The sequence below is a fragment of the Mercenaria mercenaria genome, chromosome 2 (assembly GCF_021730395.1).
Source record: "Mercenaria mercenaria strain notata chromosome 2, MADL_Memer_1, whole genome shotgun sequence".
Lineage (NCBI taxonomy): Eukaryota > Metazoa > Mollusca > Bivalvia > Venerida > Veneridae > Mercenaria > Mercenaria mercenaria.
The window spans coordinates 101,469,366-101,541,454 of NC_069362.1; the positions used below are offsets into that span (position 1 = coordinate 101,469,366).

The window sequence follows — 72,089 nt, forward strand, 5'->3', positions numbered from 1 at the left end:
AAGCAGCATTCAAGTTTGGTTACAGTAGGATCCCTGGGCAAAAGAAATGTTCTATGTGATATATAAAGTTATATATTATATCAATTTTCCTCCATCTTTGATTCATGTAGGGAAGTTGTCAGGTATTTGTAGAGAACAAGTTAACATTGCACTGATATAAATCAATTCCTGGAACACTGAATTTTCTGAATATGCTTACTGACAGCCACCACATTTGTCAATAATAAGGTTGAAAAATTGCTTTAAATTCATATCAGATGGACTATCAAATGGAACGATAAACAAATATTGTTACCACATTATAAACCACAGGTTGACTGGCTGAAATGATTGAGTTTCCAAGATGGAGAATATCTTACTGTTAAACTTCACTATCATGGTATGATTGAGTTTCCAGCATATAAAGAAGAGTTCAGTAAACTAGCAGAGGGGTAGCCAGACTGTCTTACTGTTAAATGTCACTATTATGGTATGATTGAGTTTCCAGCATATAGAGAAAAGTTCAGTAGACTGGCAGAAGAGTAGCCAGACTGTCTTACTGTTAAATGTCTCTATCAAGGTATGAGTGAGTTTCCAGCATAAAGAGAAGAGTTCAGTAAACTAGCAGAGGGGTAGCCAGACTGTCTTACTGTTGAATGTCACTATTATGGTATGATTGAGTTTCCAGCATACAAAGAAGAGTTCAGTAAACTAGTAGAGGAGTAGCCAGACTGTCTTACTGATAAATATCACTATCAAGGTATGATTGAGTTTCCAGCATATAGAGAAAAGTTCAGTAGACTGGCAGAAGAGTAGCCAGACTGTCTTACTGTTAAATGTCACTATCAAGGTATGATTGAGTTTCCAGCATAAAGAGAAGAGTTCAGTAAACTAGCAGAGGGGTAGCCAGACTGTCTTACTGTTAAATGTCACTATCAAGGTATGATTGAGTTTCCAGCATAGAGAGAAGAGTTCGGTAGACTGGCAGAAGAGTGGCCAGACTGTCTTACTGTTAAATGTCATTATCAAGGTATGCTGGGGTTTCCAGCATATAGAGAAGAGTTCAGTAGACTAGCAGAGGAGGAGCCAGACTGTCTTACTGTTAAATGTCATTATCAAGGTATGATTGAGTTTCCTGCATATAGAGAAGAGTTCAGTTCTTTTCTGGTCTATAACTATGTCAATGATGAGGGATTTTAAAATTACTTGGCATAAATGCATAGTATACACAGTGAGGTCCCTCCTTGACAGTTTACACCAAAAACTAAGTAAGTACTCCGTGTTACATGTGAAGTACTCCACAACATATCTCCATTTTACCCATGAAATATGGTATAAATTTGAAAAAGCTTCTTTTTCATATAACTGCTTTTACAACAGAATGATATGGTGAACTCGGATATAGCAAAAACTCAGATACAAATAAGTAATTTTCTGTTTCAGGTTGTTTGTCTTTAAATCTTTATATACAGCAAATTTGGTTTATAGGAAAACTGGGTTATAAGGAATTTTTGGCCAAAAAGCAGTAAAAATAATGCAAAAAAAAAGTAAATGGTAATAATTATAAAGAACAGTTTCACATGCTTTAGAGTGATCTGAGTTCAAGTTACGCTATCCTTCTGTAGATCAGAAATAGCAAATTTTGAACTGCATATATGCAGCAACAATTAGAATTGAATGTTTTATTTTAGAAATAAACTTGACATTTAAATATCAAAACCAGAAAAGAAATATAAAAATGCTAATATCTTTTTTTGTTTTTGTACAATAATGCAATGCCTAAAATGTAAGCTTTCTGTTTAATGATATGGTTAAAAAATAAGTCATTTCAGAATGTTTTCTGTTTAAAAACTATAATCTTTAAAATGGAATATTATTTTAGCCATCGCTGTCTGTCCGTCAGTCTGCATTAAGCTTGTCCGGCTTTCACAAGTCAAACTGCTGGCGAGATATTTATGAAACTTCACAGGAGTGATCAGTACCAAGCCTAGTTGTGCATATGGCCAGCATGTTCCGCTTTGCTGCACAAAATGGCTGCAAGAGCTAAAAATAGAAAAATCTTGTCCGGCTTTCACAGGTCAAACTGCTGGCCGGATCTCGACGAAACTTCACAGGAGTGATCAGTACCAAGCCTAGTTGTGCATATCACCGACACATTTCGCCTCACTGCACAAAATAGCTGCCAGAGCTAAAGGTATACATGGGGGAGATATATGTTTTTGTGACAAAAACACCTAGTTTTCTTTAAGGAAAATAGCAAATGGGTAATGTACTACAAATAAGGCAAGTAATCCTGCTTCAGTTCTAATAAGAGAAAATTGAAGTACTCTCTTAAAAACATTAATTAAATGGAAACAAGCAATTTAATGACAAAATATCTTAAGTGCTTACCAGAGATTATCCCAATTAGTCTTCGACTCTAAATAATTAAACCATCTAAATAGTGAACTTATATGTACCAATGTCAATATTTAACAATCTGCTTCTTATATGGATACAATGACCTCATTTCTAAGGAACAAATTTTCAATGTCTCTATCAGTGAGTTTTACTTACGAAGGTTTTTTGATTAAATCTTATGTTGTAAGCATTACTGTAATGTATTCTTGTTGTTTAGAAAACCCTTGAAGAGCTTGGTGAGACACTACAACCAGTGAAGGATGTTTAGTGCTAAGCCCATGACAGAGCACATAGCATATGTCTGGCATTCACCTTAACAAGCTTAGAGGTAGAAAGGGGTTAGGAACACCATGATGCTCAGGCCATCTAGTCAGCAAGCTTCTATCAGACTGTGAGAATCATAGCTGCCCTACTGATGATGAGAGATGCGTTACTCTATCTTGCACAGCTGTCTAGGTCAGTGCAAGTATTGAAACACATTTAAATATTCTAGTCTCTTTAATATTAATTCAAACTTTTATTTATCATGAACTATAGGGGAAAATCTGAACAGGTTTGATGACTGCTTCCTGCCAAGAGCCATGGCCTAGATCCGCTGTCACCAGGATTCGAACCTCCAACCTTTGGGTAAGGAGTCTGATGCTTTGTCTGCCAATGTTGTTCATTGGTATTGAAGGTGATACTAAGAAAGGAACGTCATTTATATACTTATACAATGTTCTTACAAACAGTTGCTATAATCAGCATTCTGCAGTGTCAGTCCCAGCTGTATATACTGATTTGACACATTGCATAAAATTATTAGTTTTCATAATTTTTGGAAAGACAGTCAGTTCTGTGGTTGCCAGTACAGTAGGTCTTTTGAAACAGAACAAGTCCATAACCTAAATTCTTCAGCAGTGAATGTAATGTATCTTAGTATTGTCATAATATGTATATTGTAGTATCTTTAAAGCTAAATTGAACACAAAGTGGTTATAGCGAGCTTTAATGATTGACCCATCCAGCCATCATTATGCACACCCCCCCCCACCCTCCCACTTAAAGAAGGAGGGGTATATTGTTTGTTCAGATGTCGGTCGGTAGGTCGGTAAGTAGACCAATCAGTTTCTGGATAATAACTCAAGAACGCTTGGGCCTAGCATCTGGAAAGTTGAAAGGGAGGTTGGTCATAACCAGCAGATGACTATTGACTTTGAGTTTAGTTGGTCAAAGGTCAAGGTCACAATGACCCGGAACAATTAAACAGTTTCTGGACGATAACTTGAAAAACGCTTGGGCCTAGGATCACAAAACTTAATATGGAGCTTGATCATGACCAGCAGATGACACCTATTGTTTTTGAGGTTAGTAGGATAAAGGTCAAGGTCACTTTGACCCAGAACTGGTCCACCATTTCCGGACGATAACTAAAGAACGCTTGGGCCTAGGATCATGAAAGTTGATAGGGAAGTTGATCATGAGCAGCAAATGACCCCTATTAATTTTGAGGTCAGTTGGTCAAAGGTCAAGGTCACATTGTTAAACCATTTTCGGATGAAAACTTGAGAACGCTTGGGCCTAAGATCACGAAACTTACTAGGGAGGTTGATCATGACCATTAGATGACCCCTATTGATTTTGAGGTCACAAAGGTCACATTGACCCAGAACAGTAGAACTTTTTTTGCCAAGTAACTAGAGAACATTATTTTTTTCACCAGACTTGGTCTCAGGCATTCTTTTGTAGACCTTTTCTGTGTTCGTTCAAATGGTTCCACTTGACCGCATTTATGGGCTGTTACAGCTAAAGATAGAAACACCTTAAGACACTTTCTTCTTATGAACTACCTGATGGATGTTCACCAAACTTGGACTGTAGCATTTATGTACTGTATAGACCTCACTCAAGTTTCTTTAAATGGTTCTGCCTAACCCCTTTAGGGGCCACCAAAGCTCAGAATAGAAAATCTTTTGGTAGCAAAAGTCTATTTTATTCACAACTCATGAAATTCATTAGGTCAGTCTAACTTTTCCACCTAAGCGAATACTGATAAACTTAGCAGGATTCCATGGCTGTCTTGTTTTAGAAGGAAAATCTTTCATAGACGGATTTCTTAGGCAGTTTCCTGCTTATTTAAGGTTGAATCTGGTTAAGATTTTCATACAGGCTGAGCCACACATAGGTGCTAAATCCGTCTTCTATCTTTGCAGATACACAGTGACGACCAGACGGACCGGGCTAGACAAAGACCCCAGGGCCCAGTTGTTCAAAAGTTTAACAGGTTATTAAGCTAACGGTCATTTAACTTAAAGGGTTATATTTGGACATGTTAGAAAACTTAGTGAAACAAATGCTGAAGATAAGGACCACGTAAATGTCTTTACAGTTAAATCAAAACATCGTATTAGTGTTTTCCACCAAGACTAATATATTGAATCAAAATTTAACCGATCGTTAGTTTAACATCTTGTTAAAGTTTCAAACAACTGGGTCCAGAACAGAGAGACAAAAGAAATTTTAGATACAGGCATGTCTAGCTAACATAATCTAGCCCTGTGTGAAAAGACAGTCTGAAGCTTTCAGGTTTACAGTGTAGAGCACTGATACAGGCAGAGCCCTCTTTCCTGGGAAGTACCAGTACTGGTAACTTAGGAGGGAGACACTTAAGATATATCTCAGAAATGGATCAGGATTAAAACCTAAATGTCTAGATAAATAGATAAGCATGTTACCATTAGACCACTAAGTCATTGGTGTAGCTGATGACCTTACAACAATAGACATAACTTTCCTATTTTGCAGTAAAAGCTAGAATGACACTGAAACATTTTACATTAAGCCAGTACATGCAGATCTCCTCAACACAATGCAAAAATCTCATATTTTTACTTTTGAACAGATATAAATCTTGTTGCTGATTACTTAATTTGTTTTCTTTCAGACTGAGAGGATTCTGTCTGCTCAAAACTGAAGCATAGCTGACTGGACTAAGCAGGAGCCAAGAAGAACTGTGTGTTCTGTAGTGTTCATTTGTAATAGCATGTGTGTTGACTTGGAAGTTCATTTGTTACTTGTGTATCATAGTTTCATAGTGTAATGAGGAAATAGAGGATATTTGTTGCGGTTGTATAAATTTGATCGAAACATATTTCACAGAGTGAACAATATATGGAATATTTTCATGAGTGACACATCCACAAGTAAAAACATAAATTGTAATGTTCATGAGTGTAGAATATTTTAATCTTATATGTAAAAGAAACACATTTTCTTTTTTTAGCTCAAGGTGAGCTCTTGGGACCTTTTGATGTCTGTCATCAGTAGTCCATTGTCCGTCTGTCAACAATTTCTTGTCTGCACGATAATGGTTTTATTCATGATTTGATTTTAACCAAGCTTGCACACAACTTGTATTACCATAAGATCTTGGTTCTTTTCTTGAACCAGCCATATCCCACTGTGGGTTCCAGAGTTACAGCCCCTGAAAGGGCAAACATTGGCTATTAGTCTTTTCTGCACAATAGTGGTTTCATTTATGATTTAATGTTAAGCAAACTTGCACACAATTTGTATCACCTTAAGGTCTTGGTTCTTTACTTGAACCAGCCATATTTCTTAATGGGTTCTAGAGTTACAGTCCCCGAAAGGGCCAGAAATTGGCTATTTTGGTCTTGTCTGCACAATAGCAGTTTCATTTATAATTGGATTTTAACCACACTTGCACACAACTTGTATCACCATAAGATCTCAGTTCCTTTATAGAACTAGCCATATCCCACCATGGGTTACAGCCCCTGAAAGGGCAAAAATTGGCTATTTTGGTCTTGTCTGCAAGATAGTGGTTTCATTTGTGATTTGATTTTAACCAAACTTGCACACAAGTTGTATCACCATAAGATTTTGGTTCCTTTCTAGAACCAGCCATATTCCACTAGGGGTTGTAGAGTTATGGCCCCTGAAAGGATGTCTTAACAATAGCAGTTTCATTTATGATTGAATTTTAACCAAACTTGCACACAAGTTGTATGTCCATAAGATCTTGGTTCCTTTTTTGAACCAGCCATATTCCTCAATGGGTTCTAGAGTTAGGGCCCCTGAAAGGGCCAGAAATTGGCTATTTTGGTCTTGTCTGCACAAAAACGGTTTCATTTATGATTTGATTTTAACCAAACTTGCACACAACTTTTATCACCATAAGATCTTGGTCCTCTACCAAGATTCTTCAAATTATCCTCCTAGGGTCAAATATAGCCCCGCCCTGGGGAGGTCACATGATTTATAAAGACTTATATAGGGAAAACTTTGAAAATCTTCTTGTACAAAACCACATGGCCTAGAGCTTCGATATTTGGTATTTAGCATCGTGTTGTAGTCCTTTACCAAGATTATTCAAATTATCCCCCTGGGGTTAAAACTGGCCCGAACGGGGGTGGGGGAACAGATTCTTGTCTTAAACCATAAGGCCCAGAGCTTAGATATTTATTGTGTGGCATGCTCTAGTGATTCACTACCAAGATTACACTGGGGTCAATATATGCCACGCCCAGGGGGTCCCTTGTTCTACATTGACTTATATAGGAAAAATCTTTAAAAATCTTCTTATGCAGAACCGTAAGGCCCAGACCTTGGAATTTAGTATTGTCTAGTGGTCAACTATCAGGTTTGTTCAAATAATGACACTGGGGTCAAAATTGACTTCACCCCGGGGTCAACAGTTTTTACATTGGCTTATCTAGGGAAAACCCCTTTAAAAATTCTTTCTGAAACCATAAGGACGAGAGCTTAGATATTTGGTATGTGGCATGCTTTAGTGGTTCTCTACCAAGATTATTCAAATCATGACCCTGGGGTAAATATAGGCCATGCCTGAGTGGTCCAGTTTTTACATTGACTTATATAGGAAAATTCTTTAAAAATCTTCTTGTCCAGAACCATATTTGTTTTTGAAGCAAGTATAATGTTTTTGGACCACAAGTATAATGTTTGATACAGATTTCAAAACTCATTTTGAATAGTCTTAATCGTGACCTACTGACCTACTTTTTTGCTTTTGAAGTTACAGCATAGAAATTTGGATTAGATGTATAATTTTTGATACAGATTTCAATACTCATTTTGAATCGTCTTAATCATGACCTACTTTCTTGTTTTTGAATGTACAGCATAGAAATTTGGACTACTTTTATAACTTTTGATAAAGATTTCAGTTGTCATCTTTAATATTCTTAACCCTGACCTGCTGACCTACTTTCTTGTTTTTGAAGCTACAGCAAAGAAATTTGGACCACCTTTATAAATTTTAACAGATTTTAGTAGTTATCTAGAATAATCTTTACCTTGACCTACTCACCTATTTTTTTGTTTTCAAAGCTTTAGCAAAAAAACTTGTTCGAGCAAGCAATTAAACTCAGGCGAGCGATATAGGGCCATCATGGCCCTCTTGTTTAGTGTATTTAATGATATTTAAAAACCACATCTATTTTACCAGCACAAGGTCATGTGGATTGCTTGATCTATGTTGGAAAATTATCAGATTTTCTGAAGTTTCTAGATTACATTTTACATTTTATTACATGGGAGCTAATATCTTTATGTAATTGTTGGTATTTATGTACATCTGTATCTTTATTGAACTACATTTGTATATTGTTTTAAAGGATTTATGATTCTTTATAATTTTTTTATGCCCCCAAAGGTGGGCATATTAAAATCGCACTGTCCGTGCATGCGTGCGTCTGGTTAATTCTTGTCCAGGCTGTAACTCTTCTATCGGTAAAGGGATTTTGAAATCACTTGGCATAAATGTTCACCATAATGAGATGACATGTCATGCGCAATACCCAGACCCCTAGCTCCAAGGTCAAAGTCACACTTAGAGGTCAATGGTTGTCACGGTCTGTTTCGTGTCCGGTCCATAACTCTGCCATCCATGAAGGGATTTTCAAATAACTTGGTAAAAATGTTTACCATAGTGAGACGACGTGTCATGCTCAAGATCCAGACTCCTAGCTCCAAGGTCAAGGTCACACTTAGAAGTCAAAGGTTAACAGGGTCTGTTTCGTGTTCGGTCCATAACTCTGCCATTCATCAAGGGATTTTGAAATTACTTGGCATAAATGTTCCTCATAATGAGACGACTTGTCATGCGCAAGATCAGACCCCTAGCTTTAAGGTCAAGGTCACACTTAGAGGTTAAAAGTTAACATGGTCTGTTTCTTGTCCGGTCCATAACTCTGCCATTGATGAAGGGATTTTGAAATTATTTGGCATAAATGTTCCCTATAATAAGATGAGGTTTCTCAAGACCCAGACCCCTAGCTCCAAGGTCAAGGTCACACTGAGAAGTCAAAGGTTTTTCTTGTCTGGTCCATAACTCTGCCATTTATCAGGGGATTTGAAAATAATTTGAAACAAATGTTAACCAAGTTGAGAATGTGTGTCACAATTATGACCCGGGCCTCTTAGGTCAAGGTCAAGGTCACGAAATGATGTGTGATTTTTTTACGCATACAGCTGTAGCATTCTTGAGCACGCTTTGGGGGGCATTTGTCACCAATAGTGACAGCTCTTGTTTTTTTTTTTGCATTCAGGTGTAGTTCCATACTAAGTCTTGTGAAAAATAAAGCAGTTTGAAATGGTGAAAATATCACATTTAATTCACTGATATATTCCAATATTTCACTGGAAGGCTTGAATTATAAAATGTTTACATTATGTGAAGCAAATGTTAAGAGATGAAAACTTTGTCTTGAATTAAGGGATAATAATATTGCAAGATTTATTTTTTGAATTATGGAAATATATAATAAAAAAGGTTGAAAAACACACAAAATTATCAGGAAAATGTGTTATACCACTCAGTGAAAAATAAAACATTATGGCAAACAGGAAAACAAATTTAGCGCTCTCTTGGAATTGTTATGCTTGAAGTAAACTGCCCATCGTTTTGATATAAATTATTTCTTAATTGATATACGAATATGTTCAAAAATGTTGTCCTGAATAAAGAATAGATTTTGTTAACAAAACTTAAAAGATAAAACAAATCATTTAAGTTGATATTTATCAGCAAGGTCAGTTTACACTTGATATCTTTGCATATTAACTTTACTACAGAAATGTTTTTTCTGAGAAATTTAATGCTAATTGAGATTTTTAGTATGCTGAAAATGATTTCATTCGAGTTGAAATGTAGACTAGGCATTATCAATGTCTGTTTATTGGTGGTTATACAGGACTCAACAAAATCTTTGTAAAGAAAGTCATTCTGCAGAGTGAGCTGCCTTAAGAATTTTCATTTCTCTTGCTACAATTTGTACTTGTCCAGCAAATTATTAATCAAAAACAATTTTCAGAAACAGCATCTATTTTGAAGTCTGTTGATAATGGTACATTAGCATAAAATACTTTGAATGTAACTTAAATATTCTAAGTCAACAATGTATTTTCCTTTGCTGCCGCTGTTTAAGAAATAATATATCTCATTTAGTGATTTGTCGCTGAATAAATCATTGTTTGGAGTTCAGATGCGAAGGAATTATATCACGACAAACAATGATTTTATTCAAGAGCAAATCACTAAATGAGATATATTATTTTGATTCTAACACGTTACCAAGGACTTTAAAGTACATCCTTGATGGCATTCATTAGATATTTGCCCATTTTCAACTGGTTTCTTTTCTAGCGTGCTGCTATGCCGTTTGACACTATGACATAATAATTGTGACGTCAGAACAGTGAATTGTTGTATAATAATTCACTGTTTTCAGCCTTCTTTGTTTAATAGGAAAATGAATCGGATCAATTTTGTTACAATCTTTTATAAGGCAAGTGTGACAAGGATGACAGAGTCGCTGATGTACAGATTTTGAAATTGCAATACAGTTTTGTTAATGTTAAAGCATATTTTTATCAGGTCTGCATGATGGAAACACTGTATAGCATTTTCCTTATAAAAACCAAACAGTCAGTTTACAATTTACTAATATTCCAATGATTTGGCTACAGGACTTCGGGAATGATAATGATTTTTTTCATAAAAATGTGTGGAATTATGTCTCCCCCATAGGTATTGTTTTTGCCTTTGCAGTCTGTGTCCGTCCGTCCGCATTAAGCTTGTCCAGCTTTCACAGGTCAAACTGCTGGCTGGATTTTGACGAAACTTCACAGGAGTGATCAGTACCAAGCCTAGTTGTGCATATCTCCGGCACGTTCCACTTCAGTGCACAAAATGGCCGCCAGAGCTAAAGATAAAACAGCATTGTTACTATCTTAAGAGAAAATACGATATTACAAATGTTGACACATTAAATGTTTCTAAATAATGTCTTGAAATACCTCAAGAACAAGCACACGGACCTATACATTTTATTTTACCCTATTATAGCACGTTTTTTCTTTTTAACTTTGGGAAATTTCTGTAAAATCTACATTGTAGAAATATTTGTATATGCAAAAATGTCATCAAAATTGTGACTTTCACCTAGACTCCCTTTATTAAACTTGCATGAGGTCCACTTTGTTTTTAATCAGCCTAGCAAAAAATTAAGGATACAACCTTATCTTGTTCATTTGCCAGAATTTCTAAGTATATTCAGAAAGATGAAAAATCATAGTTTAATCAAATTCTTCATTCAATATATAGAGAAAAATCTGAACTGAACTTGCATATTAAGTACGGTAAACAAATTTCAAGATCAGTCAAGGAACATCCTTGTCAAGTTTAACTTCTGCCAAACATTACAACTTGCCCCCAGCTAGTAGGTCTCGGGTGATCTAAAATTTAAAGTTTTTCAGCTCTATACAATACCATATACCATGTTCTAGTTTATGAATCTGAAATATACCTGAAGATATTGTGATGGAAATGCTACTTGCGGAGAACAAGTTGGTATTTCATGAGATGTTGTCATTACTTGCAGAGAACATGTGAGTACTTCATGTGGAGTTGTCAGTTTCTTGCACATAACTGGTAAGTGCTTCATGTGGAGAAGTTTAACACCCACCCGCTTAGCTCAGTAGGTAAAGCGTTGGTCTACGGATCGCAGAGTCTTGAGTTCGATCCTCAGACGGGGCGTATGTTCTCAGTGACTATTTGATAAATGACACTGTGTCTGAAATCATTAGTCCTCCACCTCTAATTCATGTGGGGAAGTTGGCAGTTACTTGTGGAGAACAGGTTTGTACTGGTACAGAATCCAGGAAACTGGTTAGGTTAACTGCCTGCCGTTACATGACTGAAATACTGTTGAAAAACGGTGTTAAACCCAAAATTAAACAAGTGGAGAAGTTTGACAGTTTCTTACAGAACAGGGGAGTGCTTCATGTGGAGGTTGTTAGTTTCTTGCACAGAACTGGTGAGTGCTTTATCTGGTTAAGTTTGACAGTTTCTTACTGAGATACAGAGAACAAGTGAGTACTTAATGTGGAGTTGTCAGTTTCATGCAGAGAACAGGTGAGTACTTCACGCGGAGAAGTGGCTATTACCTACAGAGAACAGGTGAGTACTTTATGTCATTACTTACAGAGAGCAGGCGAGTGCTCCATGTGGAAAAATTTTCAGTTTCTTGCAAAGAACAGTCGAGTGCTTCATGTGGAGGTCAGTTTCTCCCAAAGAATTGGATAGTACTTCATGTGGAGAAGTTGTCATTTTCTTGCAAAGAACAGATTGTACTTCATGTGAAGAAGTTGTCACTTACTTTTAGAGGTTGGAATTGGTATTTAGGAAAAGTGCTAGAATTTCTAACTGCTGTACTGGACACACCAGTGATTTAAAGATATAAATACATTCCACAAGTGAAAGATTTTATGGTTTCAGAGGACATGTCCCTAGAAGGAATGTTGACAGACAGATGTATGGATGGAGGGATGTATAACAGATCATGAGTGATCATAACAGCTCACTTCTAACATTTTGAAATGTGGTTTGCAGGAAATGTTAAATATTTAAGCACAAAATAAGATTGTCTGACATCAAAGTTCTTGAGCACAGCATTGCAATCCATCGCTTTTGTGACAAAGCAATTGTTTTCAAGATGAACACTAAACAAAGTGATTCAAATTAAAAAGTACAAAGTCACTTCATATAACAAGAGCACCGCCTAGCTCTGATTTTTTGTACCCATGATTTTCTAAGTACAAAAGGGGTCAGAATTCTTGCAAAAAGCTGTGTAGAGTTATGGCTTTTAATGGCGAATAACTGCTCCAAGTTTTAAAGCAATAGCTTTGACCAGAGATTGAAAAAACAAGCAAATTCGATGAATTGGTATCCCCGCCAAATGGGTTTGTGGTGAGGAATGGCAAAGAAATATATCCGACAAAAAGTTGAGGATGTTACTAAGAAGCAAATAATTTCATTAGTCGGGATCAATTTAACAGAAAACAAATTAATGTTTTAAGTGTACATAATAAATGTATGTTAAGTTGATCCTGACTAATGAAATTATTTTGAATGCAATATGTTTACTTAATAGGCTTATTTTTTAGAATTATATGGAGTTATGTGAAATGTGACCTTGAAGAGTAACTAGAACAAAATGGGGTGTGTGGTGGGGGGGGGGGGGGGGGGGATTATAGCTTCACATGTTGATAAATATTGATGGAAGGTTTGCAGAATTAAAAAAGGAATGAAAACGTTAATATTGATAGAAAATAATGAAAAAAAAATTGCTGGGGAGGGGGGTGCATGATAGGGGTGGTGGTGACGACTGGGTGGAAGGGGGGGGGGGGGGGGGCACAACTTCGCATGTTGATAAATATTCATGGACTGAGGGTTGGGAAAAAAAATGAATTTTTTGGGGGGTGGGGGTGAGTGGGGGCAGGGCGGTGTAGATACACAAGTTCACATTTTAATAATAAATGTTCATGGAAAAAAATGAAAGAAGTTTAATGAAATTCTACCAATTGGTAAGTTTGTTATTTATTATTTACAAATATGTGGATTTTAAACAACTGAAAGATTGTCCGTAAGTATTGACCTGGCACTCATTAATCTTCACCAATATTTTCGGGCGTTTTCGTTATTTCACGTGATATTCATGTCCTGAAAATATCTAGATTTATCAAAATAATCAATTTAGAGAACCAACGGCACAGTGGTGTAGTGGTAAGCTCTCTGACTTGAAAACACGTTGCCATGGGTTCGAATTCTTTTCTAACCATTTTTAAAATATAATTCCTTTTGTTTGTATTTGTATCCATGATTATATATTTTTTATGAAACATTGCATTTTGTATCGCTAACAACAGTTCTTTGAATTGTCCGTTGAATGAATGAATGCTTGTCCGGTCCTGAAGATTTTAAACAACATTTTGTAGAACGGTTTTATGTACGTAGAAGAATGGTAATCGATAGTAGAGTATTTCGTTGATAAAACATAAGTGTGACAAGTTTCCGTCTTTTACAGATAAAATCATAAAAAAAAACAATTTGGTCAGACAGAGGACTCGAACACTCAACCCTGAGATTAGAGGCAAAACGCTTTGTCTGCACAGCTATATCTGCACATGATACGTGATGGTGTATAATTGGCTTTTCAATAGCTATATCATTGTTTGGGTTCGTACACCGAAAATTAACGGAAACATACGGAATATTCATGAGTGCCTCGTCAGTACTTACGGACAATACTACAGAGATCCTGATGAAATTGTGTGTGCACTATCACATTATTTTTATCTGAATTCACTCAAAGTATCATATTTCTAAGTCAAATCACCCCCTATAAATGACTGTATTCCCCCTCTTCCTGTTGCGATCGATCAAATCAAACAACTGGCAGGCCGAAGGTAAGAAATTAATCGTCTTCAAATTAATTATTATGCTTTACATGGTGTGTGTATTTAAATTTTACGGTAAGTTGAACATAAATATGAGTATGTGGTGATATAACAGATGAAAAAGACAAGTAATGTTTACAAAATGCTGACTGATCACACTCATTGCATGGAAATTCACTCTACCAAGTCAAGAAATTGGTGAATAACATGTCAAGGTGACTTGCAATCCAATAATCCATGTTGTTTTCTGAAATAAGCATGCATACTCCATAAATATATGTAAATAAGATGTGGCATAGCTGTTGCACTTTTGAAATTATTTTTATCTAGACGGTAAAAAACATTTATTGTATGCCAACATGTCAATTTTGATATTTGATCTGAACTTTGTGACTGACACTGTATTCCATTTTGCGACTTAAGTATGCGATTTATGTACTTCAAGGGCGTAAATGAAAACAAAATACATACCAAAGTGTCTCTAACGATCTTCATGTATGTAATGCCATTTAATGTCAAACCCCTCGTGCTATGCAAGTACTAATCCATTGGGGGATTGTGTGTGTGTGGGGGGTGGGGTGGGGGGGGTCTGTGACTGGGGTTGAAATTCTATAAAGTATAGCAAATAGATCTAAACTGGCGAATTTACACTAGAACCCTATTGGAAATGTTTAACTGGTATATAACCTCTACAAAGGGTGCATTCTCCAATTTATGTGTAACTAGAGCTATCACTAAAGGTGATGAATGTACCCCCCGCATGCACTGATACAGTACATTGCAATTTGACGCACACAAGATTGCATAATTATGTGGACTGTATGTATATAGACTGTATGTATACAGTATAGTAACAAAAAACAAAGTCCCATAACTATGCAGAATATTTATCTAAAAGAATGTAACATGCACCATGCACAACTAGGGTTGGTACTGATCACTTGTGTGAAGTTTCATTAAATTGTGTGTAAGGGTTTGGTAGATTAGGCATGCACAAGATTGCATATGCAGACTGCATGTACATAGTATGTTAACAAGAAACAAAGTCCCGTAACTCTGCAATTTTTGTCGCTGAAAGAACCTAACATGCCCCATACACAACTACTGTTGTTACTGATCACTTGTGTGAAGTTTCATTAAATTGTGTCAAGGGGATGAGGAGAGATGGTGCGCACAAGATTGTGTCTATGTATATAGTATAGTAACAAAAAAAACAAAGTCCCATAACTCTGCAAAAATTTTTTCTGAAAGAACCTAACATGCCCCATGCACAACTACTGTTGTTACTGATCACTTGTGTGAAGTTTCATTAAATTGTGTCAAGGGGATGAGGAGAGATGGTGCGCACAAGATTGTGTCTATGTATATAGTATAGTAACAAAAAAACAAAGTCCCATAACTCTGCAAATTTTTTTTCTAAAAGAACCTAACATGCCCCTTGCACAACTACTGTTGGTACTGATCACTTGTGTGATGTTTCATTAAATTGTGTCAAGGGGATGAGGAGAGATGGTGCGCACAAGATTGTGTCGTGTCTATGTATATAGTATAGTAACAAAAAAACAAAGTCCCATAACTCTGCAAATTTTTTTTCTAAAAGAACCTAACATGCCCCATGCACAACTACTGTTGGTACTGATCACTTGTGTGATGTTTCATTAAATTGTGTCAAGGGGATGAGGAGAGATGGTGCGCACAAGATTGTGTCGTGTCTATGTATATAGTATAGCAACAAAAAAACAAAGTCCCATAACTCTGCAATTTTTTTTTCTAAAAGCACCTAACATGCCCCATGCACAACTACTGTTGGTACTGATCACTTGTGTGAAGTTTCATTAAATTCTGTCAAGGGGATAAGGAGAGATGGTGTGCACAAGATTGCGTCTACGGACAGACGGACAGACAGACAGACGGACAGACAGACAGACAGACAACCTGAAACCAGTATACCCCCCCTTACAACTTTGTTGTCGGGGGGTACAATAAACCTTGAAAAAGCATGCCTATAAACCATATTTCTATCTTACTAGAAGCTAGAGCTGCCACCTAACGGTCACAAAATTGTACCCCCGCACCAATGCATAACATGGCAACCATTTTTAAACAAGAGCTCGTCGAACACGAAATACCCCCCTTGATGCATTCAGTAATTGCACAAGGAACATAAATTATTTACTCACTGTAAACAAAAGTTCTACTGTTCTGGTTCAATGTGACAATGACCTTTGACCTATTGACCTCAAAATCAACAGGGGTCATCTCCTGGTCATGATCAACCTCCCTATCATGTTTAGTGATCTAAGGCCCAAGCGTTCTCAAGGTATCGTCTGGAAAGGGTTTAACTGTTCCGGGTCAATGTGACCTTGACCTTTAGCCTACAGATCTCAAAATCTATAAGGGTCATCTACAGGTCATGACCAACCTTCCTATCAAGTTTCATGATCCTAGGCCCAAGCATTCTCAAGTTATTGTCTGGAAATGGTTTAAATGTTCCGGGTCACTGTAACCTTGACCTTTGACCTACTGACCTTAAAATCAATAGGGGTCATCTGCTGGTCATGATGAACCTCACTATCATCTTTCATGACCCTTGGCCCAAGCGTTCTAAAGTTATTGTCCAGAAGCCGTTTTAACTGTTCCTGGCTAATTTGACCTTGAACTTTGACCAAATGACCTCAAAATCAATAGGGGTCATCTGCTGGTCATGATCAATCTCCCTGTCAATTTTCCTGATCCTAGGCCCAAGCCTTCTCGAGTTATAGCCCGGAAACCATTTTACTATTCCTGGTCACTGTGACCTTGACCTTTGACCTACTGACCTCAAAATCAATAGGGGTCATCTGCTGGTCATGACCAACCTCCCTATCAACTTTCACGATTCTAGGCCCAAGTAATCTTGAGTTATCATCTGGAAACCGTTCAACTGTTCAGGGTCACTGTGACCTTGACCTTTGACATACAGATCTCAAAATCAATAGGGGTCATCTGCAGGTGATGACCAACCTTCCTATCAACTTTCATGATCCTAGGCCCAAGCGTTCTTGAGTTATCATCCGGAAACGGATTGGTCTACATACAGACCGACCGACCGACAGACATCTGCAAAACAATATACCCCTCCTTCGAAGTGGGGCCTAAAAATAAGTACCAGTGGAGATAATGATTGCTATATGCTATTGTATATTAGGATGTGTGAACAAGTAACATAAGTTATGGTACTGACACGAAAAATCGACCCAATATTTGTATATTGTGACCGTGACCTTGACCTTGGAGCAAAGGACCAGCTGGGACTGACTTATCGTATTGTATGACCAAAATTTTGCCTGAACAATCTTGCTGATATTAGTAACAAAACACATTACCAATTTTGTGTGTTCAAGATTTTATGCAGGTAGCATGTTTCTGTATAAATTGCGTCTATATTGTGTCCAGATATCACAGTTTTGACCTATGATCGATTTTAGTCGAACTATGTTTGATAAGACGGGCCCCTGTGTCTTATGCCCTACACATCAACTCAAGAATGTGAATATTTGTAACAAGTTATTTCAGAATACCTTCATTCATAAAGATGTGACCCTCAGGCACGAAAAATGAACCGACCCTATTTTAGACATGACCTCCAAGTGTGACCTTGACCTTGGAGCTAGGGAACTGTCTTGTGCGAAACACATCGTTTCATGATGGTGAACGTGTGCCAAGTTAATTCAGAATCCCTTAATGCATAAATTTTATTAAAAAGTTATGGCACGGACACGAAACATTGACCTTTTTTTTTACCTTTGACCTCTTGTGACACTGACTTTAAAGAGGTGAGAAAAAGAAGAGGACAGACATTAAACTACATATTGCCTATGTATGTGTGAAGTTTGAGCGAAGAGTTAATAGTAATCAAGTAATTGCAGGACCACATTTATGAGACAGACCGGACAGACAGATCGCATGCTGACTCGTATATACCCCCCTTTAAACTTCGTTTGTGGGGTAAAATTATGTAGAAATGCTACAGGAACAAGGGAAAAGTCAATATTTAATAAATAAAACAGTTGCTAACAGGCATACAGTCTTTTTTTACGGAAGTCGCAAACATTTGTACAGTACTGCAAGCAAACATGCATACAGTCAGGACATCACACCGAATCCTCTTTCATTGACGGTTGTAGATGAATTTGAGGTTTTAGCAATTATTTTATTTAATTTTACCAAACTAGTATTGTTTATTTATCCACGATACAGTGAGATGTATATGTAGATCATTCTTCAAGCATGAAAATATGTACTTATGATGACGGGAATGTGCAATTTCTAGACAAAATCAGTGATCAATCGAGTTTTGCTATAATTTTACTGGTAATCAGACTAACACATTCTATAAAGAAACAAATCATGTTCAAACTTTTAGGGCCTTAACTCTGGCATTACTTGGTTCATCAGACTGAAACTTCATGGACTAAATTTCCCTATAGCGATGAACATATGTATATGAAGTTTTATTTAAATATTCCACACCACTGCCTAGATATGGCTTCGGGCGAACAGATGGACGGACAATGCCAAAACTATATCCCTCCGCCTTTGGTGGGGGATAAAAAGCAGAATGGAGTTGTTTCATGTTATACAGAGGCAGCTTTTGATGGTGAACAAGTGTTGCAAGTTAAGCAATAGCTCTGATAGTTTAGGAGAAAAGCTGACCTAAACATAAAACTTAACCAGGCAACGCCGACGCCGATCAAGTGATGACAATAACTCAACTTTTTTCAAAAAAATCAGATGAGCTAAAAATGTATACCCTAACAGGTTTCTTCTGATGGTGGTCAGCACAACATTGTACAGCATAAATATCAGCATACAATCATGTTAATGGGACTCCAGGAGGTTGCAGACTTCCAAAAGCTGCTACCCAAATTTTCCAAATTTTGTTTCTGCAGGTCATTGTATCAACCAAATAATATTTATAAATATACTGGAAAGATCAGTTACACTTTATTATATGACATTCATACCAATTTACATGTTAACTATCCTCATTTTACTGTATCTACTGTCACATTTAAACCTGATTTTAATAGAACATGCAGTGAGTACAAATATTTAAACTAACGTTCACTGACATCTGAACTTTAATGTCACATTCAGTGGGTTTTCACTATCACCTTTGAACCACTACCTCTTTGAACATTACTTAAAATGTTATGTCAGTGAATTTTGATGTCTATCTTTCTCTGGCACATTTGAATGAATTTTGCTCTAATGTCACACTTGGTTAGCCTTGTGTTTATTTCAGCTAAGCAGATCCCGGCTTAGGCTTTGGTTATAGCCTTCAGTATCAGGCCTGTTAGTATATACAGATAGTAAAGTTTATTGTGCTTATTGACAGGTATCTTCTGTCATCTGTGTGAATGTTCCAGATGCTAGAAAAACAACACTTTGGGTCAGTGTTACTGTGTAGAAGACTCAATAGCAATGTTCCAAGTCCGCATGCTAGCTTTAGTTACTACATGGAAGATTTTCCTGATGGTAGTTTAAGCTCTTTGAATTCCAGCCAGACAATAAAAAGTGGTTCCATCTGTGAAGTGTGTCCTGCTACCTAGTTGCTAATCAATGACTCCCTGTGAGACAGGTCCAAGTTAACTTCTTGACTAAGACACAGCTGAAATAATGCAAGAATATTACTCAATAAGCAAAACAATAGCTAATAGATGAGACAAAGTACTCTACACTTTTGTAACTGGACAGTGAAGTTAAGACGTGTAAGGGCAGTTGAGCAAGCAATACAAGAGTAGGCAATATACCAAAATCGTTTTATCTGAAGAAACTTCAAATGTAAGGTTTAATTCTAGACAAACAAGAATTCAAACTGGGGCTATCACAAATGGAATTAAATACCCTCGGATGCAGCTATAGATACACAGGAAGTAAAATCATGACCTTTGACCTTCAAATATGACCTTAACCTTGGATCTAGTAACCTGGGTTATGAACTGTGCATGTCATTTGGATAACAACTGATGCTTTAAGCTCCTAGTTGTTAGGAAATACTGAGAGGACACAAATTTATACTATTTGATCTTTGAGCTTTGTGACCTTGACCATGAAACTAGTGACTTGGCTTATGTGCTCTGCAAGATGTCTTCATGAGGTAAGAAACTGGAGCTAAAACATGTTGAGCCCGCCAGCTGTCAAAAGGACTAATATTTATGAAACTATTTGGTGGTGACAAAACTGACAACATTGGAAATGAGCTTGATTTTGGACGACTGAAGCTAAACCTATACCATCTCTAAAGTCTACAGCAGAGGCAGTCCAAACTGAACATACGAAACAATGAAACCATAGTAAACAAATTCTGTTTATTTCCATATACCTAATTGAGCCTGCTGTGTAAGCTGCTTTAACAAGAGCTATTTCCTACTTGTATGTATAACAGTTACGTGAAAGCCAGTAAGTCTAACAATTGATTTAAATGAATAACTGTAGCACAATACTTACTAAATTGGAGGTATACATGTCACTGTGTAGTTGGTTCATAGAAGATGTCTTCTGCACAAGGTCAGGTGATTTCATGCTCACAACCATTGGAATAGAACCATTCTCATGTCTGTAATTATTAATAAAGAGAAAAGAAAAAGCTGCCAAAAGAATGGAAAAAAACATGGCTTAAATTTAAATCAAGAGATGCTGTCAATTTTCACAGTACTGCCAAATATTCTGGAGAAAGACTGTTAGGAACTGGCTATTTAATAATGTTACCAAACTGTAAATAAATTTTACTGCAATACTGCATGGCTTACTTCAAAGAAAATTCTTTAAGTTATCGAACAAATGCTATCAAATGTCACAATACTGACTAAGCCAACAGGCTCAACAAAAATAAAACCTAAACTTATACTGGCCACATGTAATTTATTTCAAAATGTACTTTTCTAAGCTTTAACTTGTATCTCAATACCAGTTATAAAATTGATTTAAATTCAACTAGGCAGATTATTTTTGGAAACAAAACTTTCACCTTCACATACAGAAAAAAATAAGGCTACTGTATGACCATTCAATACTATATCAAATATGTTTTTGCCACTGGTTAACCAGAATTAAACTAAATCCTATTTGATGTATTAGTGCTTCATTCAATTGCAGACTTACTAGAAGTTTGTGAATTTTCCACTGTACTATCCAAACTATCTGTTAGAAATTAAATTCAATGAAAAAAGACATTGCTACGGTGTGATACAAAAATTAAATCAACTTTAATCTTGCCACTGTATGTTACAAGTTAAACTTTCTTGCCACTTTGGGTAACAAAAAATGACTAAACACCTTGCCACTGCTTCAAATAATATTATTTTGAGTTACATGCAACTCACCTAACCCTGCCACTGTTTAACAAAATCTTTGGTTTTACAGTCCGGTCTTTGTTTTTCAAAAAGCAATTTACTCAAAATAAATCTGAATTCAATATTCACTCGCACAATATTACAAATAATTCATTCATCATTCATTCAATGTACTTTCTCTCACTACATTATACATTCAATGCACAAAAACACTACATTTATAACATTATTTATTAACTATTTTCATTTAACATTCACTTCATGAAATTTCATGTAGTTTGTTAGCTGATGATTTTGTCTGAACTGGCTACAGTTACACAGCTGAGCAAATATAATGATATGGTACTGCAGTGTCTTCAGACTGTCAAGTGTCACAGTGGCTATAAAACAGTAAAGTCAAGGAGATATGAGAAACTCACAGAAGCGTCTTGTCAAAAGTCAGAAAGACAAACAACACAATCATACAGCTAAAACACACATACATGAAAATAAAAATAAAACTGTAGGAAGACCTCAACCAAACATATTTGCCCTTTAACCTTGAACCCTAAAATATATCTTCATTACTGCTCAAATCTCAAGACTGGGTCTTTGAAATAGAAACCTAGAAATATAGTTACCAAAATGCTGCCTGCCCTAAACAGACATGCAGGCAGTATGCGGAGGAAAGATCTTTGGAGCAGAGTGTCTGGGTGCTTGATCCTTTTGAAGAATTTTGAACTGAACAAAAGCTTGTGGTTCCTATTGTATACATTATATTTTGAGAAATAGTATAACCAATTTTAACGTTTTTGTACAGGTTGCTGGACTAGCTTCAACTAAAGATTCTGTAATAATAAAATGTTCATTTGGTATCTACAAGACTAGTTTTCCGAAACACTCACTACTAAATTAAGTTATTACGCCAATCACTATGCAGAACTAAATATGTACTGAAAATTAGCCTGCTGCTGAAAATGCTGCTGAAAGTAATTCAGTGTATCTACTAACTGACTCAAAATCGAAAAAAAAGTAACACGAGTGTAACTGTTTGAATTTCTTTAAACTGTTCAAGCTTAGAATAGCAAAAATAAATTCCTAGCTGACTGATCCTTTACATTACATAAAGTATTAAATCAAAACAGTAGTTGAGAAAAATATTTTTACCCATCTACCACTGTTTACCTATCCTCATGGCAACAGTAATGGGAAGCTGGCTTGGTGGAATTCCTCCTAAATAGCTGTGTGGGACAACTGGCTTGCTGGAATCCTCCAGTAGCTGTATGGGACAAGTGGCTTGGTGTAACTCTTCCCGGTAGCTGTATAGGCCAGGCAGCTTGGTGGAATTCCTCCTTTAAAAGCTGTTTTGACAGCTAACTTGGACATAAGTATAGGAGATTAGGTAGCTTGGTGAAATTCCTCAATATCTGGTTGGGACAGCTGGTTTGGTAGAATTCCTCCAATAGCAGAATGGGATAGCTGGTTTGGTCGAGTTTCTCCCCAATAGCTGGATGGGACAGCTGGCTTTGAAGAATTCCTCCTTTAGACGCTGTTTTGACAGCTTATTTGGACGTAAGTATAGGACATTATAGGACTGTATAGGACAGGTGTATGGAGGTCTGCTGGCTTGTGGAATATCCTCCGCGGCAGCTGAGAGAGAGCTGGCTTGGTAGAATTCACCGCGACAGCAGTTTTGACACAGCTAACAGGTTTGAGTTTCCACTCTATGGAGAATGGGACAGCTATTGCTGGGAGAAGTATAAGACAGCTAGCTTGGTTGAATATCCACCCTAGCAGCACAATTGGACAGACGGTTTTGGGCATCTAGTCATTAGGATAGATGAAGCAAGTGAGTAGAAGAGAGGCTTTAACATTTATTCTTTGTAAAACAGACCTTCCATCCATTGGTTCTTTCAAGAATATAAATCAGTGAGTCAGTTAGTAATACTAACTCAAAAGAGAATGTTCAAATTTCCTTGATGGTAGAATTCTTTTGAAAAATTAATCATCTTAATGATTATAATTCAAAAAATATTTCAGAAGTGAATCTAGCCAGCAACCCAATGCCTAACTTCTGTACAAGAAAATACTATTGTGATAATTTATTAATAGTAGCAGTTTTAAGGTCAAGCACCCTTCCTCAAATTTTAGATCAAGTCCCCCATCTTTTATTTAAATGTATAGGTAAAGCCATTTGAGTATATAGGTATAATGTTAAGACAAAACACTATGTCTTTATTCATCTTGCAATGTGGATATTTTATTATACAGCTTCATAAAGAAGTGAATGGCTGATGATCTTCCTACATTCTACCATATCAACCCTAACTCTGAAATTAAGTAAAAAAAAAATATATATATATATTACGGCCAAACATTGCCCTTAACATGTAGTGATATGGTAGTTTTCATATAAACCCAGTAGCCAGAATGTAACATGTCTTATTCTACCATATCCCAAACAGCTACAGGATTTAATCATTAAGAAAATATGAAATATGCAAGGATTTGTTACAATTTTAACCAGTAGCCATTTTTTATTTGGCTTTTAACACCAGTACTATAAACCTAGCAATGATATTCAGTGTTCTCCATGAGATTCTGTGATGAATGATTATCTTAATTTTGGACAGCAAGTGTTCCCAAAATTGTCAAAGCAACTGCTGAACTTCGGAGGTGGCCAGTTGTAATTAATATTGCTCTTAACTTTTGAATTTATGCTAATTTTTTATACACCTTCAAAAGCGTTGAATAATTCCAAAAAGATCAGTGATCTATGACTTTAATAAAGGAATGTTCAAGTAGAACACTGAAATCATAAAGGAATAAAAATTGATGGCAAAAAAATTCTAATCTATGTCCTACAAATGCAAAAAAAAAGATGACCAGCAACCCTCAGATTTTGATGTGTGGATTTTCACTAAACCAAGCAATTGACCTGGCTACAACTGATATATACATTTATTGATATGGTAGAACCTATTACCTTGTTATTTTGAGGGCTGACTTTAACACTATCATAAGTACTCTATCACACTAACAGTGGCAGAAAAACACCTTATTCTACCTTATCATCCCTATCCAATGAAATTTAGTCCAAAAATAGAAACCTTAAGATGTGATGATATGGTAGTTTCTAGAAACCTGTAGCCAGTATGTCTTTGCCTTATCCTACCATATCCCTAACAGATTATTTCTAAATGCAGTAAGTTATAGCTTTTCAATCTTAACCTGTAGTCAGTATTACCTGGCCTTCGCTTGATGGTATAAACTGGCCTGGCTATCTATAAAAGTTGACAAAGTAAATGATAAGGTAGTATCTTAAACTGTACTTAATTGTGGGACATAAAGCATATTGGCAAACACCTTTCCTAAAACACTAGTACCATTATTGCACTGAACTTAGAACAGATTTAATGTCTGCACTTCATAAACATTATATGCTTTATTCAACCTAATTAATCAGATGTAATATTTTGCTCTAACTTAATAATGTGGAGATATGATATAACAACTATAGTTAACAGTTACAGTGACATACAACTTTGACCTTCCCTATAACAAACGCAGTGTCTGGCACCTTCCTTCTAACAGTGACTGACACTCCCAAAAGTTATTTTAGTTGGTAAAAGCATTGCAGTGGCTAAAACCTTTCTTAATTTTTTTTTTCCTTTAAAGTGATTGATGAACAATGTAATAAGATTGTATAATTACATCCAGTTTTGAACCCGATCGTTTCTTTTTTCAATGAAAATAATTGAACTTCTTGAAATAACATTAATATATGAGAATGAAACTCAACCTGCATTATACTATAATAGCAGTTCAGTAGCCAAACATTTCTGCAGTAATATTTAAGTTTATACTTATACAAGTATGCCCATGGGCAGAATGTCGAGCCTGCCAGCTGTCAAAAGTGACCTTGACCTTAGACCTAGGGACATGGTTCTTCTGCATGACACTCCACCTCATAATGGTGAACATTTATGCCAAGTTACATCAAAATCCAGACAAACTTCAATTTGACCCTTTGACCTCCAACTGTGACCTTGACCTTTGAGATAGGAACACATGGTTTATGCATCATTGAGGTAAACATTCATGCCAAATATAAACAAGATTGGTCCAGGCATGTCAAAGTTATGGTCCGGACAAAATCAGACGGACGCACACACATACACCGACCCACCAAAAGTGATGGCTAAGTCGAGCTCAACAAGCGGACTCGACAAAAATGTAGCCAGTATCTAATGTAGCAAGTATAGATTCTTTCACTTAATTAGTAATATTCCTACATCTCTCTGTCTGCCTTAATCAGTCATAAAACATAATAAATCTTAGCCAAAATATCTGCACTGAAGTATTTGAAAAAAAGCAGCCAGTATATTTGGATCAGACATAATTTCCTAACTGATTCAATATAAAAATGCCTGAACAATGATTAACCATGATGAAAAAATGGAGGCATCAGTTCTGGCCAAAAATATAATGAAAAAGCTTAACTTTTCTATTTTGGACAATAATATAATTCCAGTATTCTGATTTTTAACAAAATGCCCAGGAATTGTCAGTTTTATTCAAAAATATTTACCCGAGTTGATGTTGGGTATTTTGCAATGAAAGAGGAGTCAGTTTATTTATCTCTCCGCCTTAATCTGTCACTATCTTTAAGAATAACCTAGAACCAGAATATACTATACAAAAAACCACTGAACAGCAGTTTTTGATCAGTAAATATATTAAATTTACATAAGTTTCCATTTGGTCTATTCTGCATTATATTAGAAAAAGTAAGATTACTTTAATGATGATCTCAAATGAAATAAATGATGGGCGATGACCTATTGGTTAAGTGTGTGACACTTCCCTTAAGGAATGGTGGGCGATGACCTAGAGGCTAAGTGTGTGACACTTCCCTTAAGGAATGATGGGCGATTACCTAGTGGTTAAGTGTGTGACGCTTCCCTCGAGGAATGGTGGGCGATGACCTAGTGGTTAAGTGTGTGACACTTCCCTTAAGGAATGGTGGGCGATGACCTAGTGGTTAAGTGTGTGACACTTCCTTAAGGAATGGTGGGCGATGACCTAGTGGTAAAGTGTGTGACACTTCCCTTAAGGAATGGTGGGCGATGGCCTAGTGGTTAAGTGTGTGACACTTCCCTTAAGGAATGGTGGGTGATGACCTAGTGGTTAAGTGTGTGTTAAGTAATGGTGGGTGATGACCTAGTGGTAAAGTGTGTGACACTTCCCTTAAGGAATGATCGACGTTGACCTAGAGGCTAAGTGTGTGACACTTCCCTTAAGGAACGGTGGGCAAGACTTAGTGGTTAAGTGTGTGACACTTCCCTTAAGAATTGGTGGGCGATGACCTAGTGGTTAAGTGTGTGACACTTTCCTTAAGGAATGGTGGGTGATGACCTAGTGGTAAAGTGTGTGACACTTCCCTTAAGGAATGGTGGGCGATGACCTAGTGGTAAAGTGTGCGACACTTCCCTTAAGAAATGGTGGGCGATGACCTAGTGGTAAAGTGTGCGACACTTCCCTTAAGGAATGGTGGGCGATGACCTAGTGGTAAAGTGTGCGACACTTCCCTTAAGGAATGGTGGGCGATGACCTAGTGGTAAAGTGTGTGACACTTCCCTTAAGGAATGGTGGGTGATGACCTAGTGGTTAAGTGTGTGTTAAGTAATGGTGGGTGATGACCTAGTGGTAAAGTGTGTGACACATCCCTTAAGGAATGATCGACGTTGACCTAGAGGCTAAGTGTGTGACACTTCCCTTAAGGAATGGTGGGCGATGACCTAGTGGTTAAGTGTGTGACACTTCCCTTAAGGAACGGTGGGCGATGACCTAGTGGTTAAGTGTGTGATGCTTCCCTTAAGGAATGGTGGGTGATGACCTAGTGGTTAAGTGTGTGTTAAGTAATGGTGGGTGATGACCTAGTGGTTAAGTGTGTGACGCTTCCTTAAGGACTACTGGTTAGAGCCCAATAACACCAGTACTTCCAGTCTGCAGATTATGCACTGATGGACACCATGTACTAAAACACTGCTTGCTGCATTTTTGAGAAACCAGACAAATCTTCCCTCCCAATTTAGGCATACTTATTTCTCCAATACTTTAACTTGAAACCTTTCCATTGAGAAAGCAGCAAACATGCAAAGTGCAGTGCAAGGGAGGGAGGTGTATTGTGCAAGGTAGGAATGCAAGCCACCTTCTCAACTGAATGTTCCATGTCAAAGATCAGAGAAATAGAGGATTGCAAAAAAAAGTTTTTAAAGCATTTATGAAAGAAAAAAAGCACATTGTTAAAAGTTTGAAGATTTAGCAAAGCAAGCTTGGATTCAGTACTTGGTGAAATATAATATACTTTTTCTGGAGTTACCAAGATGGAATTCTCCGTGCTATTCTCAAGACCTAACCAGATCATATATCTGTACTTTTAAAATAGTGCAAGTCACAACATATAGCTCATTAATTAGGGACTTCTGAACATCCTACATTGTATTCATTTAGTTTATCAACACTGCTATCAATGCAGTAGCTCATAAGAGATCTGGTTTGCATATGTATTGTTTACAATTTCAAGGGACATCACTCTGAAGTAACTTGTCTAAACTGGCTTATTCATTAATCTTGATCTAGATTTTGTGGAAATAAGTAAGATCAATATCAAAGAAAATATACACAAAGTTGTGAATGGCACACAGAATTTTCTGAACATTCTGTAATTCAAGGGCTGTAACTCTGAAAACACTTGTCCAAACTGACTGTTAACAGAAACCTTGCATTTTATAGGGAGTAATATCCTGTATTACCATAGTCGAGATAAATAACCGATCCTTTAAATGACTCCTATTCACATTCAATTTTTACAAATTCACATGGCATAATTCAGTACAATGATACCTGACAGTGATAAACCTCCTAAAACCTTCATTAAAATTTCTATGTGAGAAAAAGGCAGAACTTGGTCAAAATTTTCCAAAACCGCTATACCTTTGCTCAAGATTTTGCTGGCAGTTGACCCAAAGTTCCTAAAGGCTGTTACACATTCTACACAATATATAATGCAATAAGTCACAGGAAACCTAGTGTTAAACTAGCAGTTACGTAAAGAATGACCATAACAAAGGCACCATTTCTAAGCTTAAGTGGTTGCAACTCAAAGCTGAGGAAAAAAATATCGAATTGTTTTCGATAATCTATATTCTAAACATAAAAATTCAAGCCAAAATCATGATATTCTCAAAAAAAACAACCTTACCTATCCAGATGCACTGCTTCCGCCTCGACACACCTTGTTGCTTTGTGAGAAAAACATACATGCTGGCCTTACATGATACAGCACTTGCTACGCTGGAATTGCAATTCAACCATAATCATGGCGGAGATGGTAGAATGTTCCTACAAGATAACAAAAGAGGAATTATTTAATGTTAGATACAACAAGAGCTGTCACTATTAGTAACAAAGCGTGCCCAAGAATGCTACAGCTGTCTGCGCAAAATATATCAGAATAGTTTAGGTATAAACCATTTTGTGACCTTGACCTGAGAGCAACATCTTCACTTTCTCAATATGGTTAACATTTGTGTCAAATTATTTTCAAATCCCTTGATAAATGGAAGAGTAATGGACCAGACAAGAAAAGACCGTGTTAACCTTTGACTTCTAAGCGTCAGAATTACGAGACTTGACCATAACTTTTAGGGTGTTCAATCTCATTTGAGCAACATTTTAAGACTTTTTTCATATATTCTTTAAGAGACTGATTTCAGGAACAAAAAGACCCATCACATAGAGTTAGATCCCTATTGGAAATTTTATTTTTATTACTTTTTATTACGGTTTATTACTTTTCATGAAATTTTGTAATTACTCCCCTTTGATATAAAAGTATTTAAAAAAGTGGTCTATTTGATTTCAATATAATTTCTAGTTTTACATTTGCATTTGATAAACATTGGGATGTTTCAACTACATGTACCTGAAACAAAGGGCAATTTCTACAATAGCGTATAGCTTTGGAATTAATCTATTTTAAATATGTCCCGGTTGTGCAACTGATATAGTCAAAGGGAGGTAATAGTAATCTTATAAACTTGCATTTCTAATGAATTTTGGCAAAATATATACTTGTTAATGCAAATCTTTGACAAACTTAATACAATAGTGCTTATATTCAGGTCATTCTTAAGGCAAAATATGTTTATTGAATTTATACTTATGCTAAAACTAGAATGTCTGTATGACACAGGGTGTGCCCCCCACTGGTACATTTGTCACAAATATGGGGCAATAATTCAAATGTTTGCAGTCATAATGGGGTATAGCCTCAACAAACATTTTATGAAATGTTTCATTATTCTAGGCCCTATACTTTCTGAGCTATGAGCATCACAAACAAAAAATCCACTATTTTGGCTATTTCAAGGGCCATAACTCTGTAATAAGAGCTAAGATTCTCAAGAAGAATGCCAAGCATGCAAGGTCACACCACGATAAAGACTCAAGCAAGGTTTCCTGAATTTACATCTAATACTCTGAGCTAAGCACATAATTAGGTGAAAAAGTGCATTTTTTTACTATTTCAGGGGCCATAACTTTAAAAATAGGGGGTGGAGCCAGCCAAAAAATTAGAGGTGTGCAAGTTTATATCATGATAAAGACTTATGCAAGTTTTCAACCATTTATATTAAATACTTTTTGAGCTAGGTGCGTCACAAGGTGAAAATGTACATTTTTGACTATTTCAGGGGCCATAACTCTAAAAATAGGGGACGGACCCAAATGAAAAATAGGAGGTGCGCAAGTTCATATCATAATTAAGACTCATGCAAGGTTTCATAAATCTATATCAAATACTTTTTGAGCTAGGCATGTCACAAGGTGAAAATGTGCATTTTTGACTATTTTAGGGGCCATAACTCTGAAAATAGGGGGCAGACCCAAATGAAAAATAGGAGGTGCACAAGTACATATCATGATTAAGACTCATGCAAGGTTTCATGAATCTATATCAAATACTTTTTGAGCTAGGCGTGTCACAAGGTAAAAATGTGCATTTTTGACTATTTCAGGGGCCATAACTCAAAAAATAGAGCGGAGCCAGACGAAAAATAGGAGGTGCGCAAGTTCATATCATGATAAAGACTCATGCAAGGTTTCATCAATTTATATCAAATACTTTTCGAGCTAGGCGCGTCATGAACTTCGAACAGACGGACGCACGGCCAAGACCAAATCTATATGCCCCCACCACTCATGGCAGGGCACAAAAAACCTATCTAAGTCGGGCAACCAATTTTAAAAATACTTCCAGTGAAAATCTAACATACATTATGAACTCAGTGAACACAAATAAATGTCAATGATTAGTTGTTAAGGTAGCAATGATTATTTGTTAAGGTAATTCTGCATGTTCCGATCAATTTTTTTTCTACAATGTGGAATTTGATTAGATTCTGATTTTTCAAAACTTCAGAAGAAATTCAGCAAATAAAAATGACAGAGTCATGTGCTTGATTTATTGCCAGATTAATTTGAAAAAGTTGGACCTTACACAATTTTTCATAATGGGAGTCTATGGGAAAATCATAACTTTCATAACAGTTTCATGAATAGAAATTTTTCTACAATGTGGATATTAATGAAACTTCTCACAGTGGACAATAAACATTACAGTCAAATGTATAGGTCTGTGTGCTTATAATTTTAGATATTTGACCATATTTAAAGTGAACCCCACATTTAACGCTAATTTCAAAACGATATTTTGAACTGTTTAACGTGCCAGATATTTTTCATTATTAGTATGACCAAACTTCAATTTGAAAGAAAGATCATTTTTTATCCAAAATTTGGAAGTCAGTGCCTTTAACATACTTTATCATCAGAAATACAAGGATTGCTTCCTGTTAATTTAACCTTTTCAGTTACTGAAATTTGGAAACAGGCAGATTTATTCTAGATTTTTTTTAATTGTTATTTAGATACAAGTATATGATATCTAATTGCAAAGTCCAAGAACAAATACTATCACTTCAAATGCAGTCAACAGGTTAAAGGTTAAGTTTAATATGTGTTTTGATAATTATCATATTTTAACTTTAGAATATATTAAAGGCACTCGCTACAGTTTTTCCGTACGGGTCGATATTTACCCCAACACTGTGCCAATTTGGATCGATGTAGCTCACTTCAGACTTGATGGTTGGACTTCTGCGCATGCCCGGAAGTGATTATCTAATGTCGCGTACAGCAAAAATTCGCAAATTATTTTATGTTCGCATGCATTTAATGTACACAATGTATAATATACTGACTAAAGGTTAGGGTAAGTATCACCATGGTTACAAAATATATACATTTATAGTACTTTTAGTTCAAATTGCTTCAATCCGACATATACTGGAGTCTGTTACTTATACCAGCGATCAAACTCTGCATTGAGTCACAGCTGTTTCTAATCCCGTACCGTACATTCGTAAACTATAGGTTTTGTTAAAAAAAAGGGCAGAAAAGAGTTCTATGCCATCAAAATGCTTCAGAAACACCTTAAAATCTGCTTATTAAGAAATCTGCCGTTTGATAATTTTATATATATATATTTGTAAGTCATTTGCTCAAACACTGAAAGAGTATTTCGTACCAACCTGCGTTGTATAAATGCCCGCCACACCCCGCCTCATTGTAATTTGATTTAAGCGAAATCTAATATGGTGACCTATCAATTTTCTTTTCGTTTTAGATTAGGTAGACATAACCAAAGGTATGTGCAGAGTTTGATTAAATTCTATTCTGCGAAACTCGATAAAATAGCAGAAGTGCCAACTTAAAACTGACAAAAATATGCAAAAATAGTCCTTGAGGTCTGCTGGACAAGTATTCCTTTCTTTACAAAATCATGTTCTTTTGATTTCTCTGAGCATGTTTCAAATAGATATATTGTTTTCCATTATAAAAATGCTCAGATAATCAAATTTATGCTGATTATTGTACTTTACTGAAAGATATTTTAGGATTACAGAAATTTTGAAAAATGTTTAAAATAGTACCATATCTAGGGGCAAATTAAACTGAAACAAAGCTGGTGACCTAGTATTTTTATTTCATTTTTCAATACATCATAACATGATCTTTTAATACAAAACATTTCATCAAAATTTATTATTGAGAAAAAAATTACGAAACTGTAGCGAGCGTCCTTAACAGTACCATTGTAATAAATTTACTCACAGGTTGCCATTAATTTAATAATAAAATGATTTTCATTTCCATAAGCCAAATCCAGGCATTATTCTACATTTTCCAGATAAATTACATTATGCCATCAATTCCAGTTTATCAAACATGCTAAAGTGAGTAGATATACTTACTAATTGGAGATACTGAAGATCCATGCAGTAGTGGTCTAGCAGAGTGAAGGCAGGAGACATACACAACACCTGGCACCATTTCACATTTCCATGGGAACAAAGTGTCTGGCTTTCTACACAAGGACTGTCAATACTTCACATTTCCATGCACGGAAATAGTAAAAGTCTCTGCTCTCTGAAATTAAAAATAAGCCAAAACAGGAAAAAAACTGCCAAATTATGTTCTGTTAAGAAAGTTTGCTTTAATAAGGCAAGAATTCAATACTGTAGAAGTGAGCTACATGAAAAACCTGACAGACTGTCCTGTCCTGGTAAAGAAAGGCAAACATTCATCTGAAAGAGAAAAAATCCTGCCCGTTCCTGGCAGGCCTTGAACCTGAAAGAAATACAAAACCTGCCCAATGTATGTTCCGTCCAAGTAAAACATGCATTAGGAGACATAGGCAGGGCATTGACCTGAAATAAATAAGAAATCCTTGCAATTCCCGATTTCCGTCTCACTCAACAAAGGAACAACTATCATTTAGCAACCCGCCGGCATTGAATTGTAAAAAAGTTGCCCCCAAACGCTTCTATCTTGCGGACATATAGGCACCGGGTCCTCGATAGTCACGACAGCAGTCTTGATCAACAGTTAAGGAATCTGCAAGGCCTTGAAATCTGAAAGAAAAACTCTGCCGCCTCTGAATATTCAGCTGTCTTAGGCAGGCCTTGGACCTGGAAAAGAAGAAATCCTGCCCACCTCATAGAGGTTGTCCTAGGCAGGTCTTGATGCTGAAAGAAAATCCTGCCGACTGTATGTATGGACGGGACATACAGTCAGTTGTCATTGGCAGGCTGTGTACCTGAAAGAAATGAAAATCCTCACAATCCCTGATTCCCATCTCTCAAAACAAAAAGGAACAACCTTCATCTAAACACTGCTGGCACAGAATTGTAGAACCAGTCACTCCCACACATCTCCACCTTGCGGATATATAGACACCAGATTATCCTCGATGGTTACGGTGGCATGTCTCGATCAATAGTTAAGGGATCTGTCAGGCCTTGGCAGCTGTAACAAAAAGCAATTCTGCCAATCTTTTGAAGCAGCATCTCATCCTTAGTTGTCTGAAAGATTGGCAGAAAAACAAAAAATAATGCTCACTCCTACCCTCTTAAAAAATGAAAAAAAAAAAGCCCTTACCATAACCATAACTTAATGCATTATCAAGTATAAACCTGATTTAAACTGAAACTTACACAAAAATTACTTAAAACTGTACAAAAATCAAAAGGGTCACAATAGTGCTAGATGCTGAACCAAGTTTCGTATCTCTTACAAGTATATAACTAGTGTAACCAAGATTTTTTCTTTGATCTAGTTTTTGACCTCAAATAGTTCAGTTTCCAAAGGTGACTTTTTACATCAGATGACTCGGTTAAATTTAATTTAGTTCCATAGGCTAGGCAAACATTCAGTATGGTTTTATTTCAATTACCTAGAAAAAAAATTTTGCTGGTTAAGTTTCTCTATAAACTGACCTAGTGACCTACTTTAAACCCAAAATGAACAAGCAAATTGGATGAATTGGTATCCCCTGCCGAAAGGGTTTGTGGTGAGGAATGGCAAAAAAATATATCCGGCAAAAAGTTAAGGATGGTTACTAAGAAGCAAATAATTTCATTAGTCAAAATCAATATAACAGAAAATGAATGAGGGGCGGGGGGTGGAGGGTGACCGGGTGAGGGTACAAAACTTCACATGTTGATTATAAATATTGATGGGAAATGAAAAAAAAAAAAAATGGGGGGGGGGGGGGGGGGGGGGGGGGGGGCAAAGGAGTGCAGGATGGCGGGGTGGGTGGGCATGACTGGGTGGAAGAGTGAGGTGGGGAAATGGTACAACTTTGCATGTTGATAAATATTCATGGAAGGTTTAAAAAAAATTTTTTAAAAGGAATGAAATGTTTTTGTTTTTTTTTGTTTGGGTGGGGGGGGTGGGGGGGGGGGTTGGAGGGGGAGGGGGTGTGACCAAGGCAAGGTGATGACAAGGTGTGGGTACACAACTTCACATGTTTATAATAAATGTTCATGGAAAAGAATGAAAGAAGTTTAATGAAATTCTACCAATGGGTTGCTTTGTTATGTACAAATCTGTGGATTTTTAAACAATTAAAGGGCAGTAACATTGTAAAATTGACCAATTAAAAAAAAATGACGGGCATCATCGAAGTATTTTGGTTCATATTTATTTCAAGTTCCATGAAATTCAATTCTACCAGCTTGTTACTGAGAAATTGCTGCAGACTTGGATTTTTCATTAAATCAAGAGCAATAACTCTAAGGGAAATTGACCAATCAAAATTTAAAGAACTTGACGGGCATCATCGCAGTATGTTGGTTCATGTTTATTTCAAGTTTTATGAAATTCTACCTGCTAGTTACTGAGAAATGGCTGCGCAAGGACAGATGGACAGACGTAAGCACGGACAACGCCATTTCAATACCCCCCTCCCAATTTCATCGGCGGGGGATAACAATTATTTTTTTTTAATATTTAATTTTTTAATAATTTATTACAGACTTGTAAACTCTCAAAGGTAGAAAATATCACTTCTATAGGGTATAATGTTTTATAATAACCAAGCTTCTACACTGACAATTTCTGACGGGATTCTAAAAAGGATAGTTCATGATTTGACCTTAAAAACCTCACTCTGTATCTATCTTAGCAAAGAAAAAAATCTGATTTATTAACCTATTAATAGGATGGGAAAAATGCCTAAATAGAGTGAACAATGTAAAATACTATTAAGACATATTCAAGGGCCATAACTCATGTGTAACTGGAGCAATCTTGCCAATTATTGTCTTGTAGCAATTAGTTTCTACATTATGTTCTATAAGACTGTTCAAGAGCCATAACCATTGGTTTACTACAGAACTCATTTTCACATGGCATGAAAATTGTTAAAGAAATGTGGTGACTACTGTCTTATCAACATCAAATATGGAAACTTACCATAACTCTGGTTTTACAAAACAAACTTGGCCAAACTCTGTGATCATATACATTCTAAGATATGAAATTTGTTTAACAATATGATATATGACAATTTTTGCTTGTTTTAGGGCTGTAACCTTTGTAATTTGGAACAATTTTGTTCACTATTGAACTTGAAAATGAACAAATTACCTTCTATTAATTACCAATTACCCAGTTACAACTATCTTATAACTTTGTTTTGTTTCACAAAAAGCTGCCATTAGTTCAGGAAAGTTAAGATCAAGTCTTGAACTCATTCAACTCATGCCAGTTAAACTTGAAGCCACACTTTTTCACAAAAACACTCCTTAAACAGACATTACAAATGATATGAGTTTTTCTAGATCCTAATCTATTTAAAAACAATTCATTTCAGAAAATTTAATTCTTAAACAAAACATGACTTTAATAGATAATGCCAATAATGTGACTTTAATAGATAATGCCAATGTTTTAAAAAGCATCACATTTCAGTTACATTGCCAGCAACACCAAAATTAATACCCAGTTTAATAATACAAATTGACACAAAAGACCTGGTTGGAACTAGTACCCAAAAAAGTCTTGATATAGCAATTCTCTATCTTAGCATTAGCAATCCTACTTATTTTTTTGACCTTGTAACCTAGTCAGTTCTACAAAAATGTGTTTGCCCAAAAAATATAATTTCATAAAACTTAATTCATTTTCAAAAGGACTGACTTTCATACTTTGCCACCGAGTATATTACAAATACATATTCTAAGAAACAGCAACCAACACTTCACTTCCTTGTTAAACAGTGCCAGAAATACCAATTAGAGTACCAAAGATGCAATAAATACCAATCAAATTAATTTCTATTTGTGAAATACTCTTCTAACAGATATTTATTTTTTATTGCAATATGAGTATTAAATTCAGGGACCATTACTCTGCAGAAATGGTCTCTTCTAGCAAAATATCAAACATGACCCAGAAATAATGTGTATGATTGAGATCAAAGAACCAAAACTCTACTTATTATCAAGTTTTGACTAATTCAAAGGTTATTACTCTATAAAGATTCTGGTCTTATTGAACTCAACTATTCTGTAGAATTAATTCTTAAATCAAAAGAAAACATGTGGTCAATGAGCATACACTCAGTCTTGAAATTTTTACTAGAAATTATTCAAGGGCAATGACTCTGGTGATATATAGTTATGAAACTTGACTGATTATTTTGTGTAAGTGTAGTTTAGATCAAAGAAAAGTAAATTTTGAGCAGATAGGTTTATATTTCCTATTTGACAGAAAATGACAGTAACTGTGGAGATACAAACTGTCTATACTTACCAAACTTGGTCTAGATTGTTACAGAGTTGCATACTTTAAAATAAATTTGTTTAAGTACCGTGTAAAGAATATACTTTGGTTTTCGGACCAGAATTTTATTAAGTGAAAATAATGCTCTTTTACAATATTTTGAAAACAACCATTATAATGCAGACTTTAAAAGTTCCAAGTTTTGCTTCCTTACATTTATCAAGAAAGTTTTTTATCAAACAGGGAAAACTCATACAAGCTTAACTGTTTCAAATTACTCTGTTGTATGCTAAACCCCCAATGGCTATACTCATTAACTTAATTGGTCCCATATTACAATGCTAATACATCAATCTTCTAGTTCAAATAATTCAAAACTGAAAGACTGAAAGACCATGGTCAAGAACAGCAACCAGTAAGATGACTGGAAGGTATAATGCCTGTAAGAAAAAAAGAATACTGGCTGGCTGTGTACAATCATGAATGAAATACACAACCTGGCAGCAAATAGGAAAGATAGCCAGTATTAAGGAAAATGTGCTTGCTGCAAGGAGTATACTGCCAGTAAGACCTATAGGATAGATGAGCTTATTGGAATATATTGGGTAAGAAGCAAAGCATGATAAATGCTCCCTAGAAGAAACATGGGCTGGCTGGCCATATATGCAGCATCCGTCTCGGTAGCAGGTTTGGCTAGCTTGATGGATGAAATATACAACCTGGCAGCACATGTGAGAGCTAGTTTGGTATAATATTGGCCCTAATGGCAGTATGGGATCAGTTATCAGTAAGCCAGCACCATGGAATAGCTAGCTAGAGCTAGGTGGGTGTGAAAGTTAGCAGGAAGAAATATACACCCTAGTAGCATCATGGAGCCAGCACCATGGGATAGCTAGCTAGAGCTAGGTGGATGTGAAAGTTAGCAGGAAGAAATATACACCCTAGTAGCATCATGGGGGGACACCATGGGATAGCTAGCTAGAGCTAAGTGGATGTGAAAGTTAGCAGGAAGAAATATATACCCTAGTAGCATCATGGAGCCAGCACCATGGGATAGCTGGCTAGAGCTAGGTGGATGTGAAAGTTAGCAGGAAGAAATATATACCCTAGTAGCATCATGGAAGCGGCACCATGGGATAGCTAGCTAGAGCTAAGGTGGACGAGATAGGATAGGAAAGGAAGTTGGATGGGAATGTTAGCTGAATGAAGATACAAGCACAGCGGACAAGCTGCATTGATAGAAAAGCATAGAACAGAGTAGAATAAAGAGAAATGATCTAATCTTTCAGTCTTTAAATATAAAGCTCTTTCAAATAATTCATTCAATAATTGATTTGCTCTACAGTTATCTCATACTAATTGTGAAGACAGTCAAAGATGGTAAACTCAAATTCAAAAATACTTACAGTAACCTGCTTGAACTTGTGCTTAGGGCATGAGAGGTATTGCACATTTCATTACCTCACAAAAATGAACTCAATTAAACCAAATACTTATGCTTCAAAAAGTTTTTCTTACACATTTTTTTCAAATTTCAAACATTCATTTTGAAGACTAAAACTGTGTGCAGTATTAAACTGATCATTTGATACTGTACTGACCTCTCATGTATTTTTCTGTCTATGTTGTAAAATATTTTAAATCTGCACTAAAATGGTTATTCTCACATCATTTTAAGAGAAACTATAATGTTTAAGCCAAACTTCAATCCATCAATGTAAAACTTTTTTGCTTTGTTTTTTTTTTCACCACATACACTTTCATAAAACTTCAGGAGTGAATATGTCTAACATCTCTGTGTATAATAAGAAGATTATGTAGGCCTTTAAAGTATTATTATCATAAATGCTTGTCCCAAGTTATTTGAAAATATTTCCCCTAAAACTACAAATCAGACCAGAACAACTGCCTATTTGACCTTTCTATTGACCTTTCAATATGTACAATATATACTAGTAACCTTGACCAGCGCAGGATGCAAACATTTTTTTAGTCATATGGATTTTTTTCCTGGGTAAAAGCTGTTTAATGTGCAAGAACACTTGCCTATTTGATCTTTGATATCACTATATGACCTTGACACTAAACCAACATGACTGAAAGATGCATTCTGCATGTCATCTTATTTTTGTTAACCTTGTGCTAACTTTTTAAAATTCTTTCAAATAGGTAAATAGAAAACAGCATAGAAGTACATAAAATGCTGCCTATTTGGCCTTTGATCTTACCATACGACCTTGACCTTGAACTGACATGACTTAAATGTTATCCCATTATGATAGAAATAATGTGCAAAGTCAATCCAAGAATTTTATAAAAATTAGTATTTTATTTTTCAGCACAAAGTAGTGAACTTTTGGTCTCTATTTCACAGTACAAATTAAACATTATTTGATGAATATAATTACCAAAGAGTGGTTAGAAAATTTCCAAAATACTGAAATTTTATCAAAAATTTCTTCTACTATCTAGCTGTAGGCTACTTTCAACAGAATTTGTAAAACCTATATATACAAAAATATGTATGTGTCTTAGACCTGAACATTTGTTTTGCTTATGTCAGTGCTGGACTGGCTATAACTTTGCTTATTGTATTATATGCTTCCAAAAGATCTTCTCATAGCTTATAATATACATCATTTTTCTTCCCATCATCCTGATAGCAAAGAAAGAAAATGCTCTATCAAAACTTTCCTACATGAAAAAAACTTCAATTGTTGCTGGCAGGAATCTGTCTATCAAACAGCTGCTCAGAATTTTATAAAACAAAACTCATGACAGAAAGATATATTTGCACCATTTGATTTTATTCCCTTTAAATGATCATAAAGTAGTTCCAAATTTAAAAATTATACAATGTCTGTAAAAGAAAGAATATTCACTATTAAGTATGTTCCTAAATTAAGCATTAACAAAAATATGCACTTTTCCCTGTATCATCCTTCTGTAATGTAACCTGTACACATCCTAAAATATATACTATTACACCCTGAATGAATAACAAACAAGTATAGATTGGATAGGACAGAAAATCTTTTGTTTTATTCTAATTTGGTTGAAAACTATATCAACTGTTTTAAATATAGGATACATTTGTATGTGGCAAACTGGGTTGGTAGGCTAATGGGAAAACAGACCATATCTAAATGCTGAAATACAATAGTTCAACATTATTTCTTTACCCTGGGTCATATTTCAAACAGCTATTAAAGCTTTACCCACCAAATTGTTTTACAAATATGCTGTATTCTGGTATCAACTAATAGCAAGCAATTATAAAGAGCTATAAGTATTTTTGAAAGATGGCCAATACCATTGGAATTTTGACTCAACTTGTGAGAATAGCAACTGTTTTTGAATTATGACTATGCCCCTCCGTTGACTATAAAATAAGTTGAAAAGATGACCTTAATATAGTACACAACTCTCCTGCAATCACTTGCCCTAGAAATGAACGACAGCTAGTGTATTCCGATGCAGACACATGAACCAGCAGCCTGTCCAACTATTTCCATTATCAATGACTTCTTTTCAGTATTTTTGAAGATGACCTATACTCTCACTTTTGGAAATCTAAATGGCACTTTGATCAAAAATGTAAAGAATCTAATATTGATAACAAAAGCATAGCATTGACTTGTTTCTTTACAATTTCCCTATACCAGCTAAAGGATAACAAATGCCTCAGAAATAAATGACGTTATCCTTAAATGCAATTTAAACACGAACCAGTAGCACTTGCCCCCATTTCACACGATCAACTATTGATGTAATGTACATTAAGACATTTTGATAATATGCAATACCTGTAAACTTTTAGTATTCTAATATCAATAGATCCCTTTCATGTACTTTACAGAATGCAGGCCCTTTTCAATAATATTCTTGTAATCAGTATGCAGTCAAAAATAAATAAATCTGTCCTTAAAAAGCAATGCAAGACTCTGATTTATTCATAAACCTTTCACCAGTACCTCTTTGCCATATTTTCTTGGGTAATTATTGACCAGAAGCTGTTTTTTTCTATTTTTAGTATCAATGACCTGACTCCAGTAGCCTTTAACACAATTCTAACTGTATAAGCTTGCTATACACCAAGTTTGGTGACAATATGCTGTTTTCATAACAGTGACCATGACCTTGAGCCCATACAATATGCCATTCAAAACTTGTCAAAATAGGTCATTCCAAATCAAACCTTACTGGTCAGAAGCCGTTTTAGTAAGAGTGACAATAGCCTGGAGACCCTCAATCTCAACCCTCTTCTCTTCAATAGCTCCTTAAAAGCTTTCCATTGTGTTTCATTGTAATATCTCATTCATAATTCTTTTCTGAATGAAAATTCTTTTTCTACTTTAAGAAAGAAAACACAAATTTTGATCTTGTTCCCAACTGCCCTATATAAAACCTAAGCTAGGTCTCCATATAACCTTGCTATACATCATGCATAGTGACAATATGTCATTACAAACAAGTTATCTGCAAGGGCCTGAATAGCCTCAAATAAAATCTAAAACTTGCTTCACACCATGTTTGGTGACAATATGTCGAGTGAACTAAAATTATTATCTGAAACCCCATCTGATGATGTTAACTTAGCCCCACTGCTTTAACCAAAATCAATTACCATGACTGGCAGAAAACTTTTTTTTCTGCTTTTGAAACATTGACCCCAGCTGCCTCAGTACAATCCAAAGCTAAGACTAAACATAAGTTTGCTACACATCAAATTTGGTGACAAAATATCAATTTGAACTACACCTTACCATCTTACTAGTACCCTAAACTTGGTAACCAGGATTTTCATAATTGCACCATGTAATAATGATTCATTGAAATCCTTTGAATCTTAAAAGTTATTTCTGAGACACAAAATATTATATGACTTTGGACAAAGTATGTGCTGTTGTCTGTGACCTAATCTTCGAGGAACAGACCTGACTCTCACCACACCTCATTATAATGCTTAACATTTGTTTAAAGTTTCGAATTGTGTAAGTATTGTTGCCGAGATACAAAATAAGTATTGTTGCCGAGGTACAACTTTTAAATCAGTATTTAATACTAGTGCCCTTGTATGTGACCTTGACATTTGATATACTGACCTGACTATTATACATAACATAACATCATGCTGAACATTTCACTTAAAGTACACAAAATGTTTTGGAGAATCTAACTTTATACTAACGGAGTGATTATATAGGAGCTGAAATCTGATGGTACATTATACTAAATTTGACTTGGAACTTTATGAGAAAGAGGCAAGCATAGTGCAGGGTGTGTTCTAGGATGCTGAACAGTGCAAGGGGAGGATGCAAAGGAAGGATGAACATAAAGTCCCATATCAAAATTGTAGTATAATGAGCTTAGAAAATTCTGCAACCATAAAAAGATAATGTAACAGCAGATGTATATTATGCAAAAAGTCTACCCCTACTTTACCAACTTTAATTAAGTTTAAATTTTCTACAAAATAGTAAACTAACCAGAACAAGAGCAATTTAATTAGGCTTTGTGTGCCAAATATATGTTATAAGTGTAACCAATTTGCAAAATTGCATTATTTGGATGTAATACAGAAAGTTTAATGCCAAAAGAATTGCTGTTTAGAGGGTACTGGTCGAGAGCTTAATGATCTTTTCCAAATTATGACAACGGCTTTTAGCGGACAACTGGTTCAGACCCCAAAAATCTGTTCCCAGTTAAGACAATGCTTTTTTAAGGAAACTAACTTGTTCAGAGCATGACCATGCAAGAAAATTGCTATTAGGATTATACTGGTTGGCTCAAGAGCCCAACATATTTTTCCAATTATCTTTTCGAGGATTCTGGTTCAGATCAATTGAAAACCAACTAAACTATTGAGAGGATATTGGTTCAGACCTGACATGGTTTTCCCAATTAAGTGTTAGAGGATTTATATCCGATACTGGTTCAGACCTAATGTAAGCCATCTTGACTATTGAGAGAACATTGGTTCAGACATGATATGGTTTTCCCAATAAACTTATAGAGGATACTGGTTCACATCTATTGTAAACCAAGTCAACTATTGAGCAGACATTGCTTCAGACCTGACATGGTTTTCCCAATTAAGTTTTAGAGGATACTGGTTCAGACCTAATGTAAACCATCTTGACTATATCAGAACATTGGTTCAGACCAGACATGGTTTTCCCAATAAACTTTTAGAGGATACTGGTTCACATCTATTGTAAACCAAGATATTGGTTCAGACCTGACATGGTTTTCCCTACTAAGTTTTAGAGGCTACTGGTTCAGACCCAATGTAAACCATCTTGACTATTGAGAGAACATTGGTTCATACCTGATACGGTTTTCCCAATAAACTTCTGAAGGATACTGTTTCACATCTATTGTAAACCAAGTTGACTATTTAGAGGGTATTGGTTCAGACCTGACATGGTTTTCCCAATTAACCTTTAGGGGATACTGGTTCAGACCTAATGTAAACCATCTTGACTATTGAGAGAACATGGTTCAGACCTGACATAGTTTTCCCAATAAACTTTTAGAGGATACTGGTTCACATCTATTGTAAACCAAGTTGACTATTTAGAGGGTATTGGTTCAGACCTGACATGGTTTTCCCAATTAACCTTTAGGGGATACTGGTTCAGACCTAATGTAAACCATCTTGACTATTGAGAGAACATGGTTCAGACCTGAAATGGTTTTCCCAATTAACCTTTAGGGGATACTGGTTCAGACCTAATGTAAACCATCTTGACTATTGAGAGAACATGGTTCAGACCTGACATGGTTTTCCCAATTAACCTTTAGAGGATACTGGTTCAGATCTATTGAAAAATCAAGACAATGTCTACTGAGAAGATAATTGTTTCACAACATGACATGTTTTCCCCAAAATTAATATCTTGGAAGATACTGGTTCACATCTATTGCAAATCAAGACAACGCCTATTGAGATGATATTGGTTTAGAGTACTGACAATGTTTTCCCCCAATTAATCTATTAAGAGGATACTGGTTCATTTCCATTACAAATAAAGGTGTTGCATTTTGCTTTTCACAGTTTTTGAAGGACTTTACCTAAACAAACCAAAATACTTCTTTACATATCAGAAAACTTATGCATATAATCGGGATATGTGCTATGAAAAATAAATGAGTTATGGCCCTTTTCATGGTTACCACATCCAAATGTATCGCCATTATTACAATAGCAAACAAAAGCTGTTTCATGTATTTAATTTTTTGACAACCTTCAATAGGATATGGTATTGATATTAAATCAACAGAGCCACACAATTCTCTTATCTACCGTTTTGTATGGGACAAATGGAATGATGGGAACTGCGACAACCTTGAATCATAACTCAATTTTAGGATATGTACAGTTTATCTCCAATTTTTGTACTTTATTTTACATTTTTGTAATTTTGTAACTGCAATGTTTTAAACAGAACTCAGTTACACTGAATATATTCATGGAAGGCAATGAGAAGAAATTGAATGTGCAAGAACCATAACTCTGTATTGAATATTTACAATTTTATCTTTTCCTCTTCAACCTTTTTCAAATTCTAATTGCATTCATATAATTATCAGTATAATTAGAAATCCAGATATCAAAAAAAAAAACTAGTAACCAACAGATGACTAGAATTTTCAATCAAAAAGGACAATGCGAGGGTTCAACGCAATAAAGGCGTATCTACTTATAATTATTATATGTAGATACGCCCTTATTGCGTTCAACCCTCGAATTATGTCAAGTCAATTATTTTTTGACACAACAATCTGCCAGTTGAATTTTACATCAATTTAGAAATAGATTGCCCCTTGCATTTCAAAAGTTACAGCCCAGACAAGATCTAACATGACCTTTGATATCTTTGTTAATGAAACCTTGACCTTTTAGATAGAAACCTGCATCTTACTCCTAACACTGTTTCACTGTGGCAAACATTTATGCCAAATAAAAGAATGCTCTATATCTGTTTAAGTTTATATAATGGCCCAGACAAGACCTTACATGACTTTTGACTGCTAAGTGTGACCTTGAACTTAAAAAAAAATGAATTTATGCTAAATAATATGAAGACTGCTCCATGTATATTACAGCTTGAGCTGTATGCCCTTTGATCCCCAAATTGTGACCATTACCTGTGAGATAGGAACCTGGGATTTGTGATATACTCCATCTCATTTAGGCAAATAATTCTGCCAAAGTATTAAAAAATGATCATAATGTCAAAGCTATCATCCAAACAAAATTGGATAGATGCACATACAAACAACAGCCATTTTGAAGGCATGCTGAGCTTACTGCAAGAGGACTTGACAAAAACAATGACAGGGGATATTATTGGTAACCAATGCAGAAAAGTGAAGTTCAACATCAATGGATGTGACCTGCAAAAAACAGGTTCAAACCAAACACTATGTTCACAGGAAAGGCAATGAACTTTAGAGAATATTACAGGATTCATAGCCTAACAGATAGTTCCCAATCAACATGATGGCTTTTGAGGGCAATGACATTCTGGTTCAGACTACCACTGTGTAACCAGCAAAGAAAATAGGCTTTATAAGACAATGGATTTTTGATTGAGCAACAAGCTGTTTTTAACCAAAACTTAAGATGATGCTTGCTCATGCTCAACACATGACTGAATTCCCCAATCAAGACAAAGTATTAAGAGCAAACCAGTTCAGACCTAACAAATTATTTCCAATCAAGGCAACAGATCTTCAGAAATTAGGAGGATGCTGGTTTTAACCTGATAATATGTTCCCAATCAAGATCTTCTGAATGAACATTTAGAGGAAGCAAGACTGAACATAATTCTCAATGCAGGCAGCGCCTTTTATGGGATACTACCTGGATCAGACTTTGCAAATAACCATGGATTTTACAGGAAACTGGTTCAAGCCTAAAACACCATGACCTCTGCTATTTATCAGAAAAAAAGTACGTATCCAGTACAGTAGCCAAATCACTCTCAAGAAAACCAGGAACATTGTTGCATGATGATATTAAAAAAACACCCTGAACATTTAATTAAATAATTCTAAAAAGCAAAACTTCAATTAAACATTACCTTTTAAAATTTTATTTACCTTCCTTCCGCGCTTTGCGTTTGTTCTTTGTCCTCCAACCCTCAAACGACGACTGACTACTGCATGAACACGAGTTCACTGGGCAACGAAATGTCACGTGATTCGCACTTCGGTTAGCATAAACTACACTTTCACTCGCCATTACCTGCTACACAAGGAATACAATTCAATCGAACATGTGGTGTGTCATATTGAATTCGATTTTTTGGACACTGTTCATTTTTTTCTGAACCACATCTCAGGTTTTTATTACGGGTGCTACTACATTGTCCGGTATGGATTTCCGTGTATTTACTATCAAAGTGACAAAAAACAGACGTCCCTAGGTTTGTCCTTGGTCTTTTTTTGTAAATTTAGAACTTTAAAGAAAATGAAACAAAAAATCCCTACTAGTACTAAGAAAAGAAACATAGCTTACAACTGGTATTTGAATTCTGATGTTCTATGGGCTGCTCCCGCATACCGAAGAATATTCCTCCGGCCAATAATCGATAGCGGCCAGATTTTGTATATAGAAATACCGGGCTGCTCCCGACGGTTACAGATCTTTTTTCGATTTGCGGGTTTTGGCAGGAACTACATTTAATTGCATTCCCGAACAGAACTGTTCTGATGGTAAAATTCTCTCATATACACACAGGCGAAATGATGGAGATATCGTGATGGAATAGACGATTGTCACGTGAATAAAAAAAACTGCGGGACATGAATTATTGAACAAACTGGATATAATTTAGGAAGACGCTTGGGAAACGTATGATTTCAGTAGAAGTTTCTTTTATCAACATAATAAAACTCACGACTCCACAATCCTTAGTCATGAGTTCGGATGAGACGTATGTTCTCTGTGACGATTTGATAAAAGCTAGACAGTTGTTTCTGAAATCATTCATTCCCCAAGTCTGATTCATGTGGAGAAATTGTCAGTTACTTGCGGAGAACAGGTTAGTACAGGTATAGAATGCAGGCACACTGGTTAGGTTAACTAATTGCCATTACATAACTTAAATAATGTGGAAAACGGCGCTATACCATAAACAAACACATACAATTCATATCCTGTCTCATCTGTAACAAACGGCTTATAGTGATAAATCAGACTGGACACGGCGGAATAAACGGGATATAATGATAAAATGACTGAACAGAAGGCTGCAATGACAGAATAATGAAGATACGGACGAGATATAATGAAGGAACGGATGAGATATGATGAAGGAACAGGCGGAATTGAACGGATTATACATAATGAAGAATACATGTAAACAAAGCCATATCTAACAGCAAAAATAGTGCACACGTAACGAGAGAGATAGAGTAATGTGGATTTTCTAATTTCGTTTAAAGACACATCTGACAGTTTCCTATTTGTTAACATTTTTCTTACGGACAGGATTTATTTTATCTTTGTGTACTGACTGAGAATCAAGTTTAAAACGGAAATATGTATTAAAAATCGTAGGTACCTCTGATTGATCTTGGATTATCTGCCCTTGAAAATATATTTTCAGTATTTTCAGTAATTATTGAGTGTAGACGGATCATACAGTATTTCGCGTAGCAGATAATTGTATGTGGGTACAGAACAGCCTTTCCAAATATGGTAATAGCATACCTGATCATTTTATGTTGATTTTATCTACACAGTAAGTTCAGGTGTGTCGAATAATAGCCGCTAATCCTTCTATTGTATCAGCATACCACACCCGAATAATATACATGGCTCTTTATGATTCAAAATGCATTCACGGTTACAACATATTAAAAAAGTTATAAGTTTAGAACGATGTATTTGTTGTCAATCACATAATAAAATTACAATAAAATCATATAATGCGGTCATAAAATTTCATTTTTGGCCATATTCATCTAAAAAAAAAATGAGGAAATAGCGGTAAAATAGGCCGGTTATATTACTAGACCAAAAATGTCCGAACCTCGAACTAATTCCAACATGAAGTAGTATACAATACAGGAAAACAGTCCTCAGAAGAAATCTAAGCCAGTATTGCAAATTTATCTACAATAAGACCAATTAAACAAAATGTTAATATAATTTCTTTATTCACTAATTTTTATATATTATCTTCATAAGACTAACATTCTCGACTGTTCTACATAGTTATCACGGTGTAGCCTGGGAATGAAGTTTGTCTGTTTACTTTCTATAGTTGATATAAGAAACCCCGTCAGCGCCAATGAACAATGTTTGACGGGGAGTTTTTGGTATGTTTAATGGCATCCCGGGCTACGAACTGTGTGTGGAACTATGATACCATATTATTAGCGCGACAGCTGCAACAGCAACCTCCATCTACACGGCCCCACCCTTCTGCCTCTGTCAACTATCAGTTTTCCTTTATTTAGTAAAGTTCTTTATAGTCACTACCGGGATCGAATGATGGAAGACTCACCCAGAAGACTGTTTGTAATGTTACTAGTGGGAAGATACTGCAAGATACAGAAGGCGGTTCAGTACATGAGTATAATGATCTGTCACTATGTTAAAGACGCAGATGGAAATATTCGGATTGATGGCAACTGTATTGGTGGTAACGAAGCTCTGCCGAACGTCGCCTGGTTTCATAGCTTGACAGTGTCATAGTGTTAGCCTACTGTCGTACTTCAGATTTATTCTATACACTTATAAATATGTGCAGTGACTGTGGGTTATACCCCTTCAACCATACCCCCCCCCCACACCCCCCAAATAATAAATAAATAAATCTGATTAAGATTTTTTAAGAAAATCTGTGACACAGGGTTCCCGCAAGCAGTGACTACTGCTCGATCCACCTTTTCCGTAATAAGGTTGTTCCTTGATTTCCCATAGTTGTTTAATATAAGACAATTCCTTTTAAACTATAGCTCTAGCCTACATCATTATTAAGAGCTCCGAGGGTGGTAATAGGTTTTTTTTTAAATCCGATTTTGATGGGGTATTTTAATTGTAAATTTCGGACTAAAATTTTCAAAATTTCGAATTTGGCTTAGCTGATGGATCATTGTAAAACTTTCAGGATATTTCAAATAGCATAGAAGCAAATATATTTTAAATTTCTAAATATAGAAAATCTTTATATATAAGCCTATATTTCTCAAAATTGCGATTTAGAATAAGGGGAAAACACATTTCTTTGACGATTAGGCTACATTGATATTCTTTAAGATATTTATTTCTAAAGATCTTACAACCGCCCACGGAGACCTTATGAATCATGTATACAGTATAGATAATTCACTTTGTAAAAAAAAATAGTGACAGATTATGTGGTTAGGCCCTATTAAAAAATGTTTTTTACTGAGTTGAATATGCCAAATGCAGCGAAATTACGGTTGAACGGTATACCTGTCCAAAAAGTATATGTTTAAATACTTTTATCAACATACTAACTTCATATAATTAAAATAAAAAAACAGAATATCCGAAGATTTAGCGAATAAAATTTCAGAATACATTAGCTTAGGCAACATGTTTTCGATAGCAAGCAGTTATTGCCCTTTAATCAAGTGCGCCATTTGCACAGGAGTCGTCTGAGTGGAGCATGGTGATTGTGCTAATTTAGTGTCAGAATGTACAGATCTTTTGTACCAATAAGGGGTACTTGCTCTTTTAATTGAATAGTAAGTAGGACTAACTGCTTTTTAAGTCTGCCTGCTCATTGAGTTCAACCACAGTCACAGGTGGCAGTATCATTGATTCAATGATTCTTTTTGAATGAATGGCAGGGTTATCAGGGGTCTTGTAGGGTGGGGATATTAAGGAACGCCTGAGAATGTCAGATTTTTTCAGGGTTGTATCAGGGGTCTTAGGGGGTGGGAGCACAGACACTTGGGGGTCAGCACCCCTCCCCCTCCCATGCCGCCCCTGACAACCTTCAGTCAATACATTTTTGTTTTTTAAAACAAACTGAGCACATGTCTTGATCATCCAACGACTTCTGTTACCATTTCAACATGTTTGAAAAATTCCCATACTCTATCAATGCTCAAAAAAACTAAAGACAACTTACTTCGCAATGTAAACAGGATTTTCTTGTCCAAGGAATAGGAGAATAGATCCCAGCTTGATGTTGCGCAGTCAGACTTACTACACAGAGCCGGGACACAGACGATATCGTTAGCGGTTAAAATAAAAATACTTGCTTAGAAAGTCAACAGCCGCGATGGCCGAGATAGTACAGACGCTGGATTTGAAAGAACTTTTTTGGGCAGGGCCACGGGTTCGCTCCGCGCTTCGGGCATTCTTTTTTCCTTTTTCTATTATAATATTTTCATTTTCTTTTTAAACAATATATTCTCAAGATATAAAAAAAATACCTAAAAAAGGAAAAAAAGATCGCCCATAGCGCGGAGCGAACCCGCGGCCCTGCCCCAAAAAAGCTCACAGAACCAGTGTCTGTACTCTCTCAGCCACCGCGGCAGTTGACGTTAGGGGCTAGTATTTTTATTTTAACCACTAACGATATTGTCTGTGTCCCGGCTCTGTGTAGTAAACTTGACATCAAGCTGGGATCTATTCTCCTATTCCTTGGACAAGCTAGTTTGTGTTGAAAACGCTCGGAGTAAGTTGTCTTTAGTTTTTCTGAGCATTGATAGCATATGGGAGATTTTTTAAACATATTGAAATGGTAACAGAAGTTGTTGTATGATCGAGACATGTGCTCAGTTTGATTTAAAAAGCGAAAATATATTGGTTGAAGGTTGGCAGGGGCGGATTGGGAGAGGGGACAGGTTCTGACCCCCAAGTGTCTGTGGGTGGGAGTGGGGAGGGGGTGGCCAGTCAATGATACTGCAACCTGTGAGCTCAACACGGAGGGTAGCCCTAATATTAGGACATTTTGGGACAGCATGATAACTTTTGACTGTTGCTGTCTCCGTCACGTCCAAACTTATTCTGCATATTTCTGTCGGGAAATCCCCAATTGAAATCCATTTGGAACGTTTTCTGGTAGATCATGTATAATGTTTTTGTAATGAAAATGAATTTATGTTGACATTAAAGCATAAACTTGCCTCACTGACATTTTATTAATGTATATTTTGTGTTTTGTTTCTACAATTTAGTGTAATCGCAGTCTGTTGTTTATTGAAACCGCTGTAAGGGTACTGGCTAGCGTCCTATAACGGGACACTTTTGTAATATTTTTCACGATAACTCGGGAAATAAATACATCTAATGGTTGAAATTTCACGTGAATAAAGCTAGGTTCACCTCCCAACTAAACAGCTAATTTGTTTATTTCTAAAATAAGGTCAAGTACTTTTTCGAGGCCCGAATGTAGGGCCACCGAATCACGTTGTTTTAAGGTCTAACAGTACCATGTTTCCGGACCATATATGGACAGCAAGTTGTCACTTATTTGATTTTCAGTTTACGTTCAATATTGAATTAAACTTTATTTTCAACCAAGGGAAAGTAGTCGTATAGAATTGTACGAATTACCTCTCTTGAATCGATGATTTGATCATATCTCTCCCAACTGAATCTTTTAAAATTTCACTTTTCAAAGTGGATATTTTGATATGAAAATGTGTTTTAGGGTGTATTAAAATCATGCACTAAATTATCAAAGCTGTATTTCCCTGGTTTAAGTGTTTACTAAACGTCTCGTTTGCTTTCCTCGATTTTGCATGGGGCCTTTAGATTTAATGGCGGGACCTCACGGAAATACTGCGCATGCACATCACGCCACTTCCGACTTCCCCCGACATGTAAACATGCTTCGTGAGTGCAGACAAAATGAAATGTAGCATTTATTGTAAAATACTTAAATTTAACCGTTGTAACTTCGCCGTATTGTTGAAAATCAAGCTTCCATTTGATCGTAAACAGATGAGCAAGGTTAAAGACCGAAATATAGCATTTACGGGTCTGTCCGGTTTGGTGGTCGTCCGGATTTGGTGGTCACTAGCCAGTAGATCATATCTCCTGGCACCTGTCACATCATATTTTTCGAAGATTTAAATCTCTTATTTAAAATTATGAATTAAATCCAACCCATTTGAAGTTTCTACATGAATATCAATGTTTAATTTATTAAAGCAAGTAAGTCTGACCAGTATATTATGACTTTTTTCAATATTTTAGCTCGACTATTCATAGAATAGTAGAGCTATTGGACTCGCCCATGCGTCGGCGTCCGCGTCTACGTCGGCGTCCGTGTCTCGATTTGGTTAAGTTTTTGTATGTAAGCTGGTATCTCAGCAACCGCTTGTGGGAATGGATTGAAACTTCACACACTTATTCACTGTGATAAACTGACTTACATTGCACAGGTTCCATAACTCTATTTTGCTCTTTTACAAAATTATGCCCCTTTTTTGACTTAGAAATTTTTGGTTAAGCTTTTGTATGTAAGCTGATATCTCAGTAACCACTTGTGGGAATGGATTGAAACTAAACACACTTATTTACTGTGATAAACTGACTTACATTACACAGGTTCCATAACTCTATTTTGCTTTTTTACAAAATTATGCCCCTTTTTCGACTTAGAATTTTGTATGTAAGCTGGTATCTCAGGATTGAAACTTCACACACTTGTTCACTGTCATGATCTGACATGCACAAAGCAGGTCCCATAACTTTATTTTGCTTTTTTACAAAATTATGCCCCTTTTTCAACATAGAAATTTTTGGTTAAGTTTTTGTATGTAAGCTGGTATCTCAGTATCCACTAATGGGAAAGGATTGAAACTTCACACACTTGTTCAAGGTCATGATATGACATGCAGTGCAAAGGGTCAATAACTCAACTTCGCATTTTACAAAATTATGCCCCTTTTTTAACTTAAGAGTTTTGGGTTAAATTCTTATATGTAAGCTGTATCTCAGTACCCACTAATGGGAATGGATTGAAACTTCACACACTTGTCCACTGTCATGAGCTGATAAGCACTATGCAGGTTCCATAACCCTATTTTGCTATTTTACTATATTATGCCCCTTTTCCGACAAGGCTGTTGAATAGTAGAGCGTTGCTGTCCTCTGACAGCTCTTGTTAATGTCTTTATTATGCAGATACGGGTAAGGCTTAGAGGGATGACAACTATAAAATATCAGATCCCTGATAAGTCAAATGAGTAAGGCTACATGGAGGTGGCAGATCTGTTGATCACAGGTGGAATCATTGATTAGTCCCACCCTACCACCAAGGCCCCTGATACAACCTTGAAAAAAAAAAAGCCATTAATACCATCTGCTGACCCTAACTGAGATTTATACAAGCTTCCATAAAACAGCCAAGCAGCTTCACATGAAACAGTTCAACATCCTAATTGACAGCCATGCTACTGGCAAGTGAGTCAAAATTCTTAAACATTAAACATTCAGCCAGAGGGCTAGATACATTTGAAAGAGGTTTTTAGATGATTCAAGCTTGCATTGTTGTTAAAAGTGTTTTGTTTGTCAGTTATGAGAGAATGGTACTGGTTGGCGACCCAGATTCGGCCAATTTTACAACCATTTCAGCTGTCATATTTTCATTATTAATGCAAGATCCATGAAATGTTACCTGAATTAAGTTCAGTTCTTCGGTGTCACAAAACGCGAATTTGGTTGTATCAGAAAATAAACTGAACAGGTCACTGAGGCCCGAAAGAGGGTACGTAAATTTAATGTTTTTAACGTGTTGCAGGACCAAGAAATAGGGCAGTAGGAAAACGCTAATTGTCGTCATTTCTGTCTCGCAGAATTTATTTTAGGTTGTTGTTAATGATAAAAAGACATGTTTACCTTGTTTACATTCAGACATTCATGCTTGATATAAGGCTGTCGAGAGTTAAAAAAAATCAGCTGGCCTGTACAATACAACACAAAATTGAAAAATAAATAATGGCCATTATCTTCTGGAAAATTTTTATTTAAGTCTGGCACTATCTACCCATTTTGATCATTTTAAAACACGCAATTTTCTCATCTGCGTTTAGCAGATTGTAGATGAGTACCCCTTGAATAATGTTGGGGCCTCAAAACAAGTATACGCATGCGCACTGAAAGCACTTGCAACTTCCCCCAGCGTGAACTGTCACAACATTTCGTGAACAAGTGTAAATATTCCAATTTTGTCAGTTTTACTTACCGATTTGCAATTGTTGCAGTGGATGTTGCACATAAAGCAAGCGTCTGTGTACTTGTCAACAAATGATCAAAAAGAACACCGAAATAAGCATTTACGCGACTGTCCGGGTTTCTGGGTCGTCCGAAATTCTGGGTCGCCAGCCAGTAGAAGGATCTTTTAAGAGGGGAAAACGATTAGAATGGGGGGGGGGAAACTTGTATCATAAATTAATAAAAACAGTAATTCTCATAAATATGTTACACTCTTAAAGAAAATGACTTTAAAGCACACAGTCTTGCATTATAAATGGTATGGTTTACATAAATTATGTAGATCGTCTTTAGAGAGTTGGTTGTAACATACAAAATGTATAAAAAAATCTTTTTTTCTTGTTTGTTTGGGAGGGAATTTTTGTTAAAAGTGAGGGAAAAATGTACCTTCTGAATTTCAGCCCCAATAAGGACCCCAAAAAAATTAAATCGCTACCACACAGGAAGAGTGATGGGTATATTCTCAAATCATTTGCTACCAGTCACTGTACATCAGGCTAGACTGCTACAGTGCAACAAAAAAGTCTTAATATAAATTATGTGTTATATTAAGTTATGTCATTGTGTTGAACTGTTGATAATGCAACATGGATAAATGGGGAGTTTTAATAAACAGAATTAATAGAACACATTATGGTAACGGTAAACATTGATATGAAATCAGACCATTGAACTTTTATGAGCTGGTGTACAGCTATTCACAAAGTTTGTTAATTTTTTAAAATTCAAGTATATTCACTAATTAAGGAGAGGTCACTTCATATTTGGTCAGCCGCATTTGAGAAACATTCAAAGGTCTGTAATTTTTATGATTTTGTTAGAAGTTTCTTTTACAATCTGAGCTAACCTCCTCATGTCATAAGTTCTCAGATATATATATCAGGTTGCACAAAGTGCCTTCCAGAGTTAAGAAATTTCTGTGGGAGGCCCATACACTCACCTGCAGGAGAGGGTACCCACACTGCAGAAAATATCCTTGCTATGCTTAGGAAACAGATTTTGGGTACTTTGGTAAGACTGTTTATCATTAAATTGTTCAATATCTTCTTATGTGTACTTGAGCTTTTCAATGTCTTTTCAAACATTTCGAAAAAAAATGTCTTCTTTTGTAGTGTGAAGTTGAATGGCTACTGACTGTGAACTTCAGTAATCAGAGATGCAGGTCTTAGTTCTACATGATGTATCAGGAAAACATAGCGGATTTTTGAATTTCACAGCAGTCATGGACCATAGCTAATAAGTATACAAATCATTCATATTACTAATACTGCACTTAGAGAAAAGCTTAGTGAATACATTTGATTAGTTTAAAACAAGTCAGAATTTTAACATAAAACAAATTTCGCAATTGAAGGAAGGTAACATTTTCCTTACTGAATTTTTCACATAACCTTTTAATTCCTGAATCAAATCACAGTTTTGTAGTTATACCCCCACCAAACTTTGTTTAGGGTAGACTGTATAGGAATTACTTTGTCTCATCCAGTCCATAGCATTTCAACAACTGGTAAAATGCATGCATCTGCTGTGTCATCAAGATATGTGATCAAGCCTCACCAGTGGCGCTTTCGCCTTGAAAAGCTCCTAACTTTTACTGGCCTATAAAGATTGATATCCTTTCCGCAGCCTTAACGTACTAAAACGTATTAGCGTCTGATGGCCCTTTCACGCTTCCGTAGAAACAACATTTATTACACAAAACTTATTTTGAAAATATTTCTGAAATGTCTAGGTCTGCAGCTCTCAAATACGGTTATATCTTACATCTGAGGCATATACTGACACTCTCAGACAACATCAAAAATGACATTTTGAGCGATTTGATGAAGTTCCAAAATTATCAATGTACCCTTGGTCCATTACAGACCCCTGTGGGATTTGTGTTTATCCAGAGCTCAAGTATTTTTTCATAGATTAAAAGCTGACATGCTGTACTAAAGCCCACGTTATTTCAATTCGTAATAAAGTGCTGAAAATTGGCTCCCAAATAGCAAAAAAAAAAAAAAAAAAAAAAAAAAAAGAAGTCCACACGCATACATTTAGACGGGGTGACCCCTGCGCGTGACCCCTGACTGTCTACGAATCAAAATGCGGCTTTCGTTTTCAAGTCTAGCATTTCTATTTTCATTTTATTTACTTCCGGAAATAGCTGAAGGTCGAGTGACGTCATTTTCTGTGTTGTCAAAAACACACATATACCTGGCGAGATTGCATAAGTATGTGCTGGCCGTCCTAAGGATATATACTGAATCAGATGTAGATTTGCATGAAAGTCGCAGTTGTTGTCTAATATTCTTTGTATTTATAAACTACATGTAGTATTCATGTACCTCATTAGATGTTATATAAGGAAATATTTCTTCTGTATGGTAGATGTTGCTGCAGTGACAAATCAAGAAGTTCAGCTTGTTGTGTGCATATTAATTATGTGCCATGTGTATGACTTTGAAGGGAGTGTCATGGAAAAAGGGTATGGAACATACAGAGATAGGGATGTGGTATGTACATTTTGGTGAAAGTGCAGTTAGGAAAGCAGTCACATTTTTAGTTGTTTTACTTCATATACTATTATATAGCAGCTTTGAACTGTCCAGAAAATTATTCAAAATATGTATCTAAATGCAAGGAATATTATTTTAGTTAGTCATTTTCCAGTCTAGAGATTATATTTCACAGACAGGGACTGGCTTTATAAAATTGAAAATTAAAATAAATCTAGTTTATGATTCAAGGGGGGTAACTCAATTTAAATTCTTCTTACAAAATTCTGTTGTGGTAATTCTGCAATTTGATTTAAGTAAAAATCACCTAGAAATGTTAAAGAATATTTTATTTAGGGACAAGCATTTGTGTACTAGTTTTGATTATTTTAAAAAATGTGTCTTTTTTTCCAGTAAAACTGCAGGGAAGCAAGACCAAGAATTCCAGAAGATTAGTGGCTGTAGGTCTTTGTTGGATATTGTTATAGGAATTCAAAAATCCTTTGATCTAATTTCAAAATAATTTCACAGTTCTTAAGGTGATCTGCTGCCAAATTCCATCCATTATTAAAACATGGCCAATGGTCTGGGCTAGTTTTTAGCTCACATGTCACAAAGTGACAGTGTGAGCTTTTGTGATCGCGCAGCGTCCGTCGTCCGTGCGTCTGTGCGTAAACTTTTGCTTGTGACCTCTCTAGAGGTCACATTTTTCATGGGATCTTTATGAAAGTTGGTCAGAGTGTTCATCTTGATGATATCTAGGTCAAGTTCGAAACTGGGTCACGTGTGGTCAAAAACTAGGTCAGTAGGTCTAAAAATAGAAAAACCTTGTGACCTCTCTAGAGGCCATATTTTTAACAAGATCTTCATGAAAATTGGTCAGAATGTTCACCTTGATGATATCTAGGTCAAGTTCGAAACTGGGTCACGTGCCTTCAAAAACTAGGTCAGTAGGTCAAATAATAGAAAAACCTTGTGACCTCTCTAGAGGCCATATTTTTCATGGGATCTGTATGAAAGTTGGTCTGAATGTTCATCTTGATGATATCTAGGTCAAGTTCGAAACTGGGTCACGTGCGGTCAAAAACTAGGTCAGTAGGTCAAATAATAGAAAAACCTTTTGACCTCTCTAGAGGCCATATTTTTCATGGGATCTGTATGAAAGTTGGTCTGAATGTTCATCTTGATGATATCTAGGTCAAGTTCGAAACTGGGTCAGCTGCGGTCAAAAACTAGGTCAATAGGTCTAAAAATAGAAAAACCTTGTGACCTCTCTAGAGGTCATACTTTTGAATGGATCTTCATGAAAATTGGTCAGAATGTTCACCTTGATGATGTCTAGGTCAGGTTCGAAACTGGGTCACGTGCCATCAATAACTAGGTCAGTAGGTCAAATAATAAAAAAACCTTGTGACCTCTCTAGAGGCCATATTTTTCATGGGATCTGTATGAAATTTGGTCTGAATGTTCATCTTGATGATATCTAGGCCAAGTTCGAAACTGGGTCAACTGTGGTTAAAAACTAGGTCAGTAGGTCTAAAAATAGAAAAACCTTGTGACCTCTCTAGAGGCCATATTTTTCACAAGATCTTCATGAAAATTGGTCAGAATGTTCACTTTGATGATATCTAGGTCAAGTTCGAAACTGGGTCATGTGCCTTCAAAAACTAGGTCAGTAGATCAAATAATAGAAAAACCTTGTGACCCCTCTAGAGGCCATATTTTTCATGGGATCTGTATGAAATTTGGTCTGAATGTTCATCTTGATGATATCAAGGTCAAGTTTGAAACTGGGTCAGCTGCGGTCAAAAACTAGGTCATTAGGTCTAAAAATAGAAAAACCTTGTGACCTCTCTAGAGGCCATACTTTTGAATGGATCTTCATGAAAATTGGTCAGAAAGTTCACCTTGATGATATCTAGATCAAGTTTGAAACTGGGTCACGTGCCATCAATAACTAGGTCAGTAGGTCAAATAATGAAAAAACCCTGTGACCTCTCTAGAGGCCATATTTTTCATGGGATCTGTATGAAAGTTGGTCTGAATGTTCATCTTTATGATATCTAGAACAGGTTCAAAACTGGGTCACATGAGCTCAAAAACTAGGTCACTATGTCAAATAATAGAAAAAAAAAACGACGTCATACTCAGTTCAAAACTGGGTCATGTTGGGACAGGTGAGCGATTCAGGACCATCATGGTCCTCTTGTTCCTATATAGGTATTTCGAAAACTTTGAAAATACTGCAGGCTTGATTTTAAAATAATTTGACAGCAATGTTCATTGACTGACCCTGTACAAATTCCTTTAAATCATTCTGTTCTGTTTAAAATCATAGGGCAAGTTTTCTTCATAATTATGGTTTTATGGAAAAAATTCAAACTTTTTTTCCTCTGAAACTGCTGGCCAGATTGTAAATTTTACTAAAATAATATCACACAGATGTTTCTTGGGTGGCTCTTTACCAAATTCCTTCAAGCTCCATCCACATTACCCCACCCAACCCCAGCCTCACAATTTTTAACTCACTAAGGCATAAAGTACCTCAGGTGAGCTTTTTGGATCATTGAAAGACTATTGTCTATCTGTCCTTCTGTTGGGCCACCCTTAAAAATATGTTAGTTTGCCGCTTCCGACCCAGTACTTCAAGGACTAGGTCGGTAGGTCGGTATTTTTTTTTTTTTTTTCAAAATAAGTGAAAGAATCGTCATTATCAGCCTGTTGCTGTTTAAACATTAACATCTTTTCTTTTTGGATGCTGAACACATCAATGAAATACAGTCGAAACTCGGTATCTCAAACTCGCTTAACTCAAAATTCCGCTTAAGTCAAAAAGATTTGCAAGTCCCGTCAATTTTCCTTCTTTATATATGTAATTCAACTTCGGTTACGTCAAAATTTGACTTACCGAGACTCCGGATGTGTCGAAAGGGATTTTCAATCCCGTCAATAATTCAAGTGCATTATGAACTCGTTAAGTCGAAGAGAGAAAAATATGCGATGAAATTTCACACATGTCATTGTGAAATGCGGTTGGTTTTTAACACATGTCCACGTTTATTCCCTAACCAAAAAGCCGTGATGCCAACATATCGCGGCGATTTTTAAAGTGAGATGATGTCATACTTGTTTGCACGTGCCATAATGATGATTGTTAGATGTAAACGTTAGGTTTCTTTAATCAGCAGTCATTTGTTTTTCAGACGTTATGAAAATTGCTTTTAATTTAAACTAGTGAATTCATTAGTTTGAACAGTTGGGATCTTTAATAAGGATTAATTAGAGGTAATCGTAATGAGACTGTATAAAAATTAACTTCTTGGGGAAAAGCATCATTCGTTCAAAATGTCAGGTCGAAATGCTGTCAATCCTCCGGGAGAGAAACGTGGTACAAAAAGGAAGCTTGACGCAAAAACATTTGACGTTAGCATCATTCTTATTCTTCGAAAAAAACTGAAAACTTTGATAAACACAAACTGTACGGAATCGTGTACGCGTAAAGTGCCGACAGCGTATACACGGCATCAAGGAAACAATTTTTATTTTTTATTAAATCTTTTCGTAATGTGTTCTTATTTCGTCCATATACGTCCCTCCTCATAACTCGAATTTCGGTTATCTCGAAATAAAAAGCACGGTCCCTTGAAATTCGAGATACCGAGTTTCGACTGTATTAAGAACTCGAATGAAAAATATATACTCAACCATTTCAGAAACGGCCGCTGGCCTACAGAAACAAAATAGATTCATGCTCTGAAGCATGTATTTTCATTTGGTTTTAGATCTAGAACATTATGTTTGCCATCCCATAAAAATTTGAACATGACTGCTGACACGAAAATATAACGCATTATACTAAATTGTCTGTAAACACGCAGCCATCATGGAAGGCACGTGCAGTTTTCCCACCAAAATAATAGAAGAAACGTCAGCTTCCCGTTTCATTTGGAAATCCATTATGGCGTATAAGATGGTCCGATATTTAATACAAATTTATAACGCAAATACTAAATTTTCTGTAAACTCGTGGACGATACCAAAGAACATCATGAAAGGCACGTGCAGATTTCCGGCCAAAATAATTGAAGAAATGTCTGCTTCCCGTTCCATTTGGAAATCCATTATGACGTATAAAATGGGCCGATATTTACGTGTTTTCATTCGTTAAGACTGGCTCTTTACAACTTGCGCCCACGTTCAACTAAATATTCGGAAAGTCTACCTACAAAAATGTATACTTAGACGATATATGGACCTAGCAATACGGTTTTGGAAAAATCCTATTTAGTCAAGGGCATTTTATTTTAAAACGTACATGTATCATCGGCATGTCCCGACGCCAACAAGGCTTGTCATTTCTTTGAACACGATTTATCGAAAATTAGTCACGAGTTTTTAGAATAATGATATCACGCAGTACATGTTTTAGTAAACATGTTTTCAAACACTTTTAAAAATGCTAAAATGCGAAAATAACACACTGTGATCATTTTGGTCACATACTACATTTGTACTTAAAGAATAACAGTTAATAAGACAGATATGCTTTGGAAAAGATAACAAGTATTTCGCAAGTCTCATCTTTTTTTCACAACATCGTAAAACAGCTGAATTTGTCAGTGGTGATTTAAAGTAAAAAAAAAAGTTGCAGGGCTACCTATCATTTTCTTTAATCTGACGACAAACTAACAGAAGAGTTCGCCCTGCAATTCAATTTATGTTTTTTCAATGATCATGGAAATATAATGTTTTCTTTGTGTAAATATTCAAATAAAAAGGGTGTTCGCGATCTTTAGAATTAGCATTGCACTGATTTATATCCTTACTGATCCTTGATTTTGGCAATCTAACTAAACAATTCGGCAGAAAAACAGACAAAACACGAGCGCAACAGCTTAAATACATGTTGGGCTAGCAATTTCGTGCCATACCTTCGCAAAGAAAACTAGGGTAAAAACTGCAGTCAGTATGTAAACTGTTTAATAGAGGACTGTCAGGGATCATTATGATACGAGGTTTCCTAGCGACATATATTTTCTTTAAAAAACGTTTTGGAATGGGCTAGTGCCCTCACAAATATATGAAAGAAATTCCTGTGTCTATGGATGACGATGATATGTTACTGATACAAAGGCACTATGTCGCCGCCGGATAATGAAATGGGTACATGTGATTTATAAACATGCGAATCACAAGGATTCTGTACAATTGTTTTACTACATTGTATTTGTATGGGCAAAGAAAAATTCGACTCGTTTTAGGGAAAAGTAATCTCCATACAGAGAATTTGTTCTCAATTCAAGCACGTTTTCGTTTCAGCTTCGTTTTCATTCTGGAACTCTCGTTAGCTGCAGTGAATTCTATTTCTTTTCCCTGTTCACTTTTGGTGCGTATGCAAAACTGCCATTACAAGTATAATGAAATTATTGTCCGAAAATGTCTGTATAAATTTGTCTACCAATGGCACGCTGGCGTAGTGGTAAGCTCTCCAGCTTTTACGCACGTCAGCATGGTTTCGAATTCTGCTCTGACCATCAATATTAATTCTATGTAATGTAATTGTATCCATATTACCTGTATTTTTTTTCGTGTACAGGTGACAGTTTCTTGAAATGTCCGTTTATTGAATAAAACACTTGTCCTACTCGCGAAAATTTTACTGTTGGCATTTCGTAGAACGGTTTTGCGGAACTATTATGCATGAACAAAGAAGTATAAAATATTTTTATGGCATTTTGGCATGAAGAAGAATATTAATGTAGAGTAGTAGAGTAGTTTTTCATGAAATTGAACGTAAATCATGACATTAATGCTTGACAATTTTCCCATCGTGAAATACGAAATGTTATGGTAACACAGAGGACTTCTTCTTACAACGAGATGGATCTGCGCATGCGATATTAATTAATAAATTAAATGATTATCGTTATTTAATTCATTCACTGAAAATTAATTACGGAAACACACGGAATATTCATGAGTTCTAGGTCAGTGCATTAAAACGCCACTGCCAGTTGGATACATGGCTGGAAAAATGGAAGAATTAATCGGTCTCCGAGGATTTTATCGACATCTACGCGTATGCGAGATACAGTAAATAATCGGTGGCACGATTACATTACATCGGGACATCTTGATTGACATCATTCTTTCGGCGATCAACGACGCTCTCATTGCTATTTAAAGCATGATCCAGACTGCAAATTCAACCAGAAATTACATGACAAAAAGAATATTTAATGAACAGAAATAAAAAAAAAAAAAGATCATACTTTTTTGGTCAAAAATTTTTTTGGACCGGCGCATTTCTAGTGGGTCGGGAGGAAGCGGCAAACAAACAAAATTTTAATTTAGGCCTTGACCATAATTTCTTAAAAGAACATCTCCTAAGCAACCAAGTAAGTTTCAACCAAACATCTCAGGATTGTTTCTTTGTTGGTCCCGTTTCAGATTCCTTTAAATTTAAGTCACCCTTGGAGAATTCTTGTTGCCGTGGCAACCAAAAGGAAAAGTTAAAAATTATTTTTCCCAAAAACTGCAGGCCCGATTTAGAAATAATTCCTCTGAACTGTTCCTTGGGCAACCCTCTAACAAACTTGTTCGAGCTCCCACCCACCTTACCCCCAATCTCTCACCCTCACCCTCACCCCAACCCCCTTGGAGCTTAAGATAGAAATGCATTTAAAAGACTTCTTCCCATGAACCACTTGATAGATCTTCCTTTTATTTTATCTGTAGCATCATTATAAGGTCATCTCTAACATTTATTCAAATGGAGGTGCTCAGCCTTTTTGAGGGGTTTGCTTGAGCTAAGAATAGAAATATCTTTAAGTGACTTCTTTTTGCGAACTGCTTGATGGCTCTTCATCAAAACTTGGTCTGTGGCATCTTTATATGTTCTCTCCGAAGTTTGCTCAAATAGAGCCCTTGTCCCCTTTTATGGTCAGTAGAGCTAAATATAGAAATAAAACATATTATAAGTAAGTAGATCATTAAATTTTATAATTAGAATCATTTTCCCTTAATCCAGCTGCACTAAATTCGAAATTTTATACAAAACTCATTTTACAATTGAATGATTGTTTAATTTTAAATATTTTAATGTGAACTAGTTTTTAGCTTGGCAATTAGAAGAATAAAAAGAGCTGTTGCAGGCACCAGCCATCAGTTTACATGTCAGCTTCTGCATCCATGTTTTGGTTTAGTTAAGTTGTATATAACTCGGAATGGATTAAACTTCACACACTTGTTCACTAATAACCTGGCATGCAGTACAATGTACTCAGGTTACATAACTTTGTAAGTTTTTGTATGTAAGCTGGTGTGAAACTTCAGACACCTATTTGTGTGATGATCTGACATGTAATACTCCAGTTTTGCTTTTTTTTCCAAAGTTGTTCCCCATTTTTGACTTGGTGTTCATTTATCTATCATTTAGTGACAAGGCTTTTGAGTAGTTGAGTATTGCTGTCTAATGACAGTTTATTTACAGAACCAGTTACATTAGAGTAAGAATGAAGGATAACTCTGTATGTGTATTTAATTCTTTTTTTGCCACTGTTAGTTCCCTTATGTTACATTATCATCAGTCAAAGTATTTTTTATACCAAACTGTTTATTTAGTGCTCAGCGCGGGTTATTGTGATCACTCATTGTCTGGTGTCTTGTCTGTCTGTCCGTACGCACTTTTCTTTAAACAACATCACCTCTGAACCATTTGGTGGTAAGTGATTAAACTTGGCCTGGATGTTCTTACAAAGTTATTAGCTAAAATTAGAAAAATCTTTTAACCATATCTACTCCTAAACCACTGGTCCAATTTTGATTTGTTTCATACAAATGGTCCTTATATAACCCCCTACAAAGATTGTTCATATTATTATGATTTGCCAAAAAACATGGCTGTCAGGGGGCTTGGTCACTCTTCCCTGTATGTATACAATGTATAGTGGAAACATTGAAAGCTTTTTAGCTCACCTGTCACATAGTGACAAGGTGAGCTTTTGTGATCACCCTTCGTCCGTCGTCCGTCGTCAGTCCGTGCGTCCGTCCGTGCGTGCGTGCGTCAACAATTTCTTGTCTGCACGATAGTGGTTTCATTTATGATTTTATTTTAACCAAACTTGCACACAACTTGTATCACCATAAGATCACGGTTCCTTTCTTGAACTGGCCAGATCCCTTTATGGGTTCCAGAGTTATGGCCCCTGAAAGGGCCGAAATTAGCTATTTTGACCTTGTCTGCACAATAGCAGCTTTATTTATGATTTGATTTTTACCAAACTGGCACACAACTTGTATCAACATAAGATCACGGTTCCTTTCTTGAACTGGCCAGATCCCATTATGGGTTCCAGAGTTATGGCCCCTGAAAGGGCCAAAATTAGCTATTTTGACCTTGTCTGCACAACAGCAGCTTTATTTATGATTTGATTTTTACCAAACTGGCACACAACTTGTATCAACATAAGATCTTGCTTCCTTTCTTGAACTGGCCAGATTCCATCATGGGTTCCAGAGTTATGGCCCCTGAAAGGGCCAGAATTAGCTATTGTGACCTTGTCTGCACAATAGCAGCTTCATTTATGATTTTATTTTAACCAAACTTGCACACAACTTGTATCACCATAAGATCTTGGTTCCTTTCTTGAACTGGCAAGATTCCTTCATGGGTTCCAGAGTTATGGCCCCTGAAAGGGCCAGAATTAGCTATTTTGACCTTGTCTGCACAATAGCAGCTTCATTTATGACTTGAATTTAATCAAACTTGCACAAAACTTGTGTCACCATAAGATCTCGGTTCCTTTCTTGAACCAGCCAGATCCCATAATGGGTTCCAGAGTTATGGCCCCTGAAAGGGCCAAAATAAGGTATTTTGACCTTGTCTGCACAATAGTAGCTTCATTTATGATTTGATTTTAACCAAACTGGCACACAACTTGTATCACCACAAGATCTTGCTTCCTTTCTTGAACTGGCCAGATTCCATCATGGGTTCCAGAGTTATGGCCCCTTAAAGGTCCAAAATTGGCTGTTTGGGCTTTGAGACTTCATTTATGGTTTTATTTGATACAAACGTCCAAAATGTCTTCAACAACAATAAATCTTTGATTCCTTGACAAATCAGATCCAATCGTAGGTTCCAGAGTTATTTTATATCTGATTACCTCCCCTGATTGTAATCAAAATGGATTTATATCAGTAAGTACTTATAGGACATATTTGAAATTTCATTATTGTTATTGGTTGGAGTGAGACAATCAGGGTAGATAACTATGGACTGATTTTATATCAAATTACCTCCCTTTATTTCAAATTAAATGTAACTAATGAAGATACTGATCTGAAATTTCATTTATGTCAACAGATTTATTTGGCAGATCTTTCTTTTGTTCACTTTTACAATATATATTTTTTTTTTAATTACTTCCCTTTTTCGTTACTATAAATAGCTTATTTTTAGTAACTTTTTTATTATTGGCCAAAGGGAAAAACCGAGACCACTTTTCTGTGGTACAACATGGATGGTACCTCCAATTTTTAGGTGTATTTTGACACATCTATACCTTGTAAGAATTTTTTTTCTCTTGTTGTTTAAATTCTTCCCTTTGTTGTTCCTGTCCTTTGGATTTAGATATTTTTTCTGAGGACTTTCTTGTCCTCAAATGCAATGATAACAGGTGAGCGATATAGGGCCATCATGGCCCTCTTGTTATATGAAACTGCTGGCACGATTTTGAAATAATTTAACACAAATGGTCCCTGTTTGATCCTCTACGAAGATTATTCAAATTATTCTGATTTGTCAAAAAATATGGCCACCAGGGGGCATGGTCACTTTTTCTGTATGTATATAGTGGAAACTTTAAAAGTCTTCTAGTATGAAACTGCTGGCACGATTTTGAAATGATTTCACACAAATGGTCTTTGTGTGAATCTCTATCAAGATTGTTTAAATTATTTTGATTCATCAAAAAAAAACATGCCATCAGGAGGTATGGTCATTTTTTCCCTATATGTGTATATTGGAAACAAGGATTTATTGTTGTCAGAAACAGCAGGCCCAATTTTAAAATATTTTTACAGAAATCTTTCTTGTGTGACCCTTAATGAAGATTGTATAGATTATTCTGTTTCATCAAATACATTTAGGATGTGGTCCATTTACTTGATATGTAGTAGAAACTTTAAAAATCTTCTTGTTTGATATTGTCATATTACATCATTCCCCAAACATCTTTCCTCACATACCCGCACATCCCCCACCCAAACTCTTTACATACAAGTGACCTGCCTGTATTTGTTTAGTAGAAACTGTTGGTTTTAGTTTATATTAATTGTACCCCCCGACAACAAAGTTTTAAGTGGGGGTATACTGGTTTCAGGTTGTCCGTCTGTCTGTCTGTCCGTCCGTAGACACAATCTTGTGCGCACCATCTCTCCTCATCCCCTTGACACAATTTAATGAAACTTCATACAAGTGATCAGTAACAACAGTAGTTGTGCGGGCATGTTAGGTTCTTTTAGAAAAAAAATTTGCAGAGTTATGGGACTTTGTTTTTTGTTACTATACTATATACATAGACACAATCTTGTGCGCACCATCTCTCCTCATCCCCTTGACACAATTTAATGAAACTTCACACAAGTGATCAGTAACAACAGTAGTTGTGCATGGGACATGTTAGGTTCTTTCAGAAAAAAAATTTGCAGAGTTATGGGACTTTGTTTTTTGTTACTATACTATATACATAGACACAATCTTGTGCGCACCATCTCTTCTCATCCCTTTGACACAATTTAATGAAACTTCACACAAGTGATCAGTAACAACAGTAGTTGTGTATGGGGCATGTTAGGTTCTTTCAACTGCAATTCCCCGACAACAAAGTTGTAAGTGGGGGTATACTGGTTTCAGGTTGTCTGTCTGTCTGTCTGTCTGTCTGTCCGTCTGTCTGTCTGTCTGTCTGTCTGTCCGTCCGTAGACACAATCTTTTGCGCACCATCTCTCCTCATTCCCTTGACACAATTTAATGAAACTTCATACAAGTGATCAGTAACAACAGTAGTTGTGCATGGGGCATGTTAGGTTCTTTTAGAAAATAAAATTGCAGAGTTACGGGACTTTGTTTTTTGTTACTGTACTATATACATAGACACAATCTTGTGCGCACCATCTCTCCTCATCCCCTTGACACAATTTAATGAAACTTCACACAAGTGATCAGTAACAACAGTAGTTGTGCATGGGACATGTTAGGTTCTTTCAGAAAAAAAATTTGCAGAGTTACGGGACTTTGTTTTTTGTTACTATACTATATACATAGACACAATCTTGTGCGCACCATCTCTCCTCATCCCCTTGACACAATTTAATGAAACTTCACACAAGTGATCAGTAACAACAGTAGTTGTGCATGGGGCATGTTAGGTTCTTTCAACGACAAAAATTGCAGAGTTATGGGACTTTGTTTCTTGTTAACATACTATGTACATACAGTCTGCATATGCAATCTTGTGTGCGCCAAATCTTCCGAATCCTTACACACAATTTAATAAAGCTTCACACAAGTTATCAGTACCAACCCTAGTTGTGCATCGTGCATGTTACGTTCTTTTAGATAAATATTCTGCATAGTTATGGGACTTTGTTTTTTGTTTCTATACTGTATACGTACAGTCTATATACATACAGTCCACATAATTATGCAATCTTGTGTGCGTCAAATTGCAATGTACTGTGTCAGTGCATGCGGGTGGGGGGGGGGGGGGGTACATTCATCACCTTTAGTGATAGCTCTAGTTTGTTTTAGCTCGTTTGTTATGAAAGCTTCAAGCTGCCTCCTGTTATGATATTTTTTTTGCTGGAAATATAAGCACTATTTCAAAGTAATTTCACAGACATTTTCTTCGCAAATTCGTCTACCAAAATTTTACAAGCAAGCAAATAAACTCATGCATGTGAGCGATATAGGGCCATCAAGGCCCTCTTGTCTAATTACAGCCTTTGATTCCAGAATTGCTTTAAACTGCTTCCCGATAAAATTTTTAATGTGATTTTCATGAATAACCATATTTTGTACATGACATTGTATTTGAATATGTTTTTTTTTTTTTTCAAAATATTGATGTACAACAAATGTATCAAAATCTGAGATTTGGCAGTTTGTTGACGTTATTGAAATGTTGTTTGATCATTTTTATGACCATGGTGTCAAAGTCCTGGGAAGCATCTTGTGTTTGAACGTTCAGTATGTCTGTAATTCCATCCGTCTGCCTGTCCATCCGTCTGCCTGTCCATCCATCACACTTCCTTGTATACTCAACTTCTCCTGTTTTTGAAAAAAAATGTACAAGGTATTATTGTTACTTTATCATTGGTGTTGGCGTCGGCATCTGCTTTGGTTAAAATTTTATTTCAGGTCCACATTTTCTCAAACACTTTAAGAGCTACAGCTTTGAAACTTTGCACACTTGTTTACCATATTAGGGGACTATGTAGGCAAAAGCCATATTACTGATATGCAATTTGTCAGAATTATGCCCTTTTTTGTACTTAGAAAATTTGATTTTTAGCTCGCCTGTCACGTAGTGAAAGGGTGAGCTTTTGTTACCGCCCTTCGTCTGACGTCCGTCTGTCTGTCCACAATTTCTTGTGAACACGATAGAGACCAAGCAATTTTGATAAAACTTGTACAAAACTTGTATTGGCATGATATCTTGGTTGCTTTCAAAAACTGGCCAGATCCTATCGTGTGTTCTAGAGTTATTGCCCCGTAAAGGGCCAGAATTTGCATGCGTGCGTCAACATTTTCTTATCTGCACGATAGTGGTTTCATTTATGATTTTATTTTAACCAAACTTGCACACAACTTGTATCACCATAAGATCTTGGTTTCTTTCTTGAAATGGCCAGATCCTAATATGGGTTCCAGAGTTATGGCCCCTGAAAGGGCCAGAATTAGCTATTTTGACCTTGTATGCACAATAGCAGCTTCTTATATGATTTGAATTTAATCAAACTTGCACATAACTTGTGTCACCATAAGATCTTCGTTCCTTTATTGAACCGGCCAGATCTTATTATTGGTTCCAGAACTATGGCCCCTGAAAGGGCCAGAATTAGCTATTTTGACCTTGTATGCACAATAGCAGCTTCATGTATGATTTGAATTTAATCAAACTTGCACAAAACTTGTGTCACCATAAGGTCTTGCTTCTTTTATTGAACCGGCCAGATCCCATAATGGGTTCCAGAGTTATGGCCCCTGAAAGGGCCAAAATTAGCTATATTGACCTTGTCTGCACAATAGCAGCTTCATGTATGATTTGAATTTAATCAAACTTGCACAAAACTTGTGTCACCATAAGGTCTTGGTTCCTTTATCGACCCGGCCAGATCCCATAATGGGTTCCAGAGTTATGGCCCCTGAAAGGGCCAAAATTAGCTATATTGACCTTGTCTGCACAATAGCAGCTTCATTTATGATTTGATTTTTGCCAAACTTGCACACAACTTGTATCACCATAAGATCTTCGGTTCCTTTCTTGAACTGGCCAGATTCCATTATGGGTTCCAGAGTTATGGCCCCTGAAAGAGCCAGAATTAGCTATTTTGACTTTGTCTGCACAATAGCAGCTTCATTTATGATTTTATTTTTACCAAACTTGCACACAACTTGTATCTCCATAAGATCTTGGTTCCTTTCTTGAACCGGCCAGATTCCATTATTGGTTCCAGAATTATGGCCCCTGAAAGGGCCAGAATTAGCTATTTTGACCTTGTCTGCACAATAGCAGCTTCATGTATGATTTGAATTTAATCAGACTTGCACAAAACTTGTGTCACCATAAGATCTTGGTTCCTTTGTTGAACCGGCCAGATCCCATTATTGGTTCCAGAATTATGGCCCCTGAAAGGGCCAGAATTAGCTATTTTGACCTTGTCTGCACAATAGCAGCTTCATGTATGATTTGAATTTAATCAAACTTGCACAAAACTTGTGTCACCATAAGATCTTGGTTCCTTTGTTGAACCGGCCAGATCCCATAATGGGTTCCAGAGTTATGGCCCCTGAAAGGGCCAGAATTAGCTATTTTGACCTTGTATGCACAATAGCAGCTTCATTTATGATTTTATTTTTACCAAACTTGCACACAACTTGTATCTCCATAAGATCTTGGTTCCTTTCTTGGACTGGCCAGATCCCATTATTGGTTCCAAAATTATGGCCCCAGAAATGGCCAGAATTAGCTATTTTGACCTTGTCTGCACAATAGCAGCTTCATGTATGGTTTGAATTTAATCAAACTTGCACAAAACTTGTGTCACCATAAGATCTTGGTTCCTTTATTGAACCAGCCAGATCCCATAATGGGTTCCAGAGTTATGGCCCCTGAAAGGGCCAAAATTAGCTATATTGACCTTGTCTGCGCAATAGCAGCTTCATTTATGATTGATTTTTACCAAACTTGCACACAACTTGTATCACCATAAGATCTTGGTTCCTTTCTTGAACTGGCCAGATTCCATTATGGGTTCCAGAGTTGTGGCCCCTGAAAGGGCCAGAATTAGCTATTTTGACTTTGTCTGCACAATAGCAGCTTCATTTATGATTTTATTTTTACCAAACTTGCACACAACTTGTATCTCCATAAGATCTTGGTTCCTTTCTTGAACTGGTCAGATCCCATTATTGGTTCCAGAATCATGGCCCCTGGAAGGGCCAGAATTAGTTATTTTGACCTTGTCTGCACAATAGCAGCTTCATATATGATTTGAATTTAATCAAACTTGCACAAAACTTGTGTCACCATAAGATCTTGGTTCCTTTGTTGAACCGGCCAGATCACATAATGGGTTCCAGAGTTATGGCCCCTGAAAGGGCCAAAATTAGCTATATTGACCTTGTCTGCACAATAGCAGCTTATTTATGATTTTGTTTTAACCAAACTTGCACACACCTAGTATCACCATAAGATGTTTGTTACTATTTATACGCTCGAAGGGACGTATTATGTTATTGCCTCGGTGTCCATCTGTCTGTCTGTCTGTTGGTTAGCAATTTCCCTTCCGCTCTGTAACTCTTGAACTCCTTGAAGAATTTCAGAGAAACCTGACACAAATGTTCACCTCATCGAAACGACGTGTAGAGCTCAAGGTTCGGGTGACTCACTTCAAGGTCAAGGTCACACTTAGGGGTCAAAAATCATATGACTTTGTTTTGTATG

General features: G+C 36.1%; 2 long non-coding RNA genes across 3 annotated transcripts; one reads left to right on the top strand and one right to left on the bottom strand.

Annotated features, from left to right (window-relative positions):
- Positions 1–19,230: 19,230 nt before the first annotated feature.
- LOC123564733 (uncharacterized) lies at positions 19,231–46,380 on the bottom strand. 2 transcript variants are annotated; one of them, XR_006689029.2, is made up of 5 exons: positions 46,266–46,380; positions 32,840–33,014; positions 28,726–28,865; positions 20,635–20,743; positions 19,231–19,795 (listed from the first exon to the last, which is right to left on the bottom strand). It is a non-coding gene; the product is annotated as an uncharacterized LOC123564733 (long non-coding RNA). The 2 variants fall into 2 exon arrangements; XR_006689030.2 differs by having other exon boundaries at positions 46,247–46,352.
- A 9,109-nt stretch (positions 46,381–55,489) lies between these two features.
- On the top strand, positions 55,490–57,323 carry LOC128555315 (uncharacterized). The gene is made up of 3 exons (XR_008369977.1): positions 55,490–55,618; positions 56,752–56,876; positions 57,273–57,323. It is a non-coding gene; the product is annotated as an uncharacterized LOC128555315 (long non-coding RNA).
- The last annotated feature ends 14,766 nt before the right edge of the window (positions 57,324–72,089 follow it).